This window comes from Canis lupus, chromosome 5, assembly GCF_003254725.2.
Source record: "Canis lupus dingo isolate Sandy chromosome 5, ASM325472v2, whole genome shotgun sequence".
In the NCBI taxonomy this organism is placed as follows: domain Eukaryota; kingdom Metazoa; phylum Chordata; class Mammalia; order Carnivora; family Canidae; genus Canis; species Canis lupus.
This window is the reverse complement of record NC_064247.1, coordinates 53,570,495-53,642,583: the sequence shown is the minus strand read 5'-3', so window position 1 is coordinate 53,642,583 and position 72,089 is coordinate 53,570,495. Positions and strand designations below refer to the sequence as shown.

At 39.0% G+C, this 72,089-nt stretch overlaps 1 long non-coding RNA gene across 1 annotated transcript; it reads right to left on the bottom strand.

The window, feature by feature from the left end:
* Window positions 1-28,209: 28,209 nt before the first annotated feature.
* Window positions 28,210-63,717, bottom strand: LOC112647089 (uncharacterized). Its single transcript, XR_003128067.3, has 3 exons — window positions 63,093-63,717; window positions 31,942-32,084; window positions 28,210-29,272 (listed from the first exon to the last, which is right to left on the bottom strand). It is a non-coding gene; the product is annotated as an uncharacterized LOC112647089 (long non-coding RNA).
* Between the last annotated feature and the right edge of the window lie 8,372 nt (window positions 63,718-72,089).

The following is a 72,089-nucleotide window of genomic DNA, read 5'->3' as shown; positions in this document are numbered from 1 at the left end:
TTCAGGGATTGTATTTTACAATAAAAATCACCAGAACTTTGTATTCTTCCTCACAAAATATTTCCATGTTAATTTAATGTGAAACAGTCTTTCATTTAAAGTACTTACATAGTCATTCAAATCTTCAGGTAAATTTCATGCTCAGGGAGATCCAGCTTCAAGTACACTCAGGATACCCCTGTGACCCCCTGGGGATGTAGTAACCCAGTTTGAGAAGGATATTTCTAACTTGTTAATGTTGCCATAATGGCTAAATATACTATAGCTTCCATATGTATCTACTTCAGATGTTAGATAGGGAACACAGGGTAGTGTAATTGAAACAATATTCATTTTGCAATCAGAAGATTAGAGTTCAGCCCATGACCTTACTTGGGGCCAGCCACTTTAACCTTCTCAACTGTAAAACAAGCCTGTTAAATACTGATTTTTGCCTACTACCCCACAAAGTTGTTCTATGGCTTGTGTGAGAAATTATTTTGTAAACCACGTAACAGTTGTCTTCCAGGGTAATGGCAGAAAACTCCTAGGTCAACTATTAATGCTACCATTTTAAGCATAAGTTGGGGACTATGACACATATTAAGGTGTTTATAGCTTGTCTGTGTCTCCTACTTCAAGGAGTTTGCAACTGACCAGGAATAAGTTCCATTTGACAGACATTCAAAGCATCCATTTCATACCAGGTTATGTGCTAGAAACTATCAATATACAGTTGATCCTTGAACAACATGGGTTTGAACTGAATGGGTCCACTTGCATGTGGATTTTTTTTCAATAAAAAACCACACGATACTGTTAATGGATTTTCTCTTATGATTTTCTCAGTAACATTTTCTCTACTTTATTGTAAGAATACAGTATATAATATATAGCATACAAAATAGATGTTAATCAACTGTTTGATATTGATAAGGCTTCCAGTCAACAGTAAGATATTAATAGCTAAATCTGGGAGGAGTTAAAATTATCTTTGGATTTTTGACTGTGCAGAGAATCAGTACCCCAAACCCCCACATTGTTCAAGGGTCAACTGTGCAAAAAGGAATCCCTGTCCTCAAGTAGTGTGCATCTAGAAATCTGCATTACAGTTTGAGAAGTGTCTTTCACATGAGCATGCATGTTGCATATTTTTTCTGGTTGTGTTACCTTGGTGAAGTCATTTCCCTTTTAGGGGCTTCAGGTTCCTTATCTATGAAATGAATACACTGAGGCTTTGCATATACTTAGGATTTATTGATTTCTAATATTCTATTTACCAGGATTCCCTAATGCTTTTTTAAAAAAAGTGCAGCAACTGGATTGAGTATGTTCTTCATATTCAATATATAAGTCAAAGTTCAACCAGGAAGCTTTCAATATTGAGTACAAAAGAAACTGGTTGCACTGGTGAAAGAGGTGAGAAGCCAAGAGATTAGCAACAGCAGGAAAATGCTGTCAATCCTTTGGTTGGAGGCAGTGACATTTCCAGATCCCCATGGTCGGGGGCACCTGGGTGGAGATGGAACCAGACAGGTTTGTCTCTGAGCCAGAGAGTAGACACAGCCAGGGTCAGAGACATGGTTCATGTGGATATTTTCTCCTGTTTGCCTCTTATCTCTGACTTGTGCCTCCCAGGTTGAAGAATAGAGCTGAGTACAAACAGCACACAGACTGGCCCCCTCACCATAAGCTTGGTACTCCTCAAAGAATGTTTGATATATTAGAAGAGATCAAGCGCATATTGACTAAGCAACAAAAGCTAAAATGATGGTAGTCATATTGTTTTGTTCATATATGAGAAATTATCATCTTCATTTGAAAAATGAAGCTGGTTCAGAGAGCTAACTTGCCCTAATTCACAGAGCAAGGAAAAGGGCAGCAAAATTTGAACCTAGAACCACCTGCCTCCATAGGATGTGATCTTCTGTACACATTAGGTGTTGCCAGTTCTCAGTAAGTGCTGTATTCAGTGAGCAGCAGGGTCTCTATTTCATCCTCTGAGAAACAGAGTATAGCTCCAAATAGGAATTCCAGTAGGAATCCTTTATCAGTATAGGCTGGCATCATCTAGGAAGATTTTTGTAGTAAAAGTAGGGCCCTTGGGAGGTCTTGAAGGATATGTAGGACTCATGGAGAAATAATATGAATACAATTCCTTTTGTTTTTCTCTTTCTAAGCAATTCCTTCTCTCTGCAGATTTGAATTAGGTTTTGAGCAATGAAATATGATATTGCTTACAGGGACCCTAATGAGCTCTCTCAGTCTGTGTTAAGGGTATGCAAAGCAGTTGTCACATCACACAGCTCTGGGGTCTCAGGGGCACCCAGTGAGTGTCTGAGTGCACCTTCCATCCCTACAGCCTTGTGCCCTAACTGAAAGGTACCTGACTGTTTGACATTAGTGCTCCCAGGCAACTAGATCTCTATTGGCCATACATCTGAGAACTCTCAAGAACACTGTTTATTCCTTGAGAAATCTGGAATGAATTAGGCTGAATAAATTGGCTCTCAACTTGGCTGTTTCAGATGGCAGCAAAGGAATAACATATGCTGCTCCCCCTTCCTTTTTTTTTTTTTTCATGGAAGGGGAAATGAAAACACACCCATATCCACACAAAAATTAGATTTGGTCAAATCATGCTCCACTTCTCCAGCAAGTGGAAACCTTTGATCAGAATATTTAGGTGTCTCAGAAGAGAGGTAGGGTAGCAAGAAGTCTGGGGAATCCATTCTAATGCATGTCTGCAACCTGTGTAGCATAAATCTAGTTTCACTGCAATGGCCACAGAGCCAGCCTGGAGCTGAGTTGCCAGGGCTACTGAGCAGTAAGCAAACACAACAAAGAATTTTCCTTCCCTAATCCTCTACTGATCTTACCTTTCTCCTCATTGCCAACTGTTCATCAAAAGAAAACCACATGGAGACTTTGAAACATTATTCAGAAAAAAATTAGAAGGAAACAAAGGGAGAAATAATCTGAGCATAATCAAGCACGATTATATCTGACACATGCATTATTTTAACTGCTCAGTCTCAGCTTATAAATAATGCTAACAATGCTAGGTGGCACTTTTGAGCACTGTGAAGTTCTTAGCGTGTATTACCTCACTTATATGCAACAATAATTTCATAAGCAAAGTACTATTTGTTTTTAGCAAAGTACTATTATCCTCACATTACACATGGTAAAACTGAGTCTTAAAGAGTTAAATTTCCTGAACTAATACATTTAGAAAGTAAAGGAGCCATATTCCAACAGTAAGCCTATGTCACACATCTCTTAATCATTATACCATATGCCATGTGAAGAGCATGGAGGTGTGCTGCCCAAATCCCCCTTCAAGAAAGGATTTGTTTCCCGCCTGCTGGGGGTGCGGTCAGCCCCCTGTAGGGCTCATCTCAGCTGCATAGCACCCCACCTCACCCAAGAGCAGACCTTTCCCAGGACAGCTTGCATCCAATGACTGATGGGCAGCCCTGGACAGATGGTCACTTGGTATCCCATGGTCAAGCTGGCAGCCTTTCTTGTCACCTGGTATGTAGCCAGAGTATTTTTCCTAGTTGTGAAATGTGATCCCTTTAGAATGTAAAGAATCCTACCAAGTATTTATGTATAAGCGTGTATATATAAAGGAATAGTATTTAGCCCTGAAAAAGAAGAAATCCTGCTATTTCAAACAACTTGGATGGAACTTGAGGGCAATATACTAAATGAAATAAGTCAGATAGAGGAAGACAAATATGGCATGATATCATTTATATGGAACCTTTAAAAAAAAAACAGTCAAACTCATAAAAACCAAGAGTAGAGAAGTGATTGCCAGGGGCTGGGATGCAGCAGGAGACAGGAAGTGTTTGGTAAAATAGTACATACTTTCAGTTATAAGATGAATGAATTCTGAGGATCTAATGTATAATATAGTTGCTAACACTATTGCATAATTGAAATTTGCTAAGTAAGTACTTCAATATTCTCACTAAAAAAAAAGATATATGCGTGAGGTAGTGGATATGTTTATTAACTAGATGGGAGGAATCCTTTTATCATGTAGACGAATATCAAATCATCACAACATACACTTTATCTTACAATTTTATTTATTCATCTATACTTCAATAAAGCTGAAAAATAGTTTCAAAAAAATTAAATGTGAAAAATGCACACATCTTTAAAAAAGCATACATGTAAAAACTAAATAGATTTATTGAAGATTTGTTCCAAACTTTAAACTTTTGTATTAAAATCAAATTGCTTTCTGGCAATATTTATATTTAAACATAAAGATGACAAAGGAAGAAAAACAAACCTTTTTTCTTAGTTTTCTTTTATTGGGTAGCCCTGAGTATCACTGAGAAGGGGGGACTTCCCCAGGGTCACCGCAACAAGATGGGACTTCATCTCATCACACTAACATTTGTTTACTATCTGTCTTCTCCATTTACCTTCCAGCTCCCTGAGGTAAAGCCCCCTTCAATCACATTGACCTCTTTATTACCATGCCTCACACCTTGTCCGGCAATCTTAATTAATTTCTGTATTATTCCACAATTTCTGGATAAATGAGCAAGAAGGGATGCCTGGATTAATATTTCCATTAAGTCAAATTTGGATTCTTGGTCATCTATTGTCTGCTGGATGTCTTCTCTCTTCCTCAGTCACAAACAGATTTTCCCTCCCTCCTCAGCCCTTCAAGTGTGGAAGAAACCCAGGAGAATGTAATCTTTCACTCAGAAAGCCACAAGAGGAAGGAATATGTTAGATGTAGGTAATTGGGAATCTTGCCACCTCAGGACTTCTGTAACATTTTAATGAGACAGACCTTTATTTCCTTTGCCTCGTCTACCTCCCTCCCGGATCATATGTCCCTACTCGATCTCATTCTCAACAGCACCTAATGCTGGCTTTCACATCTGAACACAAACAAAGAGTGACCTTTTCTAAGCTCCCTAGGTCTGACACTGCCTATATAGTGGATTTTGTGAATTGCTCTCAGCCTCCAGAGGCACTGAGTCATTGTTTCCTTTCCGGGCAACTTCTAAATCATGAGCCTTGTCTTCTCAGAAAACTTACAGCTCTTCATCTTATCCTCTCATTTGATCTCCCAAATGATCCTATGAGGTAAGAGACCAGATGTCATGTATGGAAAGATCAGTGAACCAGGAAATCAGAAGACAAGGATTTTCATTTCTCTCTACTATTTATTAGTTGTGTGATCTTAGGCAATCCTTAAAATACTCATAAAAAGAAATGGATTTTATGAGATTCAACACTCGACAGACATTTAATCAGTGTCCTTTACGTGCATGGTTCTATATGTTGGTGGTACAGTGGAACATGAGACAGGTCATTTCTCTTCTTGCAGAACTTTCATTCTAGTGGGGTACAGACAGATGAGACACAACAAATAGATAAGAGAATTTTGAGTATTAATAAAAGCTACTGAAACAAAGTGATGGGTTTTTTAAAAGATTTTATTAATTTACTCATGAGGGACATACTTTTTTAACAGAATTAATTAATTAATTAATTAATTAATTAATTAATTAATTTGACACAGAGAGAGGCAGGACACAGGCAGAGGGAGAAGCAGGCTCCCGGTTGGGAGCCTGATGCAGTACTCAATCCCAGATCCCGGGATCATGACCTGAGCCAAAGGCAGACACTCAACCACTGAGCCACCTGGTGTTCCAATAAAGTGATGTGTTAAACAGCAACCAGTGGAAGCTGTTTTGATTGGGAGGTCAGAGAAAGTGTCCACTCCCACAAAAGGTAATTTTTCCATATCCGAAAGACAGGAAGGAATTGGCAGGATGAAGATGCAGGTGAAGAGCTTTCCAGGCAAAGGGAACAGGTATTCAGAGCCAGTTACAAAAGTTCTAAGAGTACGCAAGTTTGGCCATCCCTGACCATTCTTACCATGGGTGGCTCCCATTTTACGGATGATCGTTGTAAGGCGAGAGCAGTGGAACAACTTGCTCAAGAGTAGATGTTGAAGTTTCTGTGGGGGCATGGATTCAGACTCACATCTTTAGACTCTTAAAGAGAGTCTTAGACCTTTAATTCAGGTGCTCATGATCCCACCCCTGGATTATTGATTATTAATTGGTCACTCAGCATCCATACCCATCTCCTCCTCTCATCTGCAACCCAACCCCACTTCATCTTCCATATTGAAGATGGCCAGAATTATGTCTTCGAATACATGTGTCTACACATATCGCCCTTCATTTTCCTTTAAACACCTTTTTCCAGCAGCTTCAGAATAAATTACAAATTCTCAGCTCATTATTTAACCTATTCGCAGCAATTCTAATCTCATCTCCTACCACCATCCTTCTTCGCATCTTTAGCCCCAGTAAATAAAATGCCATTTTGTGCCTCCTCCACCCAAACATCTTCTTCTCTTTCATTAGTAAATGCCAGTCCTCTTACAATTACACAATCGACATTTCCTGTGCAGAGTGCATCGCTCCTTTATCTATGTCAACATAGCACTTTTACTCTGTTTGAGTAGTTTCCATATCTATTTCAATCCTTCATCTATTTGCACTACTAGATCATGAGACCCAAAAGGGCAGAAAACGCGTTGTATTTCTTTTTGTGTCCTCAGTGCTCATCTCTCCTTTACTTTTGATTTCTTTTTGGCCCCATGGTTTATTTTAGAAGTGTAGTGTTTGATTTCCAAACAGTTGGGGATTATATTACTGATAATCCTATGCAATTGACGTCTAAATCAGTTCCTTGAAGCCAGAGAAAATACTCTTATTGTAATCTTGCATTGATTTATTTTTAAAGGATAGTTCTGTAATCTGGTGTAGGTTCCATCCTGTTGAATTTTTACAGACCCTTGAAAAGAATGTATGTAGTGATGTTGTCAGGTGAAGTGTAAATGTAAATTAGGTCAAATTGGTTTAAACTGTTTTTCAAATTTTGTATCTCCTTACTCATTTCCCATCTACTGTTTTTATCAATTACTGAGAAGTTTTGAAATTCTATCAGTTTTTGCCTACATATTTTGAAGATTTCTTATATGATGCATACACATTTAGGAGTTTTCTTATAATTAACCCCTTTATCACCATGAAATATCCTTTTTTATTGCTACAAAATATTTCTTGTTCTGAAGTCTTTTTCTGTTATTAATACAGCCTCTCCAACTTTCTATTGTTTGGTGTTTGCATGGTATGTCCTTTTCTATCCTTTTACTGTCAGTCTATCTCTGCATGTATATTAAAAGTGGGTTTCATGCATCATGCCTTTGGTATGGTTTCTAAAAAGTCATAGCCATCCATACCTGAGGCCATCTAGGATTTCTCCTTGGAATTTTATAGTTTTGCATTTTACCTTTAGATCTTGATAAATTTCAAGTTAATTTTTGTGAAAAGTTTAAGATCTATGTCTAGATTGTTGGGATTTATTCCATAAGTGGCTAATGTTACTTTAGAGAAGACTTATTTTTTCTGGTTTATTTTTGTTTTTCAACTTTGTCAGGATAAGTCTAAGGTATTCTTCTCTTTAGACTTAACTTTGTTCTCCAAGACTTGCCTCTTCTTAGGTATCATGTCAATGACCTCATGTTCCATGATGTCTCTCCATTCTAGCTGTTTGGTACTCAAAGATAGCTGTATGTCAGCTCTGAGAATTTCTCAGCTTACATATTCCTGATTACCTTTTGCCTTTAACACATAGAAATTCATCCTACACACGAGTGGCTTCGTACAGAGAATACCAAGAAAGGCAATCCTGTGTGGTTTTTTTCTGCATCTTTGGGGGAGCATCCCCTCTGCTTATCTCTCTCCTCTCTGGAACTTCCAGTCCTCTCTATTGGAACAGTTGTTTTATAGCCACTAAATATAAAAACATTTTTAAAATATTATTTTGTTCATTTTTCTAGTTGTTTGTGAGAAAGTGTGTTTCTAGTTATTCTCATAGCCAGAAGTAGACATTCCGAAATTCCAAGCTTCTGAATGTGAGAAAATCTGGGTGTAAAATATTATCTCAATGTGGCTTTATTTTGCATTTCCCTGATTATTAATGAAATTCTTCTAAGTTTATTGGTCATCTTTGCTGCTTCTACTGATATCCTTGGCCTATTTTTAAAATTGGGTAGCTTTTTTTTGTCAATTTATATTATTACTTTGAATATTCTAGTACTAATTCTTTGCTAGTTATATCATTGCATATATTGGCTCCAAAGATCTTGTTAATCTTCTTATTTTACAGTGTATTTTGTTTAATAGAAATTCTATTTTGGTTTAAATTTTGATAACTATGTCAATTTCTGTTTTTCTTATTTAGTTATTCTTTGGTTCCTTCAAAAGTTTTAGAGTCTAACTTCTCATATTTATGGCTTCAATCTACTTATAATAATTTCTGTGTGTGTATAGTGTGATGTAGGGAATTAATTTTTTTCCTGTAAGTATATACAATTACATCCATTCCATTTATTGGTATAATTCTTTTCACTTTATAGATCTATAGTACTACACTTGTCATATATCAGGTTTCCATATGTATATGGTTCTGTTTCTGAGCTTTGTCTTCTTTTTTTTTTTTTTTGTCTGATTGTTTATGTGGACTTGCGTTAATGCCATATGGTTTTAATTACTAAAGCCTTGATATCTGGTAGAGTAAGACTCAGCATTTTGTTTTGTTCTTTCAAATTTTTCTTAGCTATTTTGGCCCTTTAAGTTCAGAAAAAATTACTGTTAAGATTTGGTTTTAAATTTGTAAATTAATTATGAGGAATTGGCATCTTTATTGGGTCCATCCAACAATGAATGTGATATTTACCCCCATTTATTTAATTTTTTTATGTCCTTTTATAATTCTTTATAATTTTCCTAATAAAGAGCATAGATATCTTTTTCTTACACCTATTTCTATATAAGTTAAAGTTTTTAGTCACTATTTAAATGGAATCTTATCTATTACATTTTTCTGATGGTTGCATTTATATGGAAATGTATTGGGTTTTTTTGTATGTATCTTGTATCTGCCATCTTTGCTTAATTATTTACTTAGACCTAATACAGTGTCTATGGATCTCTTGAGATCTTTTATAAGACAATTATATTGTCTACAAATAAGGACAGTCCTCTTTATTCCTTTATAATTTCTATTTCTATTTTTTTTCATTTTATCTTTTAATCTCATTGTATAGGACTCTTACTGCATCACTCACTGGAAGCAGAAGTAACTCTATTGTTCCATCATCAAGCATGATACTTGGTAAGTCTTGATAGCTACTGTCATCAGATTAAAGAAGTGCCTTCCTAAGCTAAGTATTAGGATTTCTTCTCATCTTGAATGAATGCTGAACAACTTTAAATGTTTATTTTACACCTATTGAAATAGTTTTGTATTTTTCTCCTTATATCAGTGCATATACTATATAGCATATTTTCTGATGGTGAAGAGTAACTGCTTCCTGAGTAAACCTTACTTGACCGTAATATCTTAAGATTAAAAAAAAAAAAACTCAGCTTAAATTCACATGTGACTATTTTATTTAGTGGTTTTGCATCTGGACCTGTTTTTGCTTATAGTAGAGAGATTGTTTTGATTGTGATCCACCTTTCTTTAATGGCTATTAGTTAATTTGGATTTCTATTTTTTTTTCTTGAGTCAGTTTTGGTAATTTACATTTTCCCTGAAATTTAACCATTTTAACCAGGCTTGCAAATGTACCACATAACATTATTATTTGTAATCACTTCATTCTTTATGCTAAATTATGCTTGCCAAAGATAGTTGGGCATTTTTATAGTGGTTTAAGAATCTATACATTTGTTTCATGAAAGTGGTGTTAGACTCATAACTCTAGGAAACAAACTGAGGGTTACTGGAGGGGTGATGGGTGGGCAGATGGGATAATTGGGTGATGGGCATTAAGGAGAGCACTTGATGTAATGAACGGTGTATATGCAACTGGTTAATATGCATACCAATATGCAAACCATATGGGTGTATATGCAACTGGTGAATCACTGAATTCTACCTCTGAAACTAATAATACACTATATGTTAGTTAATTGAACTTATTTTTTTTAAAAAAGTGGTGTTAGAGGGGATTGCCCACCACCCTTTCTCCATGGCATGGCTGCCAAACCCAGTGACATCTTCATACAGGCCGTCACTAAAATTTCCATTCCATGGAAGCATGGCATGATGATCTAACAGTATGGAGGTATATATTATTTTCTCCTTCTAATGGTAAAGAATTTGAGGCTCAAGGATTTTAAGAGAGCTACACACATTTAAAAAATATTTAGTGGGAATTTTGGCTTTTTTAAAAGTCACAGCTCATGCTATTTGCATCTCCATGGCCTTCACCACCTGCAGCAGAATCACTTTAGGGCATTAGATTCAAAATTCTCATTCCTGAGCCCCACTTCTGGTATACTGAATCAGAATCTCTGCCTCCTCGGAACCTGGGAATCTGTACTATAAACAGATGCCACAGATGATTTTTACTTGCAAAGTTTTGAGACCCTCTGTATCTTTAGTGGCTTTCTTATGAAGTCACTTGACAAAGTAGATTCTTAACAAGTCATTTACTACTGAATTTCCATCCCTGGTAGCTGGCTTTCCTGGTTCAGGAAATTATAACCAAAGTTCTCATGCATTTACCCAATTTAAAAGGAAAAAAAAAAAAAAAAGGTCCTGCTGACTTCAGTGTAAATATTCAAAGAGGGCATTTCTACAACCGGCCCAGAGCTCCAGATGCACACATGGCACCAGGAAAGGAGTTGGACAAACATGGGGTCATGGAAATATTAGCAAAGGAAGTAAAGCAAGAAAACGGATGTAAAAATAAGATCGTTACAGAGCTCTGTGTTACAATGAGAAATATAATACCAAAGTTCCAATAAAGAAGTCTTTAAAAGTGTTTCTAGGTTCTTTATCAGCTAAGAGATTTTTCTTTTATCTGTGGTTTGGTTTTGGTCTCTCTTTTGCATTTATTTTTCTTCCTGTGTTCTTGGCATTTCTTATAAGTTGATTTTCTGTAAAGGGATTAAGAACAATCTCTCTTCTTCATTCTTTACATTTATTGACAACTGCCACCCTCTATGCTCCTTCACTTAGTCCTGGTTCACTGTCTCTTTCATACATGTATTCAGCAAGGAGACACTGAGTATTGGCCACTGTGCTGGGTTCTGCAGGCCTTGCTTGCCCTTGAAGATGGCATAACCTACTTAGAAACTAAGAAATAATTGCAATTGAAAGTTGAAAATGTTACAAAAAAAGTATCTTTAAAAAAAAGGGGGATCCCTGGGTGGCTCAGCAGTTTGGCGCCTGCCTTTGGCTCAGGGCATGATCCTGGGGTCCCGGAATCAAGTCCCATGTCAGGCTCCTGGCATGGAGCCTGCTTCTCCCTCTGCCTGTGTCTCTGCCTCTCTCTCTCTCTCTCTCTATGTCTATCGTGAATAAATAAATAAAATCTTAAAAAAAAAAAAGTATCTCTCTGGCTGGGAGAAATGACATCTTAAAAAGGACTGGAGAGAGGAATAGAGGTGAATGACTTAGAATACCAGGCTGCATGGATAAGAATCGTGTCTCTACCACTTATTAGCTATGTGCCCTTAATCTTTCTGTGAATCCATTTCTTCCTCTGTAAAATGGAAACAATAATAGAGCCTACCTCATAGGGCTGTCTGTCATAAGATTGGATGAGTGGATATATGCAAGGTACTCTGAGTAGTTCAAGATATGCAGTTACAGATAATTGTTAGCTGTTACTGTTGTCATTCTTATGCAAGGGCTCTAGGAGGGCCTCGTCCATGCTTTACCCAAAGAATCACCTAAGAAATAGCCCAGAGGCACATGTATAAGGGAGTGTGATGTCTAAGCAGTGACAAACAGTTCTGTGTGATTGGAGGGCATGGTTCAAGTGTGCATTGTGCATGCAGGAATGAGGCGTGCACATGGTACTGTGCGTGCGTGTCCATGAATGTGGCCTGGTACTGAAGAGAAGAGGCTCATGCTGGGGTACCATGGTATCAGGACACTTGGTTGGGGACTGATGGGGCAAGGCCATGAATGACATCTAGAGAGGTAACAGCTCATGGTGGACCCACAGCATCAGTCTGGAACAGCTGTCCTGGGTGTGAATCCTAGCTCTCCTGCTCTTGCTAAGTGGTCTTGGGCTGCTCTTTAGCTCTGAGCCTAGCTTCCTTATCAGTAAAGTGTAGAAACTCCTAATGTACCTCCCACATTGGGCACTGGGAAGTAAGTGTGTTCATATATGACAAAAGTCTCTGTCTCCCACATAGCAAACTGGATTTATACAAGTTAGTCATATTGTTAGAAGTTTGCCCCTTATAATAGAGGCAAAAAAGGAAATCTACAGTGATATTGGAACAGGGGATAATCTGGTCAGAACTTTTTCCCAGAAATTTTGTCCCAGAAATTAATGAAACTGTAATAAGCATAATAAACAAATAACATGGTTCTTTTCCTAAAGTGGGAGAGAGAAAAAAAAGACTAGGTCCTCCTAGAGGCCAGGAATGCACACTCATTTCACAGAATCTACTGAGCATAGGGTTTCAGGTCTGCATGTAGTCCACTGAAGCAGGATAGAGGTGCCAGACCCACAACAGGGAAGGTGGCGGTCCCATGGTCTCCAGCACACTTAGTGTCAGGGTCAGTTCTGGGAAGCACACAGGAAGAGACAGGGACTCCCCACCTGTCTCAGAGGACAGCACCCAGGCTGATGAGGAGATTGGAACCTATTTCACAAGAGGGGCAGTGAGGGAACAGGGATGTTGAACCAAGAGAGGAAGTTGACAATAGAGGCTGGTTCTAGGGACATGTTGGCTGCCCTAAACTGTCATGTGAAAGAGGGAGTAGGCCAGTCTGTATGGTTCCAAGGGATGAAAAATAAACTGATAGATGAAAATGACAGTTTTTTTCCAATTCAGTTTTTTTTTTAAGTTTTTCTTTTAATTCCTGTTAGTTAACATACAGTGTAATATTAGTTTCAGGTATGCAATGTAGTGATTCAACATTTCTGCATAACAGCCAGTGCTCCTCACAAAAAGTGCACTCCTTAATCCCCATCACCTGTTTAACCCTTGCCCTCTACCCACCTCCCTTCTGGTAACCATCACTTTGTTCTCTATAGGTAACAGTCTGTTTCTTGATTTGGCTTGCTCTCTCTCTCTCTCTCTCTCTCTCTCTCTCATTTTTTCCCTTTATTTATTTTGTTTCTTAAATCCCACATATGAGTAAAATCCTAATGTTATTTGCCTTTGATTTATTTCACTTAGCATTATATTCTCTAGCTCCATCCACGTCATTGCAAATGGAAGGCTTTCATTCTTTTTTAAGGCTGAGTAATATATGTATACCACATCTTCTTTATCCATTCATCAATCCTTGGACATTTAGGCTGTTTCCATGTTTTGGCTATTGTAAATAATGCTCCTAGAAACATAAGGGCACAGGTATCACATTGAATTAGTGTTGTATTTTCTGGGTAAATACTCAATAATGCAATTGCTGGGTCATACGGTTGTTCTATTTTTAACCTTCTGAGGAATCTCCATACCATCTTCCAGAGTGGCTGCACCAGTTTGCATTTCTTTTTTTTTTTTTTGTATATATTTTTTTATTGTAGTTCAATTTGCCAACATACAGTAGAACACCCAGTGCTCATCCCGTCAAGTGCCCACCTCAGTGCCTGTCACCCAGTGACCCCAACCCCCCACCCATCTCCCTTTCTACTACCCCTTGTTCGTTTCCTAGAGTTCAGAGTCTCTCATGTTTTGTCACCCTCACTGATATTTCCCACTCATTTTCTCTCCTCTCCCCTATAATCCCTTTCACTATTTTTTATATTCCTCGAATGAATGAGACCATATAATGTTTGTCCTTCTCTGATTGACTTTCTTCACTCAGCAAAATACCCTCCAGTTCCAGCCACGTTGAAGCAAATGGTGGGTATTTGTTGTTTCTAATGGCTGAGTAATATTCCATTGTATACATAGACCACATCTTCTTTATCCATTCATCTTTCGATGGACACCGAGGCTCCTTCCACAATTTGGCTATTGTGGACATTGCTGCTATAAACATTGGGGTGCAGGTATCCTGGCATTTCGCTGTATCTGTATCTTTGGGGTAAATCCCCAGCAGTGCAATTGCTGGGTCGTAGGGCAGGTCTATTTTTAACTCTTTGAGGAACCTCCACACAGTTTTCCAGAGTGGCTGCACCAGTTCACATTCCCACCAACAGTGCAGGAGGGTTCCCCTTTCTCCACATCCTCTCCAACATTTGTTGTTTCCTGTCTTGTTAATTTTTACCATTCTCACTGGTGTGAGGTGGTATCTCATTGTGATTTTGATTTGTATTTCCCTGATGGCCAGTGATGCGGAGCATTTTCTCATGTGCTTGTTGGCCATGTCTATGTCTTCCTCTGTGAGATTTCTCTTCATGTCTTTTGCCCATCTCATGATTGGATCATTTCTTTGCTGTTGAGTTTAATAAGTTCTTTATAGATCTTGGATACTAGCCCTTTATCTGATATGTCATTTGCAAATATCTTCTCCCATTTTGTAGGTTTTCTTTTAGTTTTGTTGACTGTTTCTTTTGCTGTGCAGAAACTTTTTATCTTAAGTCCATAGTTCATTTTTGCTATTTTTTTCCCTTGCCTTCATAGATGTATCTTGCAAGAAGTTGCTGTGGCCAAGTTCAAAAAGGATGTTGCCTGTGTTCTCCTCTAGGATTCTGATGGATTCTTATATCACGTTTAGATCTTTCATCCATTTTAAGTTTATCTTTGTGTATTTTTTAAGAGAATGGTCCAGTTTCATTCTTCCATATGTGGCTGTCCAATTTTCCCAGCTCCATTTATTGAAGAGACTGTCCTTTTTCCAGTGGATAGTCTTTCCTGCTTTGTCGAGTATTAGTTGACCATAGAGTTGAGGGCCCATTTCTGGGTTCCCTATTCTGTTCCATTGACGTATGTGTCTGTTTTTGTGCCAGTACCACACTGTCTTGATGATCACAGCTTTGTAGTACAACTTGAAATCTGGCATTGTGATGCCCCTGGCTTTGGCTTTCTTTTCCAATATTCCCCTGGATATTCAGGGTCTTTTCTGATTCCACACAAATCAACAGTGCACAAGGGTTCCTTTTTCTCCATATCCTTGCAAACATTTGTGTTTCTTGTGTTGTTGATGTCAATTCGGTTTTTTAAAAGTAAGAATATGGTCAGATTTTATTGATTTATATTTAACATATCAGAAACTGTCCTCAATACTTTACTGAATTTTTTTCATTTAATGTTATAACAACCCAATGGACTATATACTGTTGTAACCACATTTTGCAGATGAGGAAATTGAGACAGAAGTATAAGGCAGGGGACGCCTGGGTGGCTCGGTGGTTGAGCATCTGCCTTTGGCTCAGGGTGTGGTCCTGGAGTCCTGGGATCGAGTCCCACATCGGGCTCCTTGCATGGAGCCTGCTTCTCCCTCTGCCTGTGTCTTTGCCCCTCTCTCTCTGTCTCCCATTAATAAGTAAATAAAATCTTAAAAAAAAAAAAAGTATGGGGTAGATTACTCAAGTCACATGGGAAGTACATGGCAGAGCAGAGACTGGAATTCTCCCTTTAGGAATTATTCACCATTGCCTCTGCACAAACCACACAAAGCTGTAATGAGAGGACTCAGCAGACCCAAAACGTCCCTCCAGCTGTCACCACGTTCTTTTGTGGGTCATTTGATTTTGTTTCTAAAGTGATGCCTTCTTGACCTAGGTTAGTTGTCCCTATTACATTTAAGATATCATGTTCCCCATGACACACTGTTAATTCCCCTTAAGAATATTTACCATACTTGCATTAATTGTTATCTTTTTACTTTCTTACTAGACTTCAAGCTGTCTTATTCATCATCAGATCTTAGTGCCTAGACTGTTCCTAGGTCAGAACACAGACTCAGTAAGCATATTAGTCATAATTATCCAGAAAATAGAACCAGAAGGGGTTTGTGTGTGAAAGAGAGAAAGAGAGAGGAGAGCCTTTAAGAAATTAGATCATAAATTGTGAAGGCTGTCAAGTTCTAAATCTGTAGGACAGCTTGGCAGGTGGGAGACTAAGGAAGAGTTGATGTTGTAGTCCAAATGCAGTCTAGAGGCAGAGCCCCTTCTTCCTCAGAGGATCTCCTTAAGGCCTTCAACTAATTAGTTAAGGCCCACTGTGTTATGAAGAATAATCTGCTTAACCCAAATTCTATTGAGTTAAATGTTAATCACATCCTAAAGATACCTTCGCAGTAACAGCCTGATGTTTAGCCAAACATCTGGCATCATAGTCTAGCCAAGTTGATACATAAAGTTAATCTGCACAGTAATCATATTGACTTTTTAAATAAATGAATAGTAAGTTATCCAATACTGGAGATGTTCCAGTTAAAATGGGCTGAGATGGTGTAATTGCCATTCAGATTTATGGATGAACTAGATTAACTTTAAGATGTCTCTATTGTCCATACTTCATGAATTTAAGAATGGCATATCTTACCAGAGAAGTTTTAGAACAGGAAGAAATAATTTTAGCATGATTCCAATGATAGCAGGATATCCCTTTAACTTCTGTACGTGTTTATTGTTGTATATTAAATCCGTAACAATTTTGGTATTTTCTTTAACTGAATGAAGTATTAACTTTTTTTTGAGTATATACCCATGTACAGGTGGTATCATAAACAAAACACAATAATCCCTGCCTTTGGAGAGTTTATATTTGTAGTGGGAGGGTGAGGAGAAAGAGAATAAATTACAACTAAGTAAACCATAGAGAATGGCTGGTGATGCTCAAGTACTATGGAGACAAATAAATTGGGGAAGGAAATAGGAAGCACTGAGGCTGAGGTGAAAGCAGGAGAATTCCCTTCCCTGCTCAACAGGAGGTTAGAGAAGACCTCACTAGGAGGTAAAATTTGAAGAAAAAGCTAAAAGTATAGGATTTAGAGCAAGCCATGTACATATTTTGTAGTAGAAAAAAGATTTCAGGCAGAGAAATAGCAAGTGCAACGGCCCTGAGATAAGTTTGTCATGCTTGACCAGAATAACCAGGAGGCTTGGGAGTCTGGGTGGCTCAGTTGGCTGAGCATCTGACTTTTGGTTTTAGTTCAGGTCATGCTCTCATGGGTTGTGGGATCAAGCCTTGCATCAAGCTCTGCGCTCAGCAGGGAATCTGCTTGAAGGTTCTCTCCCTCTACCCCTCCCCCACTCACACTCCCCCTCTCTTTTTTTCTCTCTCTAAAATAATAAATATATATGTATATAAAAAAAAAGAATGACCAGGAGGCTAATGCGGCTCCTGGTGGAATGGAAAGCAGTAGATGCCAAAGCCAGAGGGGGTCATAACAGTTTGAGAGTATAGGGCCTGATGGGATTTATGTAGGTTATGGGGTTCTGATTTTCATTCAGGGAGAAATCAGAGTCACTGGAGGGTCTTGAGCAGGGGAGGACATGATCTGATTCACATTCTTAAAGAACCACTCCAGCAGTAATCTGGAGAATATGGTTGTAAGCCACATCTATCCAAACTATTACATAAATTCCCAGCTCCTAGCTCCCTACCAGGACCATCCTTCCATTTTTATATGGTGTGATTTTGTTTTGTCTTGTTCTAAACAAATTTACCAAGGTATAATTGACACGAAATACACAACATATAAAGTATACAAACTGGTGAGTTTTGACATATGTCTATACCTGTGAAACTATCACCATATTCAAGATCATGAGATATCTATTACTCCCGTAGTTTCTCATGCTCTGTGTTTTTATTTTACTAATTGCATTGCCCAGGTGCTCTTTTAAAAGTGGAGTGGGGTGTCTGGGGTACGGATTAAAGGCAGTGGCCATTTGCTCTATATTCTTGGCAAGAACCTGGCCTCCATCCCACAGAACTGGGATTGTGGGCTTCCTTCCTCCTGTACTTACTTTAGGAATACCTGGAAGTGAATTTACAGGGCCAATTTCAACTGTTTCAAAACTTCCATTGCATTTTGAAAGGTGTGGCCATGGTTGTGAGCAGAGAGAGTGACCTGTGTTTCATGTGGCAATGATTTCTTGCCAGGATTGTTTGAACGAAGCACACCCAGCCTTTTGCTATTTTGGTCCTGCTATAGGGAAAGTAAGCTATTTGGTTTGGAAATGCCTAGATTTCTGACAGACAAATATAAGCCAGATAAATCAGATAAAAAGATGTGGCAAAAAAAAAAAAAAAAAAAAAAAGATGTGGCAAAAGGAGGAACTTTTCCCCCTAAGGAATACAGACATTCCAACTTCTACATTGTTAACCCTTGGCAATAGCTCTGCCCTTGAAGCTAATTAAGAAATATGGATGCGCCATTTTTTACTTCCCTTATTCCATCTTTGATTCTCCTCCCACCTTACCCCTCCTCCCTGAGGAGCAATATATTTTCTTACTAGGTGAGAGAAAATTCCTGAAGAACTTCATAATATGCCTTGCCAGTATTATCCACCACACCTTGGAATTTCCTGCCACCCCGTGCACTGCCTCTCAAAGTTCTTTCTCACCCCTGCCAGATAATGGCTTTTTCTCACCTTTCTCTGTACTGAGTCCTCAAGGATCTCATGATTTCCATTATTGCCCAAATAGCTAGACAAGAGTCATTTTCTCAAGTTTAAATCCACCTATCCATCTATATATTTATTTGTACATTTTTTGTTCAATGTTTTTTTTACAGAACATCTACCATCATTCAGGGTCCCAGCAGAAAACACACAGCACGTACAAGTTGAGTGATTTGAGAAGAATTTAACATAGGGATGATGTTCAAAATGTGAGTGAGTGAGTACAGGGAACTGAGGAGAAATGAATATAGAATCCTGGATGTAGTTAACAACAGGATTCATTACCTCCCCGAGGCCTAAAGGGACAAGCGGGATAGTTAGTTGCACCTGAAAGCATCAAGGAGCAAGGGAGATGGACTAGGCAGGAACCCTGTCTTCCAGTCAAGGGATGACACAAGCCTATACCATCCTGGCAGGGAAGTAGCCTGGGGAGGGAACACCTCACCTCCCTCTCCTCCTTCTCTTCTTCCAGTCCTCTTCACTCTTAACAAAATTCATACAGAAGCAGGGAAAAAGGAAGCCTACGATACCAGTAATACAGGTCGGCCTTCCAGGAGACAGAGCCTGGGAGAGAGTGGGTCTGGAGGGTAAACTCCTACACACCTGCTTTATGACAAACAAAATATACTGAACTGCTTACCGAACAAAGATAGTTAAGTATATCCTATGGGAACATCAAACACAAGTGGTGGACAATTAAATTGTTTTATTTCCACGAAGTTGCTCTTCTCCTTCTATGACCAATCTTGTTACTTCCATCTGCAGAATCACTCAAATCAGAAGTGCGCGAGATCTGGGCTTCATTTTGTATTTTTCCTCTCTTATATTCCTGCCCTTCTGCCCTTGATTATGTCACTGAGAACTGCTATTTTACCCCTAAAATGTTCTAAACTCACATTTTTCTCTACAACCCTACTATCTTTGCCCCCAAACAGCCTGTGCATCTTTTTTCTTGTTTATTACACAAGCAACCTACCACTGTCTAAATCTTCCTCCACATTGCCATCACAGTGACTTTACAACCTAATTCTTCTTACTTGTTGATCATATCTCCCACTACAGTATAAGCTCCACTGGGGTAGGAATTATATGGGTTTTTTTTGTTTACTACTCTATTCTCAGTATGTACATATGGCATCAGGTGGACACTCAAGTAACCACTGAATTTGAATATGCCATGCTACTCCTCTGCCTAAAATCTCAGTGACTCCCATTGCATATGGAGTTATATAGTCAGTATTAGCAACTATTATTTATTGAGTTATAGTAACATGATTAATGTTTGCAACTATGAAGTAGCTATTGATCCATTAATATGCCTCAGGACATCTTGGTTGCTTCCAATTTGGGCACTTATGAATAAAGTTGCTGTGAACACCCATGTGCAGGTTTTTGTGTGGACATAAGTTTTCAATTCCTCTGGGTAAAAACCAAGGCATGCAATTGTTGGGCTATATAGTAAGAATAGACTTAGTTTTGTAAGGTATTGCCAAACCATCTTCCAAATGTCTGTGACACTTTGCATTTCCATCAACAGTGAATGAGAGTGCCTGTTGCTCCATGTCTTTGGCAGCATTTGGTATTGTCAGATTTTGGCTGTTCTAATAGGTGTGTATTGGTATCTCATTGTCGGTTTAATTTACATCTCCCTGATGACATAGAATATGGAGCATCTTTTAATATGCTTATTTCCCATCTGTATATTTTCTTTAGTGAGGTGTCTGTTCAAGTGTTTGGCCCATTTTTTAATTGAGATGCTTTGTTTTCTTATTGTTGAATATTCAGAGTTCTTTGTGTATTATGGATAACCATCCTTTGTCAGATGTGTCTTTTGCAAATATTTTCTCTGTTTGGGGCTTGTCTTCTCACTCTCTTAACAATATATTTTGCAGAGCAGAAGTTTTTTATTTCAATGAAGTCCAGCTTATCTATTATTTCTGTTAAAAAAACAAAATTCAACTCAATAAGTTTTAAAAATCTTATTGACTGCACTCAGTGATTTATCAAGTGGCATCCAACCTAGCAGATAGACAGAAACTCCAAGGTCCTGTACAAAATGAAAGACTTTTATAGGCAGAAGCAAGCTAGAAGAAAGAACTAACATAAGGCAAAACAGCGGATTGTTGGGGCACATGGGTGGCACAGTCACTAAAGTGTCCAACTCTTGATTTCAGCTCAGGTCGTGATCTCAGGGTCATGGGATGGAGCCCAGTATTAGGTTCTGTTCCCAGCAGGGAGCCTGCATGAGATTCTCTCCCTCTATCTCTGTCCCTTCCCCACCAGGTGTGTGTGCTGTCTCTCAAATAAATAAATATTTATTAAAAAAAAAACAGGATTGCTTATTGCAGAATTACTTTTCTTTGAGGGCTGGCTGCAGTCTATCTGGAATATTACTCATCAGCTGATTCTTAATGGACTAGTTTAAGATTCCATCTCTGGGAGAGCTGAAACTGTTTCAGTCTTAGTTTGTGGATGTGGGGCTTAGCAGAAGTCCATTTGGGTCCTGTTGTCTTGGTTTTAATAATTCTTTCACAGATCATGCCTTTGGTGTTGTATATAAATATAGCTATTGAAATTGTTTTATAAATCCTCACTAGGTAAGTGAAATGCTCCTTTGGACAACATTGAATATAGTGATGACAAGTTAACTAGGAATATAGTTCAGAATATAGATATATGAAACTTAGAAGCCTGCTTGATATATTGGTAAGTCTTTAATGTATCCTATATATATCCTATAGGAGTACATATGTCCCATAAAAGTCCCAAAAGACAGCACTAAAACAAATGCTACAGAAAATTATTTAAGATATATTAGAGGAAAAATTTCCACCAAGACAAGAGTCTCATACTTAAAGTGAGCTGCAGTGCTATTACTATAAATACAAATATGTCCATACCTAGATGTATCAGAGCTAAAGAAGAAAAGTCTTTAAATCTAACAAAGTAAAAAAAAAATATCTACAAAAATGGCAATCATTCTGATGGCAGACTTCTCAACAACAAAGAACAAAGACAATGGAGTACTAATGTCAACATGCTGAGGGAAAACAATAGTCTTGAAAATAAGATATACATAAAATACAGAACTGTTGTCCAAAAGTGAGGAGGAAAACATTATTTCAGGCATACAAAGACTAAGGTCCTTAATGAAAGAAGTAGTAAAACATAGAGTTGAGCAAGATGGAAAGATTTTTTTCTAGAATAAATACAAGAGTAGCGTAACAAGACTGACAAGGTATTTTTGGAAAAAACAAGAAGAAAAAGGTGGACACAAAAGAAGTCCTGAATTAGTGGAGAAGTATCATAAAGTTGGCAGTTCTCTCAAAATTAATCTGAAATATATTATGATATTGGTTAAAAATTCCATAGCTTTTTGAAAATGAAACTTTCGGGTCCCCTGGGTGGCTCAGTCCATTGAGTGTCTGCCATGGGCTCAGGTCATGATCTCAGGATCCTGGGATCCAGCCCTGCATCAGGCTCCTTGCTCCACAGGCAGTCTGCTTCTCCCTCTGTTCTTACCCCCTGCTAGTGATCTCTCTCTCTCCCACTCTCTCTCTCTGATAAATAAACAAAATATTTTTTTAAAAAAAGAAGATGCAACTTTACAAGATGACTATAAAACCTAAATGGCTGAGTAAAAGTGGAGGACAGCTAAGGTAATGAAGAAGAAGAAGAAGATGATGATGATGATGATGATGATGATTGTGCTTGTCCTACTAGTTATTAAGACCTATTTTAAAGCTGTAGTCATTAAAATAGTATAGCATATGCCTAGGAATAGACACGCATGGCCATGGAACAAATGAGAAAGCTCAGAAGCAGATACAATAATCAGTGGAACCACATATGTAACACAGATGGTGTTTCATATCAGTGGAGAAAGAATGTTAGTATATAAATATTTTTTAAATCTTTGTAATATGTTTTTGTCTGTTTTGCTTTTCTTTCTATACACATTTGATCTTAGAGAAACATAATAGGAAGTCTGAGTCTTGTCATAGACCCAGCTGTCCTTTCTTATCAATATTTAACAATAATCTGACATACTGATTTCTGCTTCTCTCATTCCGTGTTTCATCTTGCAATTGATTGGGAACTCAGAAACAGAGGAGAAGGAAACTATGATTAAGTACCAATTAAAATCTTATCTGTAGGGATCCCTGGGTGGCGCAGCGGTTTGGCGCCTGCCTTTGGCCCGGGGCGCGATCCTGGAGACCCGGGATCGAATCCCACGTCGGGCTCCCGGTGCATGGAGCCTGCTTCTCCCTCTGCCTGTGTCTGCCTCTCTCTCTCTCACTGTGTGCCTATCATAAAATAAAAATAATAAAAAAAAAAAAAAAAAAAAAATTAAAAAAAAAAAAAAAAAAAAAATCTTATCTGTAAAACATGGGGATAATGGTATAACTACTTCAATGAGCCCTATGAGATTTAAATGAGTTAATACATGCTAAATGCTGAGAGCAGTTTTGGCTTAATAAATATTAGCTATCAGAATTATCACTGCACCCTCCCTTGCTTGACAAACTATTTTGTTGTAGGTACAGAGAGTCCTGGTCAGATCTCATGGACCCCCATCATCTTGGCACTTACAAATGATTTAGAATAAAATGTAAATTCTAATGTAACCCATGTCCTTTCCTACCACCAAATTTATAAATTTTAAGACAAGTTGCTGGGACCATCTCACTATAATGTATCTAGACAGTGCTAGAAATCGCACAGTGGTGACACCATGCTCATTATGACCAACAAGTTTCCTTCCTAATGCCCTGCACCAAGTCACATATACACATTAAACTCTAAGTAGGTTTTTCCAACCATACATAGTGTGTAGACCATAAAATAAAATTTTCTTCCCACGTTTGGCACGTCATTAAGCTACATATGTTTTATATATATTTTGATGCTGTTGAAAATAATTTTCATTATTCCATTTATGTTATTTCATTTGACGTCATTAGGAATAATGAAGTAACCGACACCTTCTGAGAAATCAATGGAAAGAAATTACTTTGACTTTTCATTTCTCACTGAAGGTCAGTATTGTTATGACGGTACCTACTAACTCTCATCCTGATGCCCGGGAGCAAGTCTAGTCTGGAGAGCATTATTGGAGTTGACTTACAGTTCATTGCACTAGATTTTACATGCTATACAGTACTTTGTTTCCTTAGTAACACCAATGCTTTGTGTTTTTCCAAAGCAACATATCCAGTATTCCTTAGAGGACCATCTTCTTGGACAGCTTGTTCTCAACAAGTGAATTGATTGGAAATTGATCACAGAGTATATCCCATTATGTATATTTTTGAATGTCTGATATGTCTATGAAAGAGGTTACAAAGTTCCATGAGGCACAGTCTTTGACCTTGGGTGTCAAAAAAATCCAGTGAAAGAAAAAACAGAAATATGTTGAAGGTATACAGTTAATCCAGAGGAGGAAATGATTCCATTTTCAGGAGACATCAGTGAGGCTTCCCAGAGAATTCTGACATGATGACAGGGTTTTAAAGGGTGAATAGAATTTCCTTAAGCAGACTTAGGAAAAAGGACATATTCAGTAGCATTAAGTTATGAAACAACACACTGTTTCTGAAAATTAAAAGACTATTCACAAATTCACTGTAAGAACCATAAATACATCTATGTATATTAAAAACAAATATTCTCATATACATACCTTATACTGGTTAACTTACTTGCATAAAAAAAAATTGGCCAAATTCAGTGGCTAAAAACCAGAGTTGTTTTTTATTGCTTTTGTATCTACAAGTCTATTGGAAGTCTGCTGACAACCATCTGGGTTCAGGTAGGGCATCTCTGCTCTTTGTGTCTCTCATCTTCCTTCTGCGACCAGTTAGCTGCCTAAACTCGTCCTTCTTATTGTAATGGCAGATGTGTAAGATGGCAAGTAGGGACACTAGGCTTTTTCAAACTTAGGCTCAGTACTGGTACACTCTCATTTCCAGCATTTGCCATTGTTCCAGGCAGGTTACATGGTGAATCTCAAGTCCAAAGGCAGGGAAATAAACTCCACCCAAGGATGTGCATGCTGGGATGGGGGAATAATCAGTGCTATTAATAGAATCTACTTCATACTCCCAGCAGGGATTTGCCATAGCTTACAACAAAAAGCATGGAAGGGGGCCTATACAGAAAAGACTCATCTATGAGAGACCATTTACAATAAAACCCCAGGAAACTGTTCTAATCAGGCATGGCATGAATTCCGAGATTCCTGACAATCAAAGAGAAACAGGAAAAAGAAAATTTTCTTTGTGAAAGAAAGAAAAAGAAACTGAGATGTCTGAGAAAAGAAATAATAGCAATTTTCAAGGAAATAAAATGCATAAACATACATCTAACTCACCAATATATTTCCTCTATGTGCATGCATTCTCATACATTTTATGTGGTTAAAAAAAATGGATAGATTCTCCATCTATGTAATTTGTGTATGTCCATCATTCATTCTCTCCCTGTCCCCTATACTGTGTAACCTTTGTGTGTAAAGTCCTTTTTAACAGGGGAATGGACCATCCCTTTTACCTCCAAGGAATATCCTATTTTTCAGCCAGGAAAGACCAGACAAAGATAACCAGGCAGATTTTTTTCCATCTGTGTCTAGTGTCTGACTGGACGACAGAGAAGTCTGGTACTTTAGCCAACTTGTCTGCCAACATTTCACTTGCTTTACTTGCTATTAGCTGCCAGGTTGAAAAGTAAAAGCAAAACAAAACAGTCTTGACCAAAATCTGGACCTTTTATCCCCCACTTAATAAATATTTGAATCTCTGTTGCCTCACATCCTGTGTGAGTTGGTAGGAGAACCAGTTTGGCTGTTCTACGCAGCAACATTTAGATGTGTGCCTTTAGGCTAGTGTCTGAAACAATGGGGATGCCTCATGTATACACTGTTTTTAACTTTCTCTAACGTGGCAACAAGGTTTTAGGTCTGTGACAGGCTCTGATTGTATTCTAGTTACTAACCCTGTGCGAACCTGAAATGTCAGTTAATGTATTTGAATCTCAATTTTTATCTGTAAAAGTGACGACAATGGTATTTACCCCAAAGCATGGTTATGAGGATTAACACTGAGATTGTGCGTGTGTGTGTCTGTGTATGAACATATGCACCAAGATCAGAGTAGTAGCACATATTAGGTATCCAGTAGATCTTGGACCCCTTTATCCTATGATGTTAGGGAGACTCTGCTTTATTTATTTACTAAGCACATGTCATACAATGTATCAAGCAGATTAAGTTAAATAAATAAGAAAACTGAGCTATAAAATAATCAGGTGAGTTACCAGTGGTCACACAGAACAAAACCAGACACCAGATTTCCTGGATCTCAATCCCTGGTTTATTCTGTTCTCATCCTCTTCATTCATGCCACTGCTAATCTATTATTTATTTGCCCTCACTCTATACTAAACACTCTGCTAGGCACGGTACATTTAAATAAGTAAAAGAGACTTGCCCTCCACCATCTTGCAGTCTAGAGGGGTACAAAAAAAACCCAAAAACAATGATATTACCTTAAATGAGAACTGATAACAGATTTGGTCAAAGATCAAGGAGAAGAGAATTCAAGTGATGTTGAGAGAATAACTGTTCTTTCCTTCCTCGACACTTCTGTAAACTCCATTTTATCATTCAGTCTCAGTCCAGGAGACTCCAAATCCACTCAGACCCCTCCTCTGAGCTCCAGGTCACACATCCACCTTCTACTTTTCTTATGTGTCAACTCACACAGAAAAGCCAATCTGTGATCTTTCCCTTTCTCCCCTTCCTGTGCTCCCTTCACCACCACCCATCCAGGTATGCGGGTCAGAAAGCCAGGAACCATCTCCAACATTTTCCCTCTCCCTTACCCAACATCGTGCCCATCCTGCAAATTCTATCAGTTGCAACTCTCACTTGCTGTTCAATCAACCCATTCTCCTTCCACTCACACTAACACCAAATTTCTTGTTTGAACTATTGTTATAACTTTGCTGTCGTTACACAGATATCCAATCTTACTATGACCTGCTCTGCACACTGCAGTCTGAAAAATCTTCTGGAAACAGAAATTCGATCTGTCACCTCCCTTCTTAGAATTTTTGCATGTCTTCCCATATTTGTAGCTTATGGACTTGATTCCTTCTCACAGCCCATGAGACCCTGTGTGATCTGGCCTTTTCCAAACTTGCTAACCACACCTTCCCACAGTTAGCATCACACTCTTCTCATTTTAGCTCATCTATCTGTTTGCTACTTATTATGAAAATGATGTACCATATTAATCATCTTGGGAACAAGTTCCAATGAAAAGGGAAAAGTAAGACTTTCTATCTCCCTCCCATCCAGGTATTCTCACTTTGCCTCCTCAGAAGCTCACTCAGTTGGGGTCATTCAGCATGCCAGGGCGGATACTTGGGATGACCCTACCCAGAAAGCTTAATGGGGTGTGCATCTCATGCTGCACTTGGCTACAGGGAGGCGAATGATATGTGGCAGGTTTCTTCCTTCTCTTTGAGGAGGAGGGCCTTAACTAGCTAAGCCTAATGGTCTGGTCTCAACTCCTCATTTACTACATCATCCAAATTCTATGGATCTCTTCCTGAATCTTTCCAGAATTGTGGACCTAAGACAACTGCATTCTAAGGTACTGATTATTTAATAGCTATTAAAAATAGCTCTTCGTGCTATTTTTACAAAAAATTTGTACCCTTGGCTCATGCTCATTTTAGTGTTTGTTTCAAACATTTAAGCTTCTTTAAAGAACTAATGAGGCTTTGCTTGCTTCCAAATTGCTAACAGGGGACAGCTAGGTAGAAAGTTACTAACTAGTGAGGCTTGATTCTTAGTGCAAATCCGACAGCTTTTTGGTAGTCTGTATACTCAAGGCCAGTGGCCTCATCATTTTTCTTTAGGGTTTAGTGTGTGGTTTTCTGTCTTTTTGTTTGTCAGGAGAAAGCATTTTAAGACTCCTTGAGTTAGGAAGGGTAAGTTCCTGAATGAGGTCCAAAATCAAAACCGACTCCCCCATTGGGGAGATACCTGCACAAGATTACATTTCCCATATAGCAGCATTAACCATCCTCCTGGTTGCCCTGGTTCACTGTTTTGTTGTTTAACCAGTTCTTGCTGACAGTCTTGGAGGTTTCAAATCTGTCTGACAGCCAAGTGCATATTATTCCCATTATAATACATTCCACTCTATTCTCTAGGAGGAAAGGTTTTAAGTGATGCCAAGTGAGAATTTACTAATTATGTTTCTCCCTGACCCTGTCATTATTTGAAGGATTGACTTTTTTCCTCCAGCTAGCAAATTTTGTATCTCCCACTTTCTACCTTTCCAAATGTTATTGAACCTTGGAGACCTAGTTCTTTTTTTTTACAGCTAAATAGGATCTCTTTGCTATTTTGAAATTTCATAGCTTTTGACGTTTGTTCATTTTTATGTTACATTATTCCAAAAAGCAGTTAGTGTCATTTAAAAACAACCATATAATTGTCTAGCTTCTTGGATGGTCATTTTAGAGGTGTCAATACTTTCCTTTCATTTAAATTGTTAATAATGTCACAGATTAATAATGATTACTTTGGATGCAGGAAATAGCCCTTTCTTTTTATTGAATCCTCAGGTTATATATATATATAAAAAAAAAACCTGGGCATGAAGTTGGTGTTTTATAAATGTCTTTTGCTTATTCTCACTTCAAGTGGAAAAATACCCATCAAATCAGAGCCAAAAACATGCAAAGTAATGCAAGTTGGAAGGAGGTAGAATGGTTTATGGTAAGCAGTTGTGTCTACAAAATGTACAGAGGGGTTAAGAACTTGGATTTTTGAGCCATACAGACCCAAGGGCAAATTCTAGTTATGCTACTAGATAGTTATGCAGGTGAGTTAATAACATTTCCAAGCCTTTGTCTATCATCTGTAAAATGCAAAGACTATCTATCTTATTATAGATTGTTGTGAAAACTGAACAAGAGAATGCGTGGAAGTCCAAGCACAATACCTAGTTCACAGTAAATACTCAACAAGGGTATTTATACACTGTTAAATATTAGTAGCAGTGTCCTTATTAGTACCATTAGTAGTGTTAATGTCAATACTGAAAGAGCATTGCCTTTGGCATCAAGGTCTAATTATGATAGTTATTAGTTATGTGGTCTGTGTCAGGGTAAGGTCCTTTGAGGAGAAGATGACAAGACAGACAGGTTGTACAAGACAAGACCCTTGCTGGGGAGAATGATACCAAGGATAAAGAAGGAGGGAACAGGAGAGGGAAGGTGATGCAGGTCCAACACAGTGAAAGCAAAGTGGGAAGAAAGGAGCATCCGGTAGGAAGAATCTCTGCCGATCTGAGTACAGTTCTGAGAAAACCCTAGCCTGGCCAATGCAGAGTCTTAGAGCAGAAGCTGGAGAAATCTCACATTGGGCAACAGGGTACAGGCTCTTGTGGCACTGCTGTGCCTGGTCACTGCCTGGGAACAGGCTGGGTGAAGGGCGGCCTCAGTGTAAATGCCAGGCTCCATCAGAAGACACAGCAGCATTGTCATCTGCTCTGTACAGCAGGTTTTCTGTACAGGAGATCTGGATGATGCACCTCCATGCCTCCCACTTGGTCTCAGACTCATTAGTCCACCTGTTAGAGTCGGCTTGTCATCCATCTGTGACATGAAGAACACAATAAATACTCCCTGGAGAGAGTGCGAGATGTCACATAGATGATTTACATAGAGTATCTGGAACACAGCATTCAGAAAAGTTTCATTCTTTTTCTTTTGACCTCATTTTATTGTCCATCTTTAACTTCTCATCCCTTAAAGATAGACTCCCAATCTTTTCTGACTGCTTCTAAGCATCAAGGCAGCAGCTATTTAATAGCTCCACATTTTAAAATCCTTACTTTTGCCTTGTTCATTCAATCTTTGGCAAAATATACTAGAATTAAATTATCCAGATAATGTCTCTGGCCATTTTGTTCCTTTATCTAGATAAAAACAGTCTCCAAAGTGGGAGAAGGAGAACAGAGAAATGAAAAGCAACTCATATTTAGCATTAGGTTTCTTTTTCCTTGAGGGAATGAGCTTGCTTTTCTTTGAGATTAAATACTTTATGGGAACACTATGTCTTGAATCCTTCATCCTATTCAAGTCATTGGGGCATTCAAGAACTAGAATTATTTAGATCAGAGAAGATGAGCTGAGTGGGGAAGATTGCTATCTTGAGACTATTGGAGTTCTCAGAAAGAAACCCTTCTGAATTCTAGCCCACCAATACACCACACAAAGGGGAAGAGGTTGAAATAATTACATATTGCACAGAGAAATTGAAAAACATAAAACATCAATAATGGAGTCCTACAGAGGAGGTTTTTTTATAAGCTGTGGCAAGCAGAGATATAAATACACATAGTTTTTAAATGATTCTTTCTACCCCCAATCTTTTTCATAAGTTGCACTTGGCAGAAGCATTTTGCTTTGCTGCTGCTTGATTATAACAAATCACAAAGGTGTTGTGCAGTCTCAAAACCTTTTCACGGAGAAGTTCACTCTCCCAGCTTCAAACACCACCAGTTTATATTGGTTATTTTCCAAAGATTTCACAATGTTGTGTGGTTGTCTTTGGGTGCCTTGACATATAGACAAAATAAACAGTTTGATATTATTCTCTTCAGAAAGCTTCTCAATAAAGCATCTTTGTTGCATATCTGGCTTAGTGAGACCAACCTTGTCTGTACCTGTTCATTCTGGATTTTTATTTGAATCAAGGACTATTGAGATCCATTCTACAAGATGAACGAGCACTCAGCTTTCTGTGATGACATGTTGAGGTACTAAATGGTCAGATTTCCTGTTAAAGACCTTCAAAAGTTACTGCTTACCAAAAAAGATTTTTTGGCATAGGCTTCATTTCTAAATAGTGACGTATTTAAGATCCTAAAAAATGCAATAGATAATATAATAAGCATCCATGTATGCACAACCTAGCCTTTGTCAAATATTAACTTTTTGCTATAATTGCATCAAATTTGTTTAAAATTGACACCAAAAATTATATCTAGGTACACAAGTCCTTAGATACTCTCCTTTTCATTCCCTTACTTCCCTTCTTGGAAGTGAGCAGAGTCTGATTTTGATATACATCGTTCCCACATATGTTTTTTATACTTCTGCTATATATGAAATATATCCAGAAACAATTCATGGCATTTTTCAGGTTTTAAAATGCACATAAATGTTATCTTTTATATAGCAAACTGAAATCAATGTTTGCATGTGGTGTGAGAGAAATACGTTTGTATTTTTTTCTTTCCAAGTAAAGAGCTACTATTCTCAGCCCTTCTCCGTGTATATGTTATAATTCACCCTATCTCCTTTGATCAATTTATTCGGGGTTTTAGTTTTAGTTTTTGCTCTATTTCTTCTTGTGTCAGTTGCAATAAGTTATATTCATGTAGGAGATCATCTGTTTCTTCTAAGTTTTCAAATTTTTTGACGTAAAGTTGTCCATGGAAGTGCTTTAATATTTTTCATTTCTCTTACTTTTATAGGTCAGGCCACTTCTTAACTCTTAAGGCCTATTATGAACATTGCCTGCTTCCTTTGTTTCTTAATTAACTTCTCTGGAGGTTTTACTCTTGAATTTATGTTTTAAAAATGAATAATGGTTTTAATTTTAACAATCCTCTATAATATAGCTTTGTTTTCTATGCATTTAACGTTTGTTCTTACACCGTTCATTTCTTCTTATGGGTTTACACTTTTTAAAATTTTCTAATTTGTTGAGTTTAATATTCATATATTCAGGTTTCTTTTGTAATATAGCAATTCAAAGTTGTGATTTTTTTTCTGCTATTGTTGTGTTAGCCAATTTTCACCAGTGTTGACACTATCACTCACAAGTTTATATTCTTGGATTGGGTAGTAGAAGACAGGGGACAGAAATAAATGAATAAATACATAAATACATTTTATAAGTGATTAGCTATAGACAAATGAGTAAGAAATGGGAATGAGGAGGGCTAGGGGTAGGGAGGGGACTTTGTGATTTTAAATGGAATTATGAAGCCATGCCTCACACACAAGGTGATATCTATGCAAAGACCCTAGGGAGGGGAAGGAAAGCACTGTGCAGATATTTGATGGAAGAGCATCCAGCCAGAGGAAACCACAAGGTCAAGGTTCTGTGAGGGAAACTTGACCAAAGCATTTGAATTAGAGCAAGGAGGGAGGTATGGCTGGAGCAGAGCAGACAAAGCAGAGGCTTGAAGGAGGACACATTCGAAGAGTGAACAGAGCATGTCAAACTGGGTTGTACAGGCCAGTATTTTTACCCTTAATGGGATTGAAAGCCAGGAGAAGGTAAGCAGATCACCATGATATGATCCAGCTTCTATGTTTTTCAGGTTCAGATGTTGAGAGCCGACCAGGCAAGGGTAGCAGGAGGAAGGTCAGGCAGGAGGCTATGGAAATAATCCTGGTGAAAGATAAAGTTGGGTTGGATTTCGGTCATGGTGGTGAGTGTAGTTAGGAAGAAACACAGAATGATTGTAGTTATCAGCTTCCAGCCATTACTTTCATTTGCCATTTCTGTTTGCCATTTTGCATTCCATCTGCTATGTCTCTTAAATTTCTTTTCTTATATAAATTTATTTTTTATTGGTGTTCAATTTGCCAACATACAGAATAACACCCAGTGCTCATCCTGTCAAGTGCCCCCCTCAGTGCCCGTCCCCCAGTCACCCCCACCCCCCCGCCCACCTCCCCTTCCACCCCCCTAGTTCGTTTCCCAGAGTTAGGAGTCTTGCATGACCCTGGAGACCTGGGCTCGAGTCCCACATAGGGTTCCCTGCAGGGATCCTGCTTCTCCCTCTGCCTGTGTCTCTGCCTCTCTTTCTCTCTCTGTCTCTCATGAATAAATAAATAAAATCTTAAAAAACAACAACAACAACAATATTCTTAGTCATTTCTTTGGGTCTAGTTTGCAGTTTACTAATTTTTCTTCAGCTTATTCTAGGTTACTATTTATGCTACATATTGATTTCAATATCAATAACTATTTTTCATTTATATATTCTTTTTCAGATACATTTTCAATGTTGTCTTGAAAATATATGAAGTTCCTTTTTAAATGTTTTTAATCATTTTAAATATACTCACTTCAGAGTTTCTATTACCTGAAGTTCTTGGAGGTCTACTTCTGTTGTTTATTGGTCTTCTATCTCTCCCTAAGGATTATTCCTTCACAAATTATGTAATTTTCCTTGTGAGCTAATCTTCGGTGGGGCTTCAGCTTGAAAAATATTTTGTAAACTTGTTTGATGGTAAGTCCTGCCAGAATGGTTTTGTGCTTTCTTCTCCCTGGAGCTACCAAAATAATAGCTGTCTGGAATTCCTTTTCTGTTAATTTCTCAGCTTGTAGTTCTCCAGATCTCTCCTGCAGTATTTATTCAACCTCCAAACTCACGCATAGCAGATTGTTGGTAAGAAATCACCAGAGATGATGATTTTGTTTTTATGTCCAGGCTGATGCACAGATCTTATTTATGAATTCCTCTATCAGTAGATAGATTCCTTGAAGCCCTATACTTTATTTCCATAACCCTTGAGGGGCTCTTACTTTGTGGGTAGATATCAGGTATGCAACCATCTATCCTCAACACTCAGAGCTGTCTCATTAATTGTCTGCTTAGGCATATCAAAGTCAAGACCTTGTTAGAAACAGGGTCAGCTCATGAGCTTGTTTGGGGAAGTTTCCAGAGTTTGGGGATTCCTACAGACTTTCCTTTCTTGTCAACTCAACTATATTTTTAAATGATGTTTGTTGTGTCTTATAGAGCTGTTCAGTGTGACACATTGACAAACATGAAGTCTGGCCCTTTATAATCTGTTGATGGTTTATCTTTCTGGGTTCATATTCCATGTATCACCCACAGTAGCTACATAAGTTGGCCAAATGGGCAAATTAGTACTTTCCTGCTTCTGTTTTCTTCTGGATTTCTTCCTTTGCTAATCTCTTATGTCCATATATGACTCATACATTAAGGCCCTGCTTTAGGAAGACATCCCTCATCTGCCAAAGAGAAGTGATCTCTCCCACACCGTCTTTGCTGTGTCTCTTATTTAGTGCCTATCGACTCCCACACCTATTGTGCCTATTGTTATGCTCTTATTTTTCTAACTTTACCCAACTCTGAACATTGAACTGGAAACTTTTGATGCAGGACAAGATCTGTGGTTAATTCATTTTGTATATATACCAGATGTAGCACTATAGTCTTTCAGAGTCTGAGAGCTTATTAAATAAAATTGAATTTAAGCAGAGTTTCAAACAGAAGCTATAATATAAACATAGAATGGGATTTGTATACACCCAGTGAATGCATAGATTAGGTATCTGTAAATCCATTATAATCTTAAAACCTAATGAAAGTGATAGTTGTCTAAATGTTTGAACCTGTCACATTTCAGGCACTCTGTTAGTGCTTTACTTATATGATCTCTAATTCTTATGACAATTCAGAAAAACAGATGAGGTTAGGGTAGTTCCTCAAGATCACAGAGGTGAGGTAATAAGAGGCAGATTTGAGGTTTGAATCTAGATCTATTTGGCTTCCAAAACAACAAAAGGCAAATGCACATAAATACTGACATAGAAAAGCTATATGCAGGATTGTTTTACTCTGTGTAGATAATCAGAAATCGTGGGCCGATGTAGGTGGGATTGGAATGAAGCCTTCAGGGTCACCTCCTCCAGGGAGCTCTGGTTCTACCTATTGGTTAATTTCCTCTTACTGAGCTTCCACAGTCCTCTCTATATTTACCTTAATTATTATGCTTTAATTAGTTGATTTTAATAGTCTATTTATGAGATTATCTCCCCATTAGGGAACAACTGACTTGAAAACAGGAACTTTGTTTATTTTTTAACTCTGTTTTTCCATTTTGTTCCCATAAGATATGAATAGTGTTCTTATCAATTTTTTTACATACCATATCCTAGTCTTGGAGGTTCACAATACATATTAATAGATAAAGGTTTTAACAAGTTCTGCAGAAAAGAGATTCATTTAGTCTTAACTAAAGAAGCATTTTCCAACCTCACTTGACCACAGGATCTTTTATCTCAGAATACATATTAATATGTTGTGTATCTAATGCTTCAGAAAATAAATCTTGAGAAATAGTGTTTTTCCATGACTTTCTTGAATGTTCCATTTCTCCTTATTTTTGGGATGGCAGGTGAGTAATGATAGTGATAGATAGTGGAACCCACTAATTTTATTATATAAAAGGAATTCCCCTCATACCAATTGCTAAAAGAAAGTATGTTGTGTAGTAAGAGGTAAACACAGTAAGAGAGGTAAACACAGAGATGTTAAAGAAAACTCAACTGTTAGCAAGAGAATGTATTTGGCATTTCTGCCTTTGAGGTTACCATACTCCTTCTAGGGATGTGGGAGGTGGGGCTCTACTCAAACTCAAATCTACTCTTTGCTTTGATTTCTCCTTTAGAACGCAATCCTATTCCTTCAGAAGCATGGATTTCTTTGTCCATTCTTTCTGGTGAAGCACATAAATCTCAGTGGCAGCTGTAATATTGAGAAATACAAAATACAGAGGAAAGAGTTCAACAGTTTTCTCAGTGCTTATGGCAGCCAAGGGCTGAGCCCTGTGTGTCGTAAATGACAGGCCTGTCCAGGGGAAAAACCCTGTGTAGGCAGTTTTTATCCCTTTTTAAATTTTTTTGGTGTTAAGGAGTGGAATCTTTCAGTAGCAGAAGAGGTTGCAATCAGCCTCACCTGTTTTTTTTATATCTCACAGCACCTCAGGGAAAAAAGAGAGGGAAGATGACCTGGGGGAAGCAGAGGGGCAGTGATGCCAAGCTTTCCAAAAGATGTACTATGTAGAGGGCCCTTAACCACTTTGGTATCTCTGGTCCCATGAAATGATTCTTGAAAAGTCTCTTTTTCTGTAGCCATAAATGCCTCCACTATGATCCTCAGGAAAACACTCGTAAAACACACTCATGTGAGGAATTCAATGTTATTTGTCTCCTGGGTCCCTGGTATACTACATACACAGGCACAGCCCTATATTTAATACCAAGACATTTGGGTGTAGTGCACCCCAAGATTCTCAGTGCTCGCTACAATTATAAAACACTTGCTGAGGCAGAGTAACAAAGATATTTTTATTCCTCAAAGTTGTTTCTGTCTTATTGACTGCTTGGTAAGTGGGTAGACTCCTAAATCAAAAACAAAAGTTGATTTTAAAACATTGCTGGTGACATTTTCACAAGGGAACATGACTATTGCTAAGGACCTATCATGAATTAGCATTATGTCTTTTTATTCCACTAAATTCTCATGGTGCCCTACAAGGTAGTTATTATTCCCATTTTGCATATTAGGAAAATAGATCTCAGAGGTTAGGAGGTCACAGAGCTACAGAATAGTGGAGGCAGCCCTTGAAACCAGGTCTGCCGTGTCTCCAACAGTGTAAGAGCAAGTAGGGGGGGAGGTGGGGGCAATTTTAGGTCGTTACCTGTGAGGTCACTCCTGCATAAAGATGTGAAGGACAGTAGCTCACAGTCAGTGTGGGAATGTACTACTGAGAGACATGGGAATAGGGAGGCATGAAGGCTGGGGCCATTAATGTACTCATCTGTCACACTGGGCACATAAGCCAGGGTTGTGGAGCACAAAAACAGACTGGGAGAGGAGGCAGGGTCCAGACCCAGGGCCTTGTGCGGCATGCTAACATGGTCTTGTTTCATTTTAAGGCCAAGAAGAAAGCCCTGACAGAGACTTGGTCTAGCTGGTACCAGTAAAAGTGGAGACCAGTGGGCGGAGTTGAGATATGTTGTATTCATTGAATGGACAGAAAAATTTGGTGATGTTTTAGATGTGGAGACTTAAGAATAATGGATCTCTGAGGTTTTGGTGAATGATGGCACCATTCCCAGATAGAGAGAGAGATAGAGAAGGACAGGGGCTTCAGTGACAAGAATCAAGAGTATTATTTAAGCATAATAATGCTTAGCCAGTGTCCATATGAGGAGGGCAGAAACTACTAATTTTTCACCCAAAGAGGAATTTGTTGCTGGAAAATGGTGGCACGGGTCATAGTTGCATTAAAACCTTTGCAGTTTAAGTAGGTACTTTCACTTTTTATGGGTTCTTTCCTCCATTTTTTTCTTCTTTCTGATTAAAAAATGATAATTAAAACATTTTCAGAGCCCTAAAACTGTTGTGGGCTCAAGGTACGTTGCCTGCCATGACTAACAGCTAAGTTGGCTGTACTAATGGCATTGAAAGGGACTGGAGAGCAGAAGGGATGGAGTATTGCATAGGGATGGGGAAACAGCTGCTCCCAGCAGGCAGGAGCTCATCAGCCACACTCACCCACTGAAAGTGAGGAAACCACCAGTTCTCACTGCCTCGCAGGGGCCCTCATTGCTCTCTCAAACGCTGCAGCAACCTCTACTACTGAAGGAGCATAAACTGTCATTACAGAAACTGCTGGAATCCTGGCAGCTGCCACTGAGCAGAAGGCATCAAGGTCACCGTGGCCAGAGATGCTGCCAGGAGTGCAAGTGTTTTTAATTGCATTCCCTTCCTCATCGCCATGTAATGCCTTTTATTGGCAGCATCCGATACAAATCCAGCAGATTTTAGAGTCTGGGAGTTGTCATTTGCAGGCTTCCAGTCCTCGCAGTCCCAGGAGAACATGAGAGAGCAAACACAGGGTTAATAATCAACCAATAAATATCTGGCACATGCATGTGAAGTCTGAGATGTCTGTGGAACATACTACAGGAAGCATCAAGTGAGATCACTTGGGAGGGAGCGTAGAGAAAGAAGAGCTGGTGAAGTCTATGAATGAGATCACCAACACTTCCATCAGACAAGGGATGAGACAAGGACGAAGCCGACTGAAGAGCCAGAGAAGAAAAGCAGCCGCTTGTAAGGGCAAAAGGGGCGGAGGATCTACTGTGTTAAATGCAGCTAATAGGTTGAGTCAGGTGAAAACATAAAGGTGTCACTGGATTTCACATCATGAGCATCACAGGTAACCTTGACGAAGGTAGTTTCCATGAAGTACTGTGCAGGGACACCAAAATGGCTTTGTGTTTCATGATTACTTTATGAAAACCCCTGTGATGTGTGGATTATTACCCCACATATCTACTGAGCGCTGGGATAAGATTCCAAACTCAGGTTACTGACAAGTCCAGTGAGTTCTCTTTCTACTATTTCAAAAATTCATAAAATAATCACTCTCCTTTACAAACGATGACATGGCAAAACAGAATGTTCCAATCCTTTCTTGCAGAAATTCTGGCCACGTGCAACTTGGTCCACACGGAATCTCAAATTCAAAAACCTACTTGGATACAAGATTCCACAGCCGCTAGGAGTTCTCCTCGAGAGGCACGGTGAGTGTGTGCAGATGGAAACCAGGAGTAGGTATGGTCTTCTCATTACCACCTCCCCCAACACTTATTTTATCATCCTTTCCTTAAAGACCAGGGAAGATTTTGTGTTCTGATTCCTTTATTTTCAGGCAACTGCAGGGAACTTTAGATCACATCTGTCAGCTAAAAATTCCAAGGAAGCTGCCTGCATGCTAGTCGGGCTTCAGAAGATGAAAGGTCAAGTAATAACTGGTGAGGGAGACGAGCTGCAAAAGAGGAAAATGAAAATCTATTGAAAAATGGGGAGTTACTGTAGAAGGCTACGGAGCTGAGAAGGGCCCAGGAGAACATTCCCAACTGATTCCAAAATGGCCATGAAGTCACTGCTCCAGAATCAGCAGTACCAGCAGGAATATTAAGATAGGGAGAGGAAGATTCCAAGGAAGAGTGACGTTTGGTCATTTCTGAGGCCTTCAGTTTTCTGGGAGAAAACCTGGTACTTTTCCTTTGGCCAATTCCTAAATCTGTCACCTGGGTTTTGCAACGGTCTCCTAATTCATCTCCCTGCCTGGGGCACGGCTCTCTGTGTGACTCTCTGCACAAGAGCAAATACAGGGCCTTTTTGTGTCAGAATCATCAAGTCCTGTGTGAAGGAGAAGGGAAGGAAGGGGCTGATGGAGGCTTGCCTGCATGGGTGCAGTCCAGAATGATAGGGGGAGCACAGGGTTCTATCAATCAGGTTGCTTGCACTCGTATCCTGGCTACTCCACCTTTTACTATCCGGGCACCTCTGAAGAAGTCACTAACCCTGCTCTGCATCAGTTTTTCTCATCTGAAAACAATGAGATTAAGAGTGCCAACCTCTTAAGATCAGTGTGATTTTTAGAAGGGCTACTATGTATGAAGTATCTAGACAAGTACCTGATACATAGTAAGCACTCAGTAAGGGTGAACAAAAAGGAAAAGGTAACACTGCCTTGAAATGTAGTACAAATCATGTAGGTCCAGCCTTTCTGTTGATGATCCACATTGAGAATTTTTACCAAGGTCCCACTTTAGTAGATTGATATGTATATTTTATACACACACACACACACACACACACACACACACTCACAGGCAACAGGTGCTTGGCCAGATTCTATTTAGAAATTTAATGACGATGAGACACTACCAAAGGGATTTTATAATAGTTCTATGAAAACATCCAAGGGCCCTACTCTCCCTTCTCCTTACACCGTGATTACTGTGGTTGGAGACAAGGAGTGTTTTTCTTCTTTATTCAGTACTTCTTGAAGGAGCCAAGGCATACCCAGCAGGAATTCTGATTCCATGGCAGAGGCTAGGCATGGGTATGGCACCCTGAGCTGGATAGTGCAGCTTCGTCTCCTAGAGAAGCCGAATAACACATTTCATGATCCAGGTAAGGATAGAGATGACTTGCTGATGAATGGCAAAGCTTATACTAGCACACCAGTTGACCACAGCTGATGCAAGGCAGCGATATGGAATCCGGCAATCTGATGACTGCCTGACTTTCTGTTGATCTCTTTAGGGTCTCATTCTCCTCTCACTTCTCCCACCTTCACAATTGGCTCCTATATTTCATCTTTCCTTTCTTGGCTGGTCCCTTCTCTTCTAGGTTGTGATAAGATGAAACTTTTGTGGCTGAGTTCAAGATGTTGGCAGGTTTGGTTTCTGCTGAGGCATCTCTCCTCAGCTTGCAGATGGCTGCCTTCTTGCCATGTCCTCTATGGGCTTTCCTTTTTGCGCATGCATCCCTGCTGCCCCTCTCTGTGCCCCAATTTACTCTTCTTATAAGGACACTGGTCAGATTGGGTTGGGGCCCACCATATGGGCCTAATTTTAACTCACTTGCCTCTTTAAAGATGCTATTTCCAAATACAGTCACATTGTAAGGTACTAGGGGTTAAGGCTTCCACATATGAGTTTGGGGCAGGGGGTACACAATTCAGACCATAATACTTACTCATGGAGTTTGTGTGCCTACTGGGCGTTGCTCCCTTTCTCAGACCTTAGAATCATTTTGGATGCTGCAAACTGATGTGGACACTCACATCAGTTTTTGTACATCACAAGCTTGGCACCACAGTTACTGCTAAAAATGCATTTTCTTTTCTTTTTTTTAAGATTTTATTTATTTTTTTGAGAGAGGTGGAGATAGCAATAGATATTGGGAGAGAGCATGAGCAGGGAAGAGAGAGAGAAGCCAACTCCTCACTGAGCAGGGAGTCCAATACAAGGCTCTATCCCAGGACACTGGGATCATGAACTGAGCCAAAGGTAGATGAAATGCCTAATCAACTGAGCCACCCAGGTGCCCTGAAACTGCATTTTCAAAGAGATATGACATTGTCAAACAAAATGTAACATAATGTTGAGACAGTGAATTACTTCAGACTAGTAATTTGGAGTCCAATAGATGCCAAGGATCACTGTGTTTCCTTTGAAAATCTGAGAAATCCTGAAATGCCCCTATAACTGCTCTGGTTACCCTAAGGTAACTTGGCACCCAGTTTGCGAACTCTTACATACATATCTATCAAGTTTGGTCTTCCCAATAATTCAGAGTTATGTATAATTCTTTAGACTATTTATGAGAGAAGGAAATGGATGCTGAGATTAGATACGCAATTTCACTAAGGTTACACAGTTAGTAAATAGTACACTTAGGTCTGTTTGCCTCCAAAGCTCAGTTTTTCCTCTGTTGCTGGGGCAGGCAGACTTGATTAGCATGCAATGTCCAGTCCTACCTCCTTTCAACATACCATATTTCCCTGCACTGCTGAAAGCTAAATGAAAAACCACTCTTTCCAGATTCCTGTGTGGCAAAGGTTCAGCATCAAAGGAGGACTTGCAAATCACATGTACTCACAAGAGATTTTAAAGGGGGAGTAAGATGGAGGTCATCACCAGGCCTGAGATGTGAGCAGTTTTTCCTACAGTGTCATTCCAGCAACTTGACTTAGGCTTGACTATCAAGATTATTAAAGCACTGAGCAGACTCAGTGTCCCTTTGCCCAATTAACACATTTCTGGAGGTCAAGGTGGTGACAGCAACGGGAGCTTCCTTGGATTGCAGCCACTGAGGTATGTTCTTGAACTCAGTTGTTTCAGTAGCTAGTTCCACATTCCTCACTTTTTTGACTGCGCAGAAATAGCAGCTCTGGGGTGTGGGGGAAGAAGTGTGATTCTTGTGATGCTCTGGGGCATTTCTAGATATACAGCTACTGTCCACACTTCCAGCCCTTTTAATACTTTAGAAAGCCCTGAATTCCCTGTTAAAAGATCTTTAAAAATCCTTGAGTGATATATGTTTCCTACACATATGTCTGAGTGATATCATTATATTGTACATACATAATAACTTATGAGAGAATAGCTATTACACTTGTAGTAAAGAAATAGAAAGCATAAAAGAGCATTCCAGCCATCATGGCCTGTGTGTTTAGAAGACTCAGATAGAAGGAAATTTAGAAACATCTCACAAAGTTAGCAAATTATATTCTATGAAAGTCCAGTGGCTATAAAAGAACATTGCTGGGAAATTAATGGGCTACTTCCTTTTTATGCTTTTAGAATTTAAGAAATAGTTTAAATTGGTGGTTTAAATAATAAACTTTGCCATATTTATACCATGAGCTTTTTTTTTTTGAGGGGGGATGCATACATACATATACCTAGATGGTGAACTCTATAATTAACACTTATGTTGCCAAGAAATGGAGGCTCTATTTTGACACAAATAAAATAGATTAATAAATCAAATTTGGCTGATTATCAAAAGAAGGTATTCCTCTCAATAATCCTACAGTTTGAGAACGCCCCAAGGTTCTATATGGTCTTAAATCTAGGAAATTATCTTTCCTTAGAGGTTATTCCCAACAAAATGAATTGAGTTGTGCCTTGGTGATTGATCCCACCAAAGAATGGGGCAGCCTCTCTTTAATATCCAGTCTAAATGTCATTGAGACCTAAGTTTGCCTTGTAAATCATAGAAGAACAACAGAGATATGTTTGCCCTGGGTCAGTGGTATCAGTCAGGGCCTTGGCAGGAAAATGCAAATCACTCTCAAAGAAGGAATTGAAGAGGGTTTTAATGAAAGCCCTATTTACAATTAAGGTCAGGGTTAAGAGAACCAATCTGGGTTGGTGAAAGTCTTGGGGACTAGAGTTGTAATTGGCTATAGCTTCTGCCTGGCGTGCCCTCTCTCCCTGCTAATCCAGACCTAGAGGTCATCACACCCCTCTAATTTCTGAAAGGACAGGGGAGAGGGAGGTTACTGGGCTATGGAGAGAGTGCTGGTCACAGGAGAGGATGCACCTGGCATATGCTACATTTAAGAAAACATGAGTGACAAGGCTTTTTTAGTTTTTGCTTTCACTAACTCCATGGGGAAGCTTGGAAAGATGTTTATTCGGTGGGTCCTTCAATCTAAGGTGTCAGCAAGCCAGCCACCACTGTCACTTCAGGTGCCCATGGCAGACATTGCAGAGCCCAGAGGCAATCTTAGATCACAGATAAAACATTAGAACCTTCCTCAATGTAGCATGCCAGACAGCCACTAGTAAGGAACAGGTCGGAGGCAGAACATGAGATTCATCACATTCACAATCACTGAATATTCAACTGGTCAGCAATGTGTTGAAATCAAGTGAACATCTGAGTATTTAGCTTGTGCCTCACAATATATAAAGGATTCTGATAAAGAAGAGAAAGCCCAGTATAGAGCAGTTCATTTAGTTGAAGGACTCAATAATGTTTTCCTGAAAATTAGCAGACTTAGAGGTGCCGATAGTAAACTTTTCATTTATCTGCAAGACTTGTGCTAAAAGGGGGGCAGCTAAGTTTACTGTGGCTCAGAGGAAAGAACTAGAGCCATGGGGGAAGAAGCATCCAAGAGGGGGGCATCTATCAGCTGTTTAGTGTTCAGAGCTAACCAAAAATGGTGTAACTTTTAAGTTCAGTTGAACCTGGATGAACCTGTCTCAGGGTGTTTTCAAATAAAACAATTTCTGATTTAGGAAAGTGGGTAGGCTAGAGGACTACTAATATCCATTCCAGGTGTACATTTCCATAGTTCTAGGCCATTCTGTGTGTTTGGTGGTACACACCAGGTCTCGGAGGGCAGCTTAAAGGAAAGCCATACTCATTCGCTTGGGAATCTTCAGATGGGTATAGCATTGGCAAATTCCCATACAATCCATTTGCCAGCTTTATTTTATAATGTGTCAGCCAGAAAGAACTCCCCTAGCCAATACTTTGTGCCCTCAAAAGGAAAGCTCACGACACAGTAAATTATTGATGATGCTGCCAAAAAGGAATTTCACTCTCAGATCAAATTTGGATTAAATGTAGTAAATCCACAGCATTAGTTTTTAATAACTAAAAAGTTCTGTAGATGTGCTTGAAGAGAATAAAACTACCCCCTTTAAAGGTCTGTTTGATGTAACACTTGAAAGCTGAGATGCAATCAATCATTAACAATGTTTAATATTCTCTACCTTCTAGAAATACAATACCGTCAAGGTGCTGAGGTGCGAAAACTGGCCAAAGTTCAAATCTCATATTAGATGAAACCACTTTTGAAGTATCATTTTCTTACCCACATTCAGTTTAGCTGTTTCTTCACTATATCACCTTTATTCATCACTACTTAGTTAAATAAAAAGACTTTGCCTGATACATGGGTCTCTAGGCACAAGTAGGGGGAAAGAGGACACGGTGTAATATATACAAGAAAAGCCAAGATTAGAGCTCCCAAAAATGACCCAGCAGCAAAATTGGATTTAGTGGTCTCTGTATGGAAGGACTAGGTATTTATTTAAATATGAGCAAACAAATTTCTGCAATGGTGCCACCTTTTGGGGGGACAAATTTGAGGGCCTGTATTTTGTCTTATTTATCTGTTTCCTCAACTCAGCCCAGGCCTCAGAACATAATGGGGATCAATAGATATGCAGTAAATTGGATAAAATATGAACTCCCAAGTCCTCCTTCCTCTTTGCTCCTCAGAGTATTCAACCCATGAGAATTTTCTTTCTTTCTTTCTTTCTTTCTTTCTTTCTTTCTTTCTTTCTTTCTTTCTTTCTTTCTTTCTTTCTTCCTTCCTTCCTTCCTTCCTTCCTTCCTTCCTTCCTTCCTTCCTTCCTTCCTTCCTTCTGTTTTGTTTTTTTTTTTCTTTTTTCTTTTCTTCTTTTATGAGTCTGTCTCCCATGCTAACCTGTGAGGTCCCTCATGGCCCAAAGCATGACATATTAGGTCACTGATTCCCAGTGTCTAATTCAGTGCCTGCTGGGCACTCCTTTAGTATTTGTTTCCTCAGTGAGATCACACTCATATACTCAGATAGGTTTTACTGAAGAACAGCACTGGATGATAAAGAACAATGGCTTTCAGAGTGGCTGGAGTCCTAAATCGGCCATTTACTAACCTTAGAAACTATAGAAATATATTTATCCTCATTTATAAAAGAGAAAGAATAGTCATTTAAGTATATGATGCTTGTCATTTACAAAGTACTTTCATACATATGTTATATTCTATGTAGTGTTTATCTTCCCAGTTCTACCCAAATGTATAAAGGAACAATTAAGAATGCCCCACACTCTTACATTGGAAATATCATATAATCCTTTTTTCCTCCCTCCTGATTCCCATATACTTGCCAGCACACCTCTTCCTGCAGATGTAGGAACTGCTGGCGGCCACTTTCCTTTCAGAGCAGACCTGATGCCAGACTTGACCTTCCCCCCACTTCACCCTTTGTGGATCTCTTCTCTCATTAGATGTCATTTTTATCTGTCCTATTTGCCTGCACACCCTACCTCCATTTCCTTGCTTGCCATGGCCCGTTGGCTCAGTGATGGAATTTCAGACTACTCATATGGACTTTGATCTAGCTTTCCCCTAAGTTACTCCTTTCATGATCTGTTTATGGACTCCACACATAGAAATTAGGAGCAAGAGGTGCCTCTCTGAGCTCCTGGGACATTGAAATTTCTACAGAAGCATGGTGAGATGGGCATCATTTCCCCATTCTTCCAATGAGGAAATCAAGGCTTGGGACAGTAATGCACCTTGTTTAAAGACATGGAGCTAGTAAGTGACAGATCTGGAATTGGGGCCCAGGTGCCCTGAGACCAAATCCTGTGCTATTTCCCAAGCACATACTTCTTGCTCCTACAGTGGACTGTTACTTTGTTCTATGCACTTAGTACTTCAATAGTAAAAACAATGCATCATATTAAGTGTGGTGGTAAAAGTTCTTTTCTGTAGTACTCTCTCATTCCTAAACCTGCCAGATGAAGTGAACTCTGATTTCTCAGAAAGAACAAAGCAGAAATCATCACCCTATACTATGGAGGCAGCGTGACATGTATAGAGAAAAAAGGCTTAAGAAGCAGCCTAGACAAATCACAGTACACTAGCTTGATGACCTTGAGCAAGTTATTAACTCCCTGAAGGTATTTTCTTACGTAGAAAATGAGAATAATATGTGTCAAATAATATGTCTTATTTCTCTGGGTGGTAAGGAATGAAAACCATATTTTTAAACACCTCGGCAACTCAACAAATTTAACTCGTGATCTTTTCTGTTTCCTAAATGACTATTTTCTTCTGCTGCCAATAAAGAATATTTTTAAAGAAAGTACTTATTCTGCCATCAAATTCTAAATCTTTCAATTATGGAGTTCCAAAGAAGGCTGAATTCTGCTTTGTTTGGGGGTTAACACCTTCATATAAAATGACATTTATTGGGAAGAGTTGAGATCAAATCAAGGACCAATCTAATTCCTTTTTTGTGGATTCATTATTCAAGGAAGAGTAGAACCCACTCACTGCCAAAGTCCTGAGTAGAAGCATAATTTCAAAAGCTAAACCGTCTTACCACATAAGAGCAATACAATTGTAACCTCAGAGTTATTCAACCTCAGATGGAGAGAAATGACATAGAAATATGAGTTACATAAGTGAGGAGCCCTAAGCCAGCTTGCAATATTTTCCAAGAATTTCTTTATAAAAGCCATGGAAAATATATTGAACAGCTATTTTGGCCTTAACAGTGTGTGTGGCAGAGCACCTCACAAAGTCTTCTGACGAGTTTTTACTGCTATGTTATTCTAAGATCTGTGCTTTATAAATTTTTCATAGTCGATTAGATTCAGAAGGACCCTCAGACATGATCCCAGGCAATATCCTGCTCAGTGGAGGCACCTCATCTTCAGTCTCAGTCTCCATGGGCTGCTTGAGGAAGATGGAGGAAGGGGTAAAGAATGGCAGTAGTTAGTTCTGGAACAGTCTACCTCACGGGGTTCTACTAACATTGAATGAGTTTACAGTAGCACTCTATTCGTCCAAATGTTAGTTTCTCCAAGAAAACCAGCACTGAACTCAGTTACAAAGACACTTGTCCAGGTTGTGCTGCTTTGTAAGTTTTCTCCTCTGCTTCTCTATGAGTCTGTGTCCTTGGACAGGACACTGCCCTGCCTCCTCTTCTTTCATTTTTCTTTACAAGCTATTCATATTCATTGTTTCAGTCTCCAGCTCTCTGCAGGTGATTTTTAAATCTGCAGGTCAAGGGCACCAGGGTGGCTCAGTCGGTTAAGTCTCTGACTCTTGATGGAGCTCAAGTCATGATCTCAGGGTCATGAGATAGAGCCCCACAATGGGTTGCACACTGGGTGTGGAACCTGCTTAAGATTCTCTTTCTCCCTCTCCCTCTGCTCTCTCCCCTCTCTCTAAAAATAAATAAATAAATGTAAATATGCAGTTCGGAACTCTCTTGAGAGCCCAGTGTTATAGATCTGATTTTTGAACACCTCCATCCAACACTGAACAGAAAACTTCAAAAAAGGAGTCCAAAACTGAATTCCTCAATTTACCCCCAATCTTTTTCTCCTCTTGACAATTGTCAAATAAATCACTAATGTTAATTATAGTTTTTTTAAACATACCTAAGTATAGAGTCAAAGTAGAGACTTAAACCATAATTAAAGGGAATAAGAATTCTCAAAAGTATTTGTTTTACACTCAAAATCAGAATAATTTACATTTTCTTTTTTTTTACATAAACTTTTGGAAGTATAACTTCTGTGCAAGTGGCCTCCTTTTCCAGAACATAATAGAATAACAAGAAACCTATATACTCTTCTCCCTTAAATGACCTGAGATCCTGGAAAAAATAAATGTAAAAATGTGGTTCTCAGACATTGGACAATAGGCAGCACAGGACAGAGAGAAGGGAAACAAAGCTGTGATTGTTCAGCTTACTGCCTAGACTAGCAGCACAGGTGGGGAAAGCTCAAATAGGTCAGAATCTGGCAAGCAAAAGTAGCTAGATTTTGAGGGACACAGCACCAGAGTGGAGGGAGGTACACCCAGAGAGAGCTCCAGAAATCTGCAGAAAGGTCCTTTGAATTATTGGCTGAGTACCATTTTATGCATGCATGAAAAGAAATTACCAAAGTCAGGAAAGAGCCATATAGAGGGCTGAAATAGTGTGTGTGTCAACCAATCAGAATTGAAAGACACTGTAATGGTTATGATACCAGGTCAAGTTCTTAGAAGGGTATCACTACAGCACTAGGACTAAACTAGCTCTACATGTAAAGCTACTCTGGACGTGTAACAAAGCTTAAAAAGCAAACACTGAAAGGATTTAGTTGTTCCAAGTAACTGCATGTGAGAATAAAATCCAACACTATATAAAGGAATGTAACAAAACTCAGCACCTAACAATATAAAATCACAATATCTGGCATCCAATTAACAGAGACCATAATCAGGGGGAAATTAATCAATAGAAACAGCCCCTCATGTGACAGAGATGATGAAACCAGTAAACAATATTAACATGTTCCATATATTCAAGAAGACAGCAAACACATAAACAGGAAGATCAAAAAAATATATAAGATATAAAAATAAGACTCAAGTAGCATTTCTAGAAATAAAAATATAATATCTTTTTAATGAATTATTTCCATAAAAGAAAAATTAATATGAAGATCTAACATTTAAAATTGCCCAAAATGTGGGGCACCTGGGTGGCTCAGTTGGTTGAGTGGCCAACTCTTGATGTTGGCTCAGGTCATGAGGGTTCCTGGAATCGAGCCCCACATCAGACTGTGCTCAGTGGAATCTGCTTGAGATTCTCTTTCCCTCTCCCTTTGCCCCTCCCCCTGCTCATACTCTCTCAAATAAATAAAGTTTTCTAAAAAATTGCTCAAAATGAAACACAAAGAGAAAGAGAAATGAACAGAGCATCAAGACAAAACAAAGAAAATAACCTTCAAAATGAAAGATATTGTCTGAAAAATTCAGGCCAACAAAGCAGTGTGAAACTCATTTCCAGCAGATCTGCACTGTAAGATATGTTAAAAAGAAATACTTGAGGCAGAAGTAAAATGTTACCAGATGGAGATTCAGATCTAATTTTTAAAAATGAGCCCCAGAAATGACAAATATATTACTTTTTTTCTCATTGTTAATTTCTTGTTAACAATTAACTTTATAAAATACAAAAATAGCATGAATTGTGTTATTCAGAGCATAGGTAGAGTAAAATGTATGACCATACTAGCCCAAAGTATAGGAAGGGCAAATTGAAGTATGAGGGTTCTTACAGAGCACATCAAGCAGCATAATAATAATCTGAAGGTGAACTGTACTGAGGATAATTCATCAAGAAGAAATATCAACCCCCCCAAAAAATGCAAGCATGTAACACCGGAGATTCGAAATATATGAAGCAAAAACAGAATTGAAAGTAGGAACATAAAAATCCACAACTATAGTTGAGAGTTTCAAAACTCTGCTCTCAGCTAGTGATAGAAGACAGAAAATCAACAAGGAATTAGAATTTTTAAGACAGAAAGAAAATCACCAAGGATATGAAAGACTTGAATAACACTCTCAACCCACTTGACCTCAGTGAAATTTATTGGATACTCCACCCCAACAGCAGAATACAAGTTCTGCAACAAGATTGATCATATCCTGGGCTACATATCAAGTCTCAATAAATTTAATCAAACATATGTTATCTGACCACAGGAATTTAAACTAGAGATGAATGTCAAGAAGATATCTGAAGAATCTCCAAATGTGTGGAAATTAAGCAACCGACTTCTAAATAATCCATGAATGAATGAAGAGATCTGAAGTGAAATTAGAAACTATTTGGAATTGAATGAAAATGAAAGCACAACACATCAAAATTTGTAAAATAGTTTCTAAGCAGTTCTTAGAGGAAATTTATAGCACTAAATGCTTATGCTATAAAGAAGTGTCTCAAAATGATCTAAGCTTCTACTTAAGAAGCTAGGAGAGAAGAACAAATGAATTTACATATCATTAAATGCACTCATTTTAAATGTATGGTCCAGTAAGTAATAATAAAAGTATATAATCCGTATACCACCATAACCACCCCAAAATACTCTTGCAGTTAGATTATTCCTACCACCACTATTAACTACTACCATCCTAAGGTGACAACTGACCTGCTCTCAGTCATTATAGATGACATTTCCCTATTATAGAATTTCATGAAGTGCATTAATATGGTATGAACTCTTGCATTTCTGGCTTCTTTTTCTTAGCATGTTTTTGAGATTCAACCTTGCTGTTGTGTTTCAGTGATTTGTTCCCTTTTTTTGCTGAGTGATTTCCCATTATGTAACTATATCACAATGTGTTTATCTATTTGTTGATGGACATTTAGATTGTTAAATTGCACATTTTTATTATTATGGCTAAAACTGCTATGAGCATTTGGGAACAAATGAATCTGGGGCTTCATCTGAAATTGCATATTTGCTTGGCTTTCTCTCCTTTCCTATTATGGTTCTCCTATTCCTTTACTGGTACCTCAGGGATACTTTATGAATTAATCATTTGCACCAGAATCCTTGGCACAGAATCTATTTCTGAAAGAACCCAACCTAAGACATCACCTGAAGCAAATGCATTTCAATATGTGCTTGTCTTTAGATCCACCCTGCCACTCATTGTCTCCAACACAGTCCAAGCAGGGAATTGCTGTCTCTGCTTCAGGAAATAGCATCATGCTTCTCACATTCACAGGAACCAGGGAGCATGCATAGAGATGGACCTTGAGGTGTGGGATCTAAGATGGTGGACTAGGGCAGCCCCGGTGGCGCAGCGGTTTGGCGCCGCCTGCAGCCCGGGGCGTGATCCTGGAGACGCTGGATCGAGTCCCACATCAGGCTCTCTGTATGATGCCTGCTTCTCCCTCTGCCTGTGTCTCTGCCTCTCTCTCTCTCTGTCTCTATGAATAAATACAAAATCTAAATAAAAAAAAAATTAAGATGGTGGACTATAAAATTGGATAAGTGAGGATTTATTGACTCAAGATTCAACATTCTTGCAAGAATATATGCAGCTAGTCCCAGTTCACTAGCTTGAACCTGACACAGAACAATAATGAGATGAAGATGCAAGAATTGGTTTAACATACCATAAGGAAAGTGGTCAGAAAGTCAGGGAATTGAGAATATTAAAATGGATTTATTAGGAGAGAACAGAAATTCTACTGTCTGTGTTTCCAAGGAGGGCCTCAAGGATATTCACTTTCCTAAGACAATATACACTAGCAAAAAAAGCTATTGGCATTTTTTAGAAACTCAGTGATGACTATCTAGTATAGGTGAAGGTGGACAGAGGAGGTGCTGCTGGAATGGTAGAAGCCAGGAAACTGTTCAACCATCAGAGGCAAAGTGGCCACAATTACCAAAATGGGCAGCAATCCTGGAGTGGCCAGTAGGATGCTTTGACTTGCAAAGATCTGTGGCAATACATAATACATCTTGAAATTCCTAGGAGTGAAATAGGTGAGCAACAGACCACGGTGATGTTCAATGTGTATAACTGGGGCGGGCGGGGGGCGGGGGGAAGGCTGGAAAGCAAAAATCTGATTTCATTTGCTGCTGTGGAAAATTATGGTCCCCGACCACATTTCCAGATCTAAGACTGTTCACAGAACCAGCCCCTATTGACAGAAGAGAAGTCCTGGTCCCATTGTTGAGGGTCCCTACAATATCACAAGAATATATGACAAATATTTTGGTGATTTGTTCATAAACATGTGCAATTTTTCTGGAAACAAGGTATTGGGAAAAGAATACATAGAATTTTCAAAGACTAGGGATCCCTGGGTGGCGCAGCGGTTTGGCGCCTGCCTTTGGCCCAGGGCGTGATCCTGGAGACCCGGGATCGAATCCCACATCGGGCTCCCGGTGCATGGAGCCTGCTTCTCCCTCTGCCTGTGTCTCTGCCTCTCTCTCTTTCTCTCTATCATAAATAAATAAAAATTAAAAAAAAAAAAGAATTTTCAAAGACTATTGTATAATACATCAGAGATGAAACACATGGATAACAGTTTAGATTTTCCCAAAAAGCAGAGCTTGAAACAGGGATTGCTTATAGGTAGTTTATGGGCAGAAGAAATATCAAAGAATCAGAGTAGGGCCAATGAGAATAATGTAGCAGAAGAAGAGGGAAAAACCAATCCAATGATATGTTACCAAGCTAGTCTCTAATGGGGGCAACTATTGCTTTATCCTGCTAGAGATCCTCTGAAGAATAATTTAGAATGAACCTCCAAATTGTCTACTGAAGAATGAAAGAGAAATATTATCTGCCAGTTCTCCTCCATTTGTCAAGGGTCACCTTATGGGTGACCCCTTACTTTGTTGTTCTCTGCATCAGAATGGCTCACACAGTTTCATGTGTGTGAGTATCTCAAAAGGCAAGTCTGAGAATACCCTGGGCAGAAAGCAAGAGATACTCAGTGCTCCTTGAGCAGTAGGGACTAGACTTTGTTTTATTAACTCTCATACAGAGTTATGGCTGGCTACCTCTCTGAAGGTGACTCCACTAAAGATTGGATTTGCATTTCCTCTGTCTTGGAGATGAGGTGAGCATTATTTGGCTCCATACTGCAGAATGGGAGCCAGATATGAGGGCACTAGAGGCACTAGAGGATCTTAGATACAAGGGGTGGACTGTATCAGATATCTCTTACACACTATTTCAGATCCCCTTAGCCTTGTTTATCTCTTAGTCCAGCAAGCACTGTTCTGTGTAGTCTCAGTCTGACTTGTTGCCAGTGCCATCTGACAGAGCCTCACGTCAGAACTGCACCTTTCCTTCCCTGAAGCTTCCTTCTCAATCCTGAGGCATGAAAATGAAATGTGCTGGGGCTATATGCAGCATCCACATGTGCCAAACCCAGAAGTAAGGCAAAGTTAACACCTCTCAGGGTGAGACTTTAGCAAATGCAGATAGACAGATGTGGATAAACTCTTCTTCTGACTCTCCTTGTTACAGATAATATGGAAATGCATCACATATGACCCTCAATAAGTCCTGTGGGATCAGACAACTAATAACCTCTAGCTGTGACCCACTCAATAACACATCTTTTGGTTGTCTCTCTCTGCTTTGCTCCCCAGTGTAAAAGAGCCATTCTATGGGATTGTAGTCCTTGCACTTCCTACCAAATCATTCATCTTTTAGCCACCACCTCAAGCTCTGAATGTTGGAGAATCCAGGTGCAGCAAGGGGTGACAAAATTATCATTACTTCAAGATGATGATTGCCTATCTAGAAAACCAAAGAGAGACACCAACAGCAACAAAATTCTAGTAACAGGACTCAGTACATTGGCTCACAATAAAATTATGCAAAAATGAATAGCTGTTCTATCTATGCATATTAATGTTAAAACATTGAATTGGAAATGTACTAAACCAAATGAGGACACAATGACTACATTCTGAGCCATAAAAGATATGAATTATTGGGAAGACATGCCATGTTCCAAGATGGAAAGAATTAAATGGTATAAATATGTCAATTCTCCACAAACTAATCTGTACATTTAATGAAATTCCAACTAAAATTCAAATTCTTTAACCTAACAACTTAAAAGATATCCAAAAGATAGCTGAGAAAATAAAATCATGAAAATAGCCAGCGACATTTTTAAGAAGAGTAATAAGAGATGCCTGACTCTAATTGATATGCAAGTTTGCTATAATGCTATGATTTCAAAATTGTGCATAACAGCTTTAGATAGTTCAGGAAACTGGCCCCAGTCGAGACAGATGTAATATATGTTAAAAGTGGCATAACATATCAGTTAGGATATGTTAAGATATTAGTGGATAGTTTTTAATAATAATAGCACAATTGGTTAGTCACTTGGGAAAAGAATACATCTTCCCCTCCTTCATAGAGAAATAAGTTCCAGATGGAATAAGAGCATCTTAGTTTGGTGTGCGTTCCTTCATAACTTTATTTTGGCATTTACTTATGCATTTGTCTATTTTACATTAAGGATTCCTTGTCTAGGAGGTTCTGCAGTTTGAGTTTGCTTTCTTTATTATTAGTTACCTCTGGTGTGTGGGGAAGGGACTGAATTTGAGAGTGAAGAAAAGGGACCCCTGGGTGGCTCAGTGGTTGGGTGTCTGCCTTTGGTTCAGGGTGTGATCCCAGTTCGGGGATCAAGTCCCACATTGGACTCCCTGCAGGGAGCCTGCTTCTCCCTCTGCCTGGGTCTCTGCCTCTCTCTGTGTCTCAAGAATAAATAAATAAAATCTAAAAAAAAGAAGAGAGAGAGAGAAGAAGAAAAAAGGGAGGTTTATGTAAGTTAATTGATTCATTTAACACTTGCCTATGTGCCATGTGCCAGGCACTATCCCTGGTCCTGAGGATATAGCAGTGGACCTCCACATGAACTCTGCCCTCATGCAGCATGCGTCCAAGTGGGGAAGTGTGAGACCATAAACAAAATAAATGAGTAAAATGTACTTACATGGTGAAAAATGCTACAGAGGAAAATAAAGCAGAAAAAGAGATAAAGAAGGAAGACTTCACCAAGCAAGTGACATTTGAGAAAAGATGTGACAATGGTGAGGGAAAGTCCCATGTGGATATGGGGTATATTCCCAGACAGTGGAACAGCCAGTGTAAGGAGCAGGAAGTGGGCCTGGCATGTTCCTGGCTCGGGTGCTGTTCCTTGGAGAAAGAGTGGCAGGGGATGAGGTCAGCAGAATAAGGCATTCCTTACAGGACCTTATAGAGTATTTGAGGACTATGCTGTTTCCTTTGAATGACAGAGCAATCTGTTGGAATGTTTAAAGCCAAGGACAGACATGATCTACCTTAGTTTTCTTGACAGGATTACTCTGTGGTTTCTAAGCCAAGAATAGCAGGAAGGGAAACCAGATAGGGGACTATTGCAAACCTGGAGAAGGGAGATGATGGAGGTTGGGACCAGTGTGGTGGCAGGGCAGCTGGCATAAAGCAATTGGCTTCTGGACATATTTTGAAGACAGAGCTACGGGATTTGTTGATCAGTTCGACAAGGACTATAAAAACAAGAGGGTCAGTAAGGCTCTAACAACTTCATTATGAGTGATATGCAAGGTGGATATGCCTTTAATAGAAATGGAGAGGCTGACAGCAGAGGTAGGTTGTAGAGGAGATGGCAGGGATTAGTTTTGGGTCTGTTACATTTGAGATGCTTGTTAGATATCCAGGTAGAGGTTTCAAATAGGTAGCTGTATGACCCCCCTGGAATCCAGGAAACAGGTCAGGAATGGACATATAAATTTGGGAGTCATCAGGTCATATTTTAAGCCATGAGATTGAATTAGATAACCAAGGGAATGAGGGCATGTTTTGGTGATTCTGCCCATAAATATTCAAATTCTTAACTATATATATAAATATATATATATGTATATATATATATATATGTTGTATAATTGTTCAAAACTGGTAAAGCACTGAAAGAAAATATATGCAAAAATTTATACAACTGACTATAGAGTAAAACGTTCTGAGCTTGATACCAAAGGCACAGTTATGAAAGAAATCACTAACGGATGAGTACAATGATAATTTTTTAATGTTCTAGCTATCACACATGGCATATGTAAAAATAAGAAACCAGGGATGCCTCGGTGGCTCAGTGGTTGAGTGTCTGCCTTCGGCTCAGGGCGTGATCCCAGAGTCCTGGGATTGAGTCCCCCATCAGGATCCCTGTGGGGAGCCTGCTTCTCAGTCTGCCTATGTCTCTGCCTCTCTCTGTGTGTCTCTCATGAATGAATGAATGAATGAGTAAATAAATAAATAAAATCTTTTAAAAAAAGGAAGCAACAGGTTATTGGAAAAAACAGTTTCAATATGCATGAAAGCACAACATACAAATTAGTAATTTTAGTATGTAAATATTTTCTAGCAAATCAGTAAGAATAAGATAAATGCCCCAATGGGGAAAAGTAAGTATAGATCTGAATACAAAATTCGTAAAAAAAACCCAGAAGCCATCAGTAAGTATACAGGAAGCATATAAACTAAAATAACATTTTCACCCAAATTGGCCAAAAAGAATTTTTATGTCATACCACCTACTTTGGGCAGGGGTGCTAAGAAATATGTGTTCTTTATACATTTACTGTAAATTCACATTAAATTTTCTGAGACTGACGTGGCAGTCTCAAAGAGCCTTAAACTACACATATTTTTTTACTAGAGTGTCTACTTCTTGCAATCTATCTGAAAGAAATGGGTCACTTAAAAGGAAGTGAACTGTAATATTTTAAATTGGGAAATGGTAGATTAAGGAAACTTAAATGACTAATATTAGATATAGCTAAGTAAATTTTGCTACATCCATGTGATATACTATCATAGCCATGAAAATCATGTTGTAGAATGATTACAAAAATATTCCCACGGGTACACATTCTCTTAGTTAAACAGACCTGATAAGAAAATGAAGGGTGGAGTAGCTTTCCATCAAAAAGCTATATATATATATATATATATATATAATCTGAATAGAACAATCTAAAAGAAGATATATGAAAATACCACATTCAGTTTTGTCTGGGTGATGGAACCACAAATTATTTTATTTTTTCCTTTCTGCTTTATTGTATTCTCTCAATATTTTACCAAAATAAATGTTTTCCTAACTTTGTGTGGTTAAAAAATGAAATCTACATAAGGAATAAAAGAAGAAAGTCCAACAGTCCTGGTTGCCATCCAATATTATATAATCCTGGAGTGCTTCAAAACCACGCAGTGATGTGCTGACAGCCTGTCCAGATGTCTGGGATGGGAGTCACAGAACATCTTTGTCCTAGCAGATTGAATGGCTGGGCACACAAACAACCCGCTCTTTATTTTATTTATCTGTACTTTGACAAGGCAATTTTCCCTGTCATCATCATTATGCTTTTCTGTTACGAATTCAAGACACTTTACTGTGTACTTAATATACTTTATGGCATCCATGCAAATATCCTTCAAGTTGAGTGTTAATATTTCATTTGACTAATGAGGAAACCAAAGTAAGAAGACTTTGAGTAAGTTGCTCAATGTAATTGGCAAGTAGGGAGCAGAGCCACATTTCAAAGGCTGGTGTCTTTACCTCCAAAACGTCTCACTATATAGTAAATTCTTATTCTAAAGAGAGTGACCTGAAAGATGATTTAAGTGATGAAAAGACATCGGTTAAGGGCAGCCTGGGTGGCTCAGCGGTTTAGTGCCACTTTCAGCCCAGGGTGTGATCCTGGAGACCTGGGATTGAGTCCCACGTCAGGCTCCCTGCATGGAGCCTGCTTCTGTCTCTGTCTCTGCCTCTTTCTCTCTCTCTGTGTCTTTCATGAATAAATAAATAAAATCTTAAAAAAAAAAAGAAAACTTTAAAAAAAAAAAAGACATCGGTTAAATGGCAATGAATCTTATTGTGAAATAGTTTGTCTCTTTTCAATTATATTTCCAACCTGGTTAAATCAAGAAAAAAATATCCAGTTTTGTAAGAGCCTACCCACAAAATCTCTTTAATATTTGCTGATGCTCCTTTTTCTAATACTAAGAGAGCAGATCTAATGCCTAGAGGCTACTTAGAATTTAATAATATTGCTTTGTCTTACTGCATTTAGTATGCCTTCTTTTTAGAGCAAGAAATACTGCTTTTTCCACTCAGAGTTGTAATACAAATTTTATTTTTTAAATAAATTTACATTTTTCATAAGTAGATTTAAAGAAAATATTCAATCATTACCAATATAAATAGCGCGCGCACACCCACACACAGAGTGTATGTATTTGCATATTTGCATGTATGTATTTGTGTGTATATATATATATATATATGTATATATATATGTATGTTAAATGCAAATTCCTGGAGCTTGGAAAATAATTGAAACACTATGTGTGGCCCTTTGTCACAATTTTAGAAGTTTGAAAAAGGACATAGTTAACTTCTTTAAAACGCTTATGTTGATGGCTTGGTATCTTCTTATGTGATTCCACTTAATTCTTAGAGTTGTTCTGTGAGATTGGCACTAATACCCAGCTTACAAATTTGGAAATTGAGGCATTGTGTGCTAATGTAGCCTCAGGATACCCAGCTAGTAAGCGGTAAACCTAAGATCTCAACTCTAAGTTTTGGGTCCCCAAGGACTCAGTTTTAGACTACACCATCCAAGGAAAATAGTTAATTGGTCTGCTTTTTGCAATTCTTATACAACTGTTAAGCCATGAACATGCAGGAAACCCAAGAAAACCTCAGTGTAGGGGAGGCTGTTGTTGACCATAAGGCTTTACAAAGTGGATGTGGTTGATTTGGGCTTCCAAGGACAGGTTAGACCCCAGGAAGAGATTCAAGTGCATTTCAGATGAAGCAACTGAGGTGACTTCCATATCACAAAGGCTGGTTTCTGAAAGGCAATGCCTTACAACCCTACTGCTTTGTCCCTGCAAATGCCCAGAGAGGGGAACATTTTAAACTTCGTCAATATTTCACATCTTAATGTGAATTTTCAGTACTCTGCTGAAATCAGGTTGGAATAATGGAAAATATTCCAAGATCTGGGAGGTCATCAAAGCACAAACACCACCAAATAGGCACTGTGGAAGCAATGAAGCTAATTGTCCAGTTTGTCTTCATTTTGATAATTGCCAACTCCATACCCATGTGCTTGTGTATAGGGCTTTTTTTTTTTTAACCAGGGTTACCCAAATATCAATGATGCTCTCTGCAAAAATCAGGACAGTGGTCTGGCTCATATAAATCTCCTAATATGTTTCTCACTGGGATAATATCAAAAAGGAGTCTAAAGACTTATAGGACTTGACAAAACACATGATTCAAACTTCTGGCCAAGTTTTCTAGCCTGTGTGCATATAAAATTCTAGTCAGGGAAACAATGACCATCATGGGCCTCTGCTGGCAAAGGTTCCATGTTTATTATTGGGAAGATCACTTACAGCCCCAGGGAGGTCACAGTGTTGACCTGACATGCTTCCCATCCCATCTCTTCTTTAGCTGGTCATTCAAGCCATTTAAACCTGACACATCAGATCCTTTCGTCCTGAAAACCAGATGTGCTCAGCTGGAGAGAGAAAGGTCTCCTCTGTGCTCAACAGAATCCAAATCTGTGCAGTGAAGAGAGCCAAACTGACAAGCAGGCAGGGTTTGTCTCCCCACCCCCCACCCCTTAGCCTCTGCCTCCTTCCTATTCCCATACTGGCCCTGGTATTCCACCTAGAAAGAGGGCCATGATTCATCACATGCTCAGGTCTCAATAGCCCCCCAAATCCATCTGTTTTATCTCTGAGGTGTTTATTGAATATGTCCCCCATTCTCTACCCCACCATGACTCCTGACCTCACTCACACTCTCATCATTACTGCCTTAGATTAGGAAAGAATTTCCCAATTGACCTCCCATCTCTCTCCCTCAAAGACAATTCTCTGTATTCTAACAACGTTTATCAAAATAATAACTAGCACAAGTTAACTAGCACAAGAGATCGCAGCAGCCATTGCCGAGAGTCTGCTGTCAATGTGCTTCCTGTGAGCTTTTTACACACATCCTTTTTCCTGTCTTCCCTTCCCCTGCTCCCAAAGCATACCCTCCTCCATAGCTACCCTGAGCTGTTCCCACTTCTTCTGGATGCTTTACATAGTCTACCTCTGTGACCCCCAGAAAATCACTGTCAGCACTTAGGACCCCATTTCCTCCAGCGTAAAATGAAGAGACTCCATCGCATCTAATGTTAAATCCTGTGGATTTAAAATTGCTGAGTTTTCTCTTTCTCTTCCTTGTTGGTCTCTGTGCTTCTACAATGGAAGAGAAGAACACCAGTCAGATATTTCCCTGATAACCCCACTTTAGTCTGCTTTAGGAATGGCTCCCCTTCCAACCTGATTTCCCAGATTCCTGCCTTTCACTGTGGAGTCTCTGGCTCCAACTGCATTAGATTAAAGGTGTGATACACCACTGGATCCACATGAGTTTGTATTTGTCCTACTGGCCTCATATAGCTCAGTTGTGTCCCCATGTTCTTCAAGGTTAGTGATACGCCTATTTGCTTCTTTCCATGGATACTCTCAGCTGCCATTAACAACTAGGGAAACATAGATGGAGAGTCACATTTATTACATCATATATTTTTTAAGATTTTATTTATTTATTCATGAGAGGGAGAGAGGCAGAGACACAGGCAGAGAGAGAAGCAGGCTCCATGTAGGGAGCAGATGCGGAACTCGATCCCAGGTCTCCAGGATCATACCCTGGGCTGAAGGTGGCGCTAAACCACTGAGCCACCCGGGCTGCCCTATTACATCATACTTAAGAGAAGGAGCGCTGCAGCCTGACAGCTTTAGGTTCCATTCAAATCCTGATCCTGCCGTTTATTGGCTGTCTACCCTTGGACCAGTTACTTAATCTCTCTGGTCTCAATTTCCTTTTCTGTATAATGGGGAAAATATCAGCTACTTCACAGTTTGTTATGGGGATTACTTTGGTTAATACAAGGCAAGTGCTTAAAACAGTGCCTAGAACACAGCTGAGTGTTATCTCTATGTTTGCTGTTATTAGCTAATAAGAATTAATTTCAAGATTTTTGCTAGAATCACAAGTAATAACGATAATAAAAACAATAATAGATATTAATTATTAAGTACTTGCGAGATGCTACCAATTTTTACATGATGTTTCCCAATTCCTGCCAGTGATGTTTTTCATTTTGCAGATAATAAAACTGATACAGAAACTGTCTCAGTACCTTGCTCAAAAAGAGAATATGTTTTTGAAGCCAAGACTGAGATCCAGGTCACTCTCGACTCCAAAACTCATATTGTTTCTGTTGTATCTGCTGTGCCACGACTACTCCTCCTCTAACTGCTTTCAGTTCTATTTTTCTGCTGAGCCTCAGGAGCTAAAGCTCCCAGTCCGGCACTCTCCCCTGTGCTGAGCAACCACACAGATACTGCTGTTTATGGGTTATACCCCATAGGCCACTTCCACCTCACATTCCAGAGTTCTGATGGCCTCTCGTATTTCTCCATCAAGGAAGCCTTCTGTAAGGTAAGAGCAGTATTTTTATAGGGTTAACCTTGACTCTACCTGGATATGTCATTATGGAAGCAATAGCCTTGCAGGATTCTCCTACTTCAAGGGGCGCCTTCCTTAGAATCCTTGAAAAAGAATGATTGGCCCCACGTGAATCACTTAGTTTGCCATTCGGGGTTCCCCCATACTCCTGCCCACCACTCAAAGCCCCTACTCATTGGGAATGGTCTCCACCTGGAACTCCTGGGCACACTCCCCCTTGCAACAGTGCTGTCCTCCCTTTATGGGCAGCACTAGATGAAGGTAGGGAAGCCACACTTCCCTGTACAGCCTTTTACCTCTATTCTCCATTACACCATCCTGAAAGGCCTCTCTAACTAAATTAACTGTCATGTGGAAGGAAGCACATGGTTTATGTAATGATCCATTATAATCTGAGACAGAATTACAAAAAAGGTAAACCCTTCACAGGTTTGGTAAACCTCTGTTAAACACACTCAGCTTCTCACTCTGTGCTGCTATGTCTACCAGGCTGCATGATAACCTTCTGCACCAGGTCTCTACAGTACGACTCCTTACTCTGTCCCTTGCTCTAGAGAAACATGGTGACCCTCATCAACAGCTTCTATCATCCCCATCATCTCCACAGATTATCTCTAGACACAGTAATCCCACAGTAGTTCACTTACCCTGTGGTTCACCGGGAGATAGTCCAGGGTGGGCTTTGGCTCTCAACATTTGAGGTTACTTTGATGCACCAAGCCATCCCCATATAGGTTTCACCAACCATTCCCCAAAACAGGCAAAAAATCCGAAGTCTTACATACACACTGATATCTCCAGTGAAAAATAAACTAGGAATCAGGGGCCATGAAGATGGGGAGAATTAAAGCAGAAGGATCTAGTGCTAAAACACTTGTTAATTGCTGATATTAAAGGATTCCAAGGATAATGAAAAGGATGCATGCTACAAATGGCAGTCCTGGAGGGGGATCAGAACCTGTGGATCTAGGATCACAGACTCAAACCTTTGAGTCAATAGCATTGTAACAACTGCCTTGCCCCTTTCCTCCTTGTTTTTGATCTCGTATCCTGAGCTCACTACCTACTGCACTGCGGGCTGGGCCTACTGTAGGTAGGCCCCATAGCCCTGTAGCGATCCTTGCATAAAGAGATTCCTCAGTTCTAAACTATTGTGCCTGTCTGAAGATATCCATGACAGTGTGCAGCTTGAGGATCAAGACCCTGTCATCTTTACTCTTTTGTTTTGTATCTTTGCACTCACTGGATGAAAGAATTAATGAACTAAGGTATGCCAAGTAGAAGCCTGGATCACCTACAAATCTGTCTGAATTCAGAAAAGCAAAGACAATCAGATTCTGAATTTCTCTTTTGAAAAAGTGTTCAGTCCCCACAATAGTAATTTGATCTTTAAAAGTGATTTTTCCAGTGACAAAGATGATCACTAATAAAACACATTTGATCATGGTTATTGAAGCCCTATTTTTGGCCATCCATGCAAACAAAGCCCAAAGTTACTGTGATAGAAGAATTCCACCTGCAATTTGAGATGGATAACCAGAACTGCCACTTGCTAGTTACATCATCTGAGGCATGATATGCAATTGCCTGAGTCTTTTAAAAAATTTTTTTAAAGATTTTATTTATTTATTCATGAGAGACACAGAGAAAGGCAGAGACATAGGCAGAGGGAGGAGCAGGCTCCCTACAGAGCCTGCTGCAGGACTTGATCCTGGGCCCTTGGGATCACGACCTGAGCCAAAGGCAGACACTCAAACACTGAGCCACCCAGGTGCCCTGCCTGACCCTTATTTTTGTTATAGAGTGGGGGTACCATTATGTTGCTGCCCATGGAGTTTTGCAATGTCCTAAAAATGGGGTCAAAATCATTGTCGTTCCTTTCTGACACAGAAGTTTTGTGACTCCATGAAGTTTTAAATGTAATAATAGTAGTATATAGGCCATGTCAATTGAGCTGATAGGAGTAATTAGAGAAGACTAAGGGTTTGGTGAAAGCAAAGGCTATAGATGCAGGCAGGCTCTAAATTCTGATTTCCACATTGTCAGCTGTATATGTCCATACAGATTATCTAACTTCTCTTGTCTCATTTCTATCACCTGTATAAAAATATTTTGTTTTACCAGATTATAAAGTTTAAAAAGATAGTCAATATATTTTTATGTAACCTAAGACCTGGTTTCCTTCTACCCTCTTTCCTGATCAACTCCTCCTTCTGATCAATATCTCTTTCAATCTAATAAAGAGATCTAGGGAGTGTGTTTTTAGCGAATTTTATGAAAGACATTTATTAGGCCATAAAAAACAATGTTAACATTTTTACCCACTTGTTGGGACATGAAGTTCTACAATCTCTTTTTATGGGTAAGCTTGTTTTTCTTCATTTTTTTTCCTCTCCTGAACTCAAAGTTAGCCCAAATATGGTAACAATAAATCATTCAGACTGGGTTAATACATGCTGTTATAGGTTTAGATACCTCTCATTCCCCTTACTCATCTCTAAGACAGAAAAGGAGTTAGCAAACCTTCATTAGAATTGTTGTTTTGTGCCTTAAACCCTTGAGTACCATGTAATGTGATCTCTATTTTCCTTACCTTTCAATTCTCTGACTCTGGAGAAACCACAGCTCTGCTGGTTTTTGTGGAACAGACCACAGCAATGTTTTTTAACTTTGCTTAATTTTCCTTCCATCTGTTCTTTCCTCAGAAAGCACTTGCTGCTTCTCTGTCTCCCTTCAATAAATGCCAAGTGCTGTAGGTTTGTTTCTTCTCTTCTTCAGTCAACCCTAAGTGCCTCCTCTGCCTGCAGCTTTGACCTGTTTTTGTGGGCTCATCTTCCTGGACTCAGGGCTATAATTCTCTCAGAGTCTCTGAAGTTTTATAATTCAAGTGATGAGAACCCACTTTTTAAAATCAGCTTTGAAAATGTTCCATCTTGAGGTAAATTTCATAAAATGTTGTAAGAACTGAGATTTCAATAGACAAATCCTTTCTCTTTTATGCCTTCATAGCCAGTGGGAGGCTACATTAGACCCTATCCAGAATAATTCTTTTAAAAGAGGCAACTTGAACTACTACATACGCTCTTAGCACCATGATCTTGAAAACAAAAGTTGATTGGATCAGTATCAAGAGAAATTCCAAAGTGTAGATATCTCAGTTGATGGAAGTAGTGGGCGATAGTTCAAGCCATACAAAATGGCTTCAAGTGGTTCAGAGCTATAAATAACACTGAATCACATGGTGAGAAAATTATTCAACACCTCTCTGAATTTCCTAATCCCTCATTTAATAGGGAGATAACAAGCATCAAACCCAGAACCTCAATAGAAAACAACAGCATGTAGCTAGAATTTCAGAATGTTTCTTTAACTGTAAGTTTTATGGTTTCCATTTGTCTTTTATCATTGCTTTTATATTTACACTGACTTACTATTCATGATAATAATATAAACTGCCCTTATAAAATATATTTCAGGTTAAAAAGATGACCCAATTCAAAGGAAAATATTTTTTAAATACTAGTGTGATACACCCATGTAGTAAAAATCATGAAAGTGACATGGAAATGACTGAAGTTAAAAAAATGTCAGTTGAATTGAATATATGTGGATCTTGGAAGGCAACTGGAGACTTGATTTTTTTTAAGATTTATTTATTTATTTGAGAGAGAGGGAGAGAGAGAATCTCAAACAGACTCCCTGCTGAGCACAAAGCCTAATGCAGGGCTTGATCTCATGACCCTAAGATCAGGACCTAACCAGAAACCAAGAGTCTAATGCTTAACCAAACTCACCACCCTGGTGCCCCCAGAGACTTGATTTTAAATCCTACCTACCCAACTGACTCTTAACTATAGGAAACAGAGGGTTGCTGGAGGGAGGTGGTGGCGTGATAGGGTAACTAGGTGATGGGCATTAAGGATGGCACATGTGATGAGCACTGGGTGTTATATGCAAATAATGAATTACTGAACTCTACATCTGAAACTAAGGATGTACTATATGTTGGCTAATTGAATTTTTTAATTTCCAAAACTTAGAAATGGAAAAAAATCCTACCTCTCCTACTTATTATCTATATTTATAATACAGTAATATTAGTAAATAATTTACTAATTTACTCTGAGCTCTTGTTTCCTCATCTTTAAAATAGGGGAAAGCCCTATTCTATAGGTCATTTAGAAATGAAATAATATATATAATATGTGCTTAGTATATATAGTTCCTGACAGTACAGAGTAGAAACTCAATAACTGACTTCTTCTCCCTTTAAATTCTTATTTTATACTTGTAACTTAATTTTTTTAATTTATTTTTTTATTGGTGTTCAATTTGCCAACATATAGAATAACACCCAGTGCTCATCCCATCAAATGCCCCCCTCAGTGCCCATCACCCAGTCACCCCCACCCCCCGCCCACCTCCCCTTCCACCACCCCTAGTTCATTTCCCAGAGTTAGGAGTCTCTACTCAGCCATAAGAAATGACAAATACACACCATTTGCTTCGACATGGATGGAAGTAGAGGGTATTATGCTGAGTGAAATAAGTCAACTGGAGAAGGACAAATATTATATGGTCTCATTCATTTGGGGAATATAAAAAATATACTTGTAACCTTAAAAAAATTAAAGTATTGGCTAAGGATAATGGAACTATGTACCATTTCTGAGACAGTTAATATATATTTAATGAGTTACAAAAATATGTAGCTATCATTGCAATATAGACCTATGGTTGACTACTAATTATACCTCCAAAGAGCATAGGGAAAAAACTTATGCAAGAGTTGAAGAAAAGTCTATGTCGGGGTTCCCATCTGAGTCAACATGACCCACTTCCAACACTGTTTTGTCCTGCACCACCACCCTTTATCCTCACTTCACTTCTATCTCATAGTGACATCATCAGTCACATACATCTACAAACCAGAAAGCTAAAACAGAGGCTTTCTCTGTCTCTAGTCTGTTTCTGTCTCTTTCTTTCTCTCTCCTGTTGTCTCCTCCCTCCTTCCTCTACAATCTCAGGTGCAATCCATCATCAAGTCCTGTCTCATTAATCTTCCAAACACCCTTTGCACTGTCTCTATAACCACCACTTTCTTGCTCATAGCAATAAACTCCTAGAAGGTCTATTATATTCCCATGGCTTCTCCACTTCACCCTTTTGCCCCTCTCCAAAGCCTCCAACATTTCAAATGCTCTACATGATTTGTTCCCTGCCTTTTCAATCCTTGCTCCAAACCCCTCTTTCTTTACATCCAACCTCTACACACACTATTCCTTTTCCCTAGCCAGCTCTATGTCCTTCCCATCCCTCTGCCCCAATTCCCTTCCAGCATCTATTCATCCATCAGAACTCAGATCAGGGGTTCCTTCCTCTGTATAATCTTCCCTGACCCTTGACCAAAGCCCTCAATTAAGTCAAACATATTAGTTATCCATTTTCTTTCTTTCATAGCACTTATCTATGGTTAACCTTTTAAAAATATTTATTAATTTCTGTCTTGCTACTAGACATAGTCTAGGACAGAATGGTATTATATGGTGTTGCTCAACAGTTTGTGACCAGGACCAAATGAGTGGCTGACACATAATAAGCTCTCAGTAAACATTTGTCAATGAATGAATGAACAATTTGTTCTTACCACACTAGGTTTTCTGTTTATTGTTTTAATTTTTTAAGATTTTATTTATTTATTCATGAGAGACACACAGAGAGAAGCAGAGACATAGGCAGAGGGAGAAGCAGGCTCCTTGCTGCAGGGAGCCTGATGAGGGACTCGATCCCAGGACCCCAGGATCATGACCTGAGCCAAAGACAGGCAGTCAACCACTGAGCACCCAGGTGCCCCTGTTTGTTGTTTTAATATTTTAAAACATGTATTATGGTAAAACACACATAACACGATATGTGCCATTAGCAATATTTAGTACATTCACCATGTTGTGTAACAATTACCACTCTCTAGTTCCAGAACATTTCATCACCCCAAAAGAAAACCCTGTACCCACTAAACAATCAATCCCTATTCTCTCTGCCTTCAGTCCCTGACAATCACTAATCTCTATGGATTTGCCAACTCAGGATATTTCATATAAATGGAAGCATCACCACATTGTTTGTTTTTTTTTAAAGATTTATTTATTTATCTTAGAAGGAGAGAGAGAGAGAGAGCACACATGTGAGCAGGTAAGGGGCAGAGGGAGAGGGGAAGAATCTCAAGCAGACTTCCCATTGAGCACAGAGCCCAACACAGGGGCTTGATCCCATGACCCTGAGATCATGATCCAAGCCTAAACCAAGAGCCAGACACTCAACCGACTGAGCCACCCAGGTGTTCCACTACCACATTGTTTTGTGGCTGCCGATGGGGGTGTCAATCTTGCTATACCTGGACTTGCCTTTATCACTTCTTAACCCATGGCTTAGCACAGTGCTTGCACGTAGAAAGTATAGAATAAAGGCTTATTGAAATGAAAGAGTGTTCTTTTTAACTTATTAAATATAGAAACAAAATATATTTTTTAGTTCTGAAAACAAATATTTTGCAATATTTTTCTAGAAGGAAATTGATCTTAATGTAGTACATCCAATATATCCATTTTAATATGCCTAATGGATTTCCAAAAGTAGTTTTGCAACTAAAGGAAATCTGATTCTGGAACATAGTAAGATATAACTTATTCTAATAAACAATTACCACAAAATCTTTCTACAAACAAAATTTTTAAAAAATTACGTATATGCTTTTGAAAAGAATCATATGATAGTGATGATTTTCCTTTAATGATTACAAAACAGATTTGTAATTTATTCATTTCTAAACACTTATAAGCAATGAACTTGTGTTAGAAACTGCTTACAATATGGGCATAAAGATGAATAGTTTTTGGCCCTACTTTCCCAAGATTAAAGTTAGTATCATTTTTATAAGGACCCTCCTGATGATATATCTACTTGTGCTTCAAAAAATGCCACACTTAGGAGTCCATGCATGAACCCAGTAGAGCTATTTATTTACTCAGATATCACATTTCTATTCTATAAGCCTGTCAGTCAAGCCACAATTCAAAGTAATTCCAGAGCAGCAAGTGTGCCGAGCCAAGCAATTTTGAAAATACCCACTTTCAATCACAGGAGTGGGCGTAGTTTGAAAATGGGTTTCTAGGGAGGCTAGTCTGAACCATAGGTCAAGCAGAGTGACCTGTGATCGTTTATATATAGGCACTATGATCATTTGTCATTATTTCACACCACCTGGCAAAGATTGAGTCTCAAATAGGCCACCTGTTAGACATTATATTTTGATCAAAAATCAGATCACATAGACTGATGCTTGACTGGAAAATTTACCCATGAGTCTGCAAAAATGGAGTACGGTTAAAGTTATTTTCTGTATTTGTAAAACACAGACCTTCCTTTTCTGTAGCTTGGCAGAACACAAACTTAATGGAAGGTTCTCGTGGGAAACTTTCAGATTTGTTAAGCATTTGATGCTAGCTAAAAGCACTCTGAGTCAATTGAGAGGAGCCGAAACTGCCCAAATTAGAGTTTCTGGTGTAGTTAGGAACAATTGCAAGGTTATTTTAGGGAAGCTGGTCTGTAAGGTTTCCTGATTATTTTGTCAGCACATCACTCCAGCCTCAGAGTTGGATTAATTAAGGCCCTCCATGTACACTCAGCCTCCCATCCTGAGAAAGACGCTAAAGGTCATAGCCATTAAAACCACAGAGGTCTCAATGACATCCTATTTTAGTGTTAGAATTCCGAGAAGGCTTTTGTTAAAATAAACACCAAGAGATTTTAAATAAACTAAACTGATTATTAGCTGACAGGATTTTTTCTTTCCCTTATGAGTGATTCATTGAAACTCAATTCATATGTATCCATTCATTCAACCAGTATTTATTGAGCACCTACCAAGAGGCTGGCACTCTATTTGGGGCTAGGGATTCAATAAGAAAGTCAGAGGAGTTCAGAGCACTTAAGAAACTTACATTCATTCCATCAGGCACATACCCTAACCCTAACCTTAACCCTAACCTGGAAAAAAAAAAAAAAAAGAAGAAGAAACATCAGCTTACATCCTAGAGTAGTAAAGTACTTAGTCATTCAGAACATATCTGTTGAGCGTCTACTATGTTCCAGGGACTGTTCAGTCAATTAGAATATATCACTGAACAAAATATAACAAGTCCTGGTAATGCCTACAGTCTAGTAGAGAGAGTCAGACAATAAATAATAAATGTAATTAGTAATTAAGGTATAAAGTATGTTAGAAGATGCCAAATGCTATGAAATTAAAACATGGTGGTCAGGACAATTATATTTAATAAGGTAGTCAAGGTTGGGCTCATTGAAAGTGTACCATCTGAGCAAAGACTTGCAGGAGTTGGGGGAGTAAGCCATGCTGGCAAGTAGCAGAGAGCATTCCAGGTGGTGGGAAACTGCCAGTGAAAAGGCCCTATGGGGATCCCTGGGTGGCGCAGCGGTTTGGCGCCCGCCTTTGGTCCAGGGCGCGATTCTGGAGACCCGGGATCGAATCCCACGTCGGGCTCCCGGTGCATGGAGCCTGCTTCTCCCTCTGCCTGTGTCTCTGCCTCTCTCTCTCTCTCTGTGTGACTATCATAAATAAATAAAAAGAAAAGGCATTCTTTAAAAAAAAAAAAAAAAAAGAAAAGGCCCTATGGTAGAAGCAAGCCTGCGGTATTTGAGGAGGATCAAGGAGGCCAGGGCAGCTGGAGTGGATCAAGTAAGGTGAGGAGTGGTAGGAAATGTGATTAGAAAGTAAGCAAGGCCTGGTGGGAGACTGAAAGGGGAGGTGATGGTTCATACAAAGCTTTTAAGCCACCAAAAGAACTGGGCCTTGATTTTGCATGAAATGGAAGCCAGAGGAGGGTTTTGATCTGATTTCTACTTTTAAAGGATACATCTAGCTTCCACAATAGGAATAGATGTTAGGGGTTATCAAAGATCAAGGCACAGAGAACTATTAGGAAACTACTAGGGAAATCTTGAGTAAGGGCTAGGATAGCTTAGGCCAGAATGGTAGCAATGAAGGTGGTGAGACATAATTAGGCTCTAGAAATATTTTGAAGGTAGAGCTAACAGATTTCCTAATGGATCAAATGTAAGATGGGAAATAAAGACCCATGTCTTCATTTATTCAACCACTCTTTCATTCCTTGACTCATTCCTTCTCTCACCTATTAACTTAACAAAATGCAACTGAACATTTTTGTGCCAACTACTAACGAAATGGAGAGGATGAAGACTCAGTATCATCTCTCAAGATACTCATATTCTAATGGAAAGGATAGGGTTATAAACAAAATGTGCCATAATAGACATATGGAACCAAAGAGAGAATGATTATTTCTGCATGGGAGAATTTAGACACAGAAGAAGAGACATTTGAGTTATGTCTTAAAGAAACAGTGGGCTTTTGCCAACTGGTTTGATATGGGGAAGCCATCACAGGCAGAGGGACCTGCAGACAAAGAGGAGACAATTTAACAAATTTGTAAAACTAGAAGTTTGGAGTGCTGGTACATAGGCAGGCAGAGGTGAGGATGTTGAGCATAAAGACTAGAGAGGGGGGATCCCTGGGTGGCGCAGCGGTTTAGCGCCTGCCTTTGGCCCAGGGCGCGATCCTGGTAGGCCCGGGATCGAATCCCACGTCGGGCTCCCGGTGTATGGAGCCTGCTTCTCCCTCTGCCTATGTCTCCGCCTCTCTCTCTGTCTCTCTCTGTGACTATCATTAAAAAAAAAAAAAAGACTAGAGAGGGATAAGTTAGATAAGTTATCTGATTTCAAATGACCTCAGACCTCAAGCTAAGTATGGTGGCCATTTTCTTTTTAGTGATGAGAAGTCATAGTAGGGGTTTAAGGAATAGAGTGACATAGCTTTGTAGTTTGTAATTTAGCAAAAATATTCATTCAGTAGCACAAATGCATTGGGGATGTCTGTAGAAAGTTATTGACAGCATTGAAAGTAATTTTGTGGGGCCGGGTTTGGAAAAAATGCAGGATCATAAAACTTCATAATTTTGTGTGTTAGGGCTCTCCAGAGAAATAGAACCACTAGGAGATAGAATGTAGATAGATACACAGATAGATATTATATATACATCCCTCTCTACATACACATATACACACATAATGTGCTATAATAGTCATATGTAACCATGTGCTTTAAATGAGACAACTTTTGGCAAGACTTAGCATAGTGCCTGAAACTTACTGGGTACTTGATAAATACTAATTACAATCAAGTAACTAAAATACAAGGCTGAGTATGGTTATTATTGTAATGGTGCAGCAGCAACAGTAACACAAATGTAATTATAGAAATGAGGGGAGGTTGAAGAGTTATCATAGAAGATTACAATCTTTGTTCAAGCTCCTCTTGCCTACCACATTTTCCCCCACTTCCAGTGCTATGAATATCTTCTAGCTTGGTATCAAACCCAGATACTTTCTTTCAGTAACATTTTCACCCAGGCTGAGCAGGGCTCACCCCTCCTGAGCCACCATAGCTCCTTGACATTGCATTGCCCTGTATGATGAGAAGGTCAGGATGGCACACACTTGCCCTGTGAATATACACCCATGTTTATCACTTCATCTAGATTAGGAGCTCCTCAAGAGAAGGACCTGAATTATCTCTTCATCTTTATATCATCAGGGTCTATCACAATGTTTGATATGAGCCTAGATACTCCTTAAATACCTATTGACATGACCTAACATCAAATATCATCACAGGACTGATGGTTACTAGAACTCTGAAATGAAGGCCGGATGATAGGACATTCCAGACAGGCTCTGATAATGAACAAAAATGTGGCGGAAGAATGGGGGATGTGTGTGGAGGGAGTAGTGCAGAAAGGTGTTGTGTGTGGTCAAGGTACAGCATGAATAACAGGGTGGCTCTGAGATAAGGGTGGGTAGAGGTGATGGTTAGGTGTTAACTTTATAGATAATGATCATGTATTGATGGGTTGGACCAAAAAGTGGCATGATCCAAGCTGTGTTTCAAGAGGAATCTGGAGGATTGTAATGAGAATGGCAGTAGGGAGATGAGTTGCAGAAAAACTCCCCAAACAGAAATAAGAGACACCTGTTAAAGTATGTCAACAGACATCAGATCTGGTACAAATTAGTTGGCCCTTTCTCAAAAGCTGTTGCAAAAGCAATAAGCGCAGACTGAGAATGTTTCCTGGAGCCTCATTCATTTTGTTCCATCAAGTTTCGCAATTGTCACTGTTTATTGTCCTCTTCTAAAAACAGCCAGTGCGGGATAGATGAAACCATTGGATTTTTCTCATTCTGTTTAATAACTGTTTGCCATGTAATCCTGAGGCTACATCTGAAAGACCGGAAATTACTCCAGTGTCTTTTCTTTTTTTTCTTTATTTTTTTATTCCTTACTCTTTTCTAAAACGACAAAGATAATACTCTGTTTTTATTCATCAGAGAAAACCCTGTTGCTATTAGTCTGTGTGAACAATTTATTGAAGCTTGAAATTCAGCACTCAGGGAATCGTTTAAATTATCTTGGGGCATCACATCCTCCCCTGGTGTC